The sequence below is a fragment of the Phyllobates terribilis genome, unplaced genomic scaffold, assembly GCF_046119375.1.
Source record: "Phyllobates terribilis strain yellow unplaced genomic scaffold, ASM4611937v1 Scaffold_1__5_contigs__length_1240528914, whole genome shotgun sequence".
Classification (NCBI taxonomy): domain Eukaryota; kingdom Metazoa; phylum Chordata; class Amphibia; order Anura; family Dendrobatidae; genus Phyllobates; species Phyllobates terribilis.
In genome coordinates, this window is record NW_027362761.1 from 519,931,520 (window position 1) to 520,003,608 (window position 72,089).

A 72,089-nucleotide genomic window follows, 5' to 3' on the forward strand; every position below is an offset into this window, starting at 1 on the left:
TTATCCCGCCACCAACACACCATGGGCTTAGACCTCATGGAAGAGTCCGACACATGAGCACCTTCTTGCTGCACTATCTGCAACATGAGTCCCGTATTGTTAGGATTTGAAATAGTGTGGACTACTGAGTTGCCACTCTGTTAGATCCATGGTACAAGAGTAAATTTTGCCGGATACTTCCCGCCCTGGAAAGAGACGCGCTCATGCTCGAGTATCGAAAAACACTTTTAGACAACCTTAAGAGAGGTTTTCTCCAAGACTAGATTTCAAACCTCGGTAACGTCAATTCGTCAACGAAAAAACATTAGCAGCAGTGTAAGTGGCAGAACCAATTTCTGTGAGTCCTTTCACACATTTTTTTGAACGAGCTTGTGCACTAGCACAACAGAGTACAAATCTGACACGTGGTGAATGACTGGAGAGGATGGTGCAGGAGTATCTCGAGCTCAATAACAATACCATCAGGGAAGGTTTGGACCCTTTTACATTTTGGTCTTCAAAAATGGAAGAGTGGCCTGAGCTCACCTGTCATGCCTTGGAGGTTTTGTCATGCCCGGCAGCCAGCGTTCTCTCAAAATGTGTCTTCAGCGCTGCTGGTGGTGTCCTGACGGATAATCGCTTCCGGCTGTCCCCTGAAAGTGTAGACCGCTAACTTTTATCAAGATGAATAAGTCATGGATCTCCAAGGACTTTTGCAGACTGTGCAGACTAGACAATGTAGTTTTTAGTGTGCTGCATTGATCTCACGTTATTGCAGTCGGTGACATCTTTGTCGTGGCTTCTGTGCCTGCTGTTGCTACTGCTGCTGAGGTTACCAATAATTTTTGGAAATGTGGAGACTCCTGGTTGGGTCGCCATCTCGTGTGTTTCTTGTAGTGGAAGGAGGTCGGTCTCCATTATACTAGTTCTACTTCTTACTGATGAAATTGATGCCACTTTGGTGGTGTCTGCCCCTAATTTTTTGAAATGTGGAGACTCCTGATTGGGTCTCCTTCATGTGTGTTGACTGTACCAGTAGGGCTCCCAGACCGGCAGGCCTGCACTTACTTTCAGTCAACTACCTGTGTTACTATCCTTAAATTTTCTACCAATAGTAGTCTATAGAACTGATGTTTGTGGCACCTGAGTGTGGATGAGCAGAAAATCAGCTTGAGCTGTTGCATGAGGTATCAGAGCTCCCAGCACAGCAGTCCTACACCGATCCCTCACCTACATTGTCTTAATTTGAAGTTAACTTCAAAGCTGTAAATGCTGGTGCAGACCTAGATACCTCATGCATGGCCCATGGTTGACTACTGCTGTGCCATTATAAAATTTCGACTGTGGGTCAATTGATGCCACTTTCCCTGGTGTCTGCCCCCTAATTTGAGCTGTTTTGGCAGCTTCTGTGCCCCTTTGAAGGTGTTGTCTATGCGTTTGGTTTTGCATCCCATTGAATGCAATGGGATTTGGATATGGTCGGCGAACATCCGGAAAGTCGTTGATCGGAACTGAATCGAACCTTGAAAGGTTTGGCTCATCTCTAATGCATCTAAAGATGTACTGCTGTATATTGGAAGAGAAGATGCTCCATCACTCCATGACCTTGCTAGATGTGCATTTTTCTAAATACAACACTAAAATAAATAAATCTGGAGCATCTTTAGACTGTCTAGTCTAAGGTTACTCCACCTATTAGTTGACTTACGTTGTCCTCGAAATGTGAGCAGAAATTCTGGTGTATTTTAAATTGTACACTTCCACTCCTCTTGTCAGACATGAAGCAAAAATGGTCTAAAACTCATAATAAATATTATGCAATTCATGAAAGACAGTTTCTAGCACATTTATCTTAACCCCGCACACCGAGCCCACATAGGATGACCTATTTAATCAGTAATCATGTGCCTTTAACAGCCGCAGGTGGATCGGTGCTTGTAATTATGATCCTCCTGTGAACACAGTAACAGGTGATTAAAACACTGTATTTACCCCAAAATGGTATCAATAAAAACAGCATCTCAGGGCTCAAAAAATAAGCCCTCACACAGCCCCAGATCCCAAAAAATAAAAACATTACGGGTCTTAGAAAATGACAACACAAGCAAAAAAAAATTTTTATTATGAGTTTTGGAATTTTTTTTCACCATTTAAATAATAATAAAAAAAAAAACTATACAGGTTTGGTATCTGCATACTCATACGGACCTGGAGGATCATATTGCCATGTCAATTTTACAGTTTAGCGAACATGGTAAATAAACCCAAAAAACAATTGTGGAATTGCACTTTTTTTGCAATTTCAATGCACTTGGAATTTTTCTTGCTTTCCCAATTTCCAGTGCATCAAACGATAAAATGAATGGCGTCATTCAAAAGTACAACTTGTCCCGCAAAAAACAAGCCCTCACATGGCTATAGGGACAGAAAAATAAAAAAAAAGTTATGGCTCTTAGAGGAAGGGGAGGTAAAACCGAAAGCACAAATATGGAAAATTGCAAGGTCATGAAGGAGTTATACGGGACTTGATTTTTTTGGCCATTGGGTTAAAAACATATTGGCAGGTAGTTGCTGACTGTTTGTCACATGGCAGATCTGTTCCCCTTTAATAAATCTCCCCCCAGAGTAGGGGCAGTGCATGACCCCATATTCTTTGAACTCTTCATCATGCACCATTTAGATGAGTTGGAGATTCAGTTATAGGGGACCGGCCACGTTTAAAAAAAAAAAAAAAAAAAAGTTAATTATCTTGTAAGAATCCCTGAGCTCCCTTGAATCTGCCGTTCTTCTCCCATTTCGCGCTGCTTCGCTCCATTGCAGAGATATTCACATTTGTTGCTTTTGGAGCGCAGCATGTGAAATCTCTGCTTGCAGTACAACTGGGCGTTTCTTCAGTCTTCTCTGGAAGAGTGTGCTTACACCATTCTCTCCCAGATGCATGTCAGACTGCTAGATCAGATGCTAAGCTGTGATTACCTGCATCTAGGAGGGGTGATATGTGCACCCAGGGGTGAAATGTGCTCAGAGCATGACACACGGATGCGTCAATCTCACCAGACAGCCCTCTGCAGATCTCCAGCTTGGTGCATCAGACTCCAATTTAAAGGGCTCTTCCTCTTATTAAAGACAACTAAGGCTGAGTGGTCACATGGTAGCAGAGTGGAGGAAGTTTGATGTGCTGCATTGGGCTATGAAACAAAACCAAATTGCAGACTGTTTTGCAACATGGCCCACAAGCAGCACTTGAAAAACAGCCAGAGAACCCATTCACGTCCGTTGTTCTTGTAGGAGTTCTACGTGTGGTTTTCATGGATAGAGCCTGTACCCATTATAGTCTACGGCGCTGTTCACATGCCTGTGTATTCTTTCGGACTAAGTGGTCTTCACAAAATCACAGAGACATGACTTATTCTGATCAGTCTCAGATCAAACTCGCCATTGCAAGTCTAGGGGTCCTTGATAAAATCTGACGGCACTCAGATGCCATCCGTGTACTGTCCCTTTTTTCAGAGACTGTTTGACAGGAGAAGCTTGAGAAACCTCCATTTTTTTTTATTTTTTTTTTGCTTTTTCATCTGAGAAAAACTGATGAAACTCTGCCCAAACTCTGATGGTACGAGAAAAATCACTGACATGTAAATGGGGCTTGTCAGTTTCGGGTATTTTTTGCAAACAGAACCAGGTAGAGTCTAGGAGCATGTTCACATATCGATTTTTAAAAAATGGATAAGTGTGATTTTCATCAGATTTTTGGATTAAAAATTGCAAGTTTAAGTCAAAAGGGTTTGTCAAAAATAAACAGTGTTCGAGTGGCATCTGTGGCCACCTGTTTTTCACTACAAGAGACGTTTGGAAAGACTTGTCTTTATTTTTGTACACAAGATTCAAGGGGTAACATTTCTCCTTGCACACAGTAACATGTCAAGTCTAACATGCCAAGGTGAGGAGACTTAAGCCGCAATGCTCCTCTGGGAAATAAGCAAATGGTTTCTTCAGAGGGGAAGAGGACTAGAACTCTAGTGCCACCTATAGGAAGTATCAATCTTAAAAGTTAATATCGACTCTCTAACGAGCCTTATCACATGACAAGGATAAAAGCCAAAAGCAAAATCTCAAGTCTCCTCAGCTTGGCATGTCACACTCCGCAAGGAGAAACGTTACCCCTTGCATCCCGATCAGACGCCTCTCACCCTGTGAAACCAAATCTCACACTTTGTAACCTGAAACAAAATGTCTGCAAATTGAGATTTTGGCTTTTATTCTAAGTCACGTGACAAGGCTCGTTAAAGAGTCGATATTGACTTTTTAGGATTGCTATGCCCTATAGTTCTAGTCCTCTTCCTCTCTGAAGAGACAATTTGCATTTTGTACGATCTGATGCAACATTGATGCTAATAATAAAAAAAAAAAAGCTGATCGAAATCATTTTTTCTTTGATATAAAAAAAAAAAAGGACCAATATGTTTTTGTTTTGTTTTTTTTTAAACCAGTTCATGACCAGGCAATTTTCTATTTGTTTCATTTTCTTATTCCCTCCCTTTCCTCCCAGAGACATAACTTTTTTATTCTTCCGTCCACATAACCGTAATGAGGTAGTTTGTTTTTTGTGGGACGAGTTGTATTTTGAATGACACCACTGATTTTATCATGTGATGCACTGGAAAGTGGGACATTTTTTTTGTTTAAAAAGCGATTGGAAATTGGAAAAAAAAGTGCAATTCCCCTTTTTTTCTTTTTACCATGTTCACTATATAGTAAAGCTGACTTTGCAATATGATTCCCTGGGTCAGTACAATTATGCAGATAAATTTTTTTTTTTAAGTTTTGTTTATATAATAATAATATTTTTTTGCTTGTGTCATCATTTTCCGAGACCCATAAAGTACTAAGTTTTTGGGATCTGGGACTGGGTGTGGGCTTATTTTTTGAGCCCTAAGCTGACATTTTTACTGATACCATTTTGGTGTAGGTACAATGTTTTGATCGCCTTATATTGCATTGTTGCTTTGGCCAAAAAGAAACGGAATTCTGGCATTTTTTTTTTCTTGTTACGCCATTTACCGATTGGATTAATTTTATATATAAATTTTTTTTTATTACTGTATTTACATAAGCTCCTTTAGGGGACTTGAAGCCGTGATCGTCTGATCGCTTGTACTGCATAGTGCAACAGACCTGCGATGTATATACAAACTCATGATCTCCTATTAACGCCGCCAGCTAAACGCAGGCTTTCACAGGAGAATCTTCATGACAAGCTACAGCAGACCCCCCAGCTGCCACGGCAACCCATCAGCACCCCACAATCACGTCAGAAGTGCCAATGCGCGAGTGGAATGACATACCCCCTGCCAGCGCGTGTTAAATGCCGCTGTCAGACACAAACAGGTTGACAGCCGTGGGCGGCGCTCCGCTCCACCCTACCCACGGCTGTTAGAGGCACATGATGGCTGATCAGATCAGCCATCATCTGCCTGGAAAGATGCAGGTTGTGCTTACAGCAGCCATAATACCGCCATGTGAAATATAGTAACTCAAAGAGATTGTGTTTTACATATAACTGAACTTCCATTTTTTTCTGAGAAAATAAAGAATTCATTCAACTCCACATTACAGCGAGACAAGGTAATTATGTAAAATCTTTTATTTACTATATTTATACAAGATCGAACCCAGAAAAAAAAAAGATAAATAAGACAACAATGAATGTACAAAACAAGTTAAGTGCTTCTACAGAATCCAGGCGGCACATGTACCAGAGCACGGAGTATACCGGGGTAGACAGTCTCTGCCAATCGTAAAGTAAGGTTAATGGTGCGAAATGTGATCAAGGAAACACACAACCTCCTCCTCCCACCCCAAAAAACCCCAAAAACATTGAGCCATCAACTTTCAAGTTCAATAGTAATAACTAGGAGGAGTGCAAGTTTCTATCCTAGGAGACAAGCCCCCCAATACCAATATGGAGACTTGTTTAGCTGAAGAAATTTGATGGAGGTCTTCTAGTCAGCTCGCAATACTGTCTTAGGCTTTGTGCACACAGAGGTTTTGGAGCAGAAACTGAATTGAAGCTTCCCAAATGTCAAATCTCCTTTAAGGGAATCTGTCAGCAGGTTTTTGCTACCCCATCTGAGAGCATCCTGATGTAGGCAAAGAGAAGCTGAATCCAACGATGTATCACTTAGATTACTGGGTGCAGCCGTTCTCACACAATCGGAGCTTTTAGATTAGCATGAAGCAGAGCTGAGAAAGCTGCCTCCACCCACACCACAGCTAACCCCGCCCACACCAGGCTCTCCATGTACAAAGTACATAGACAGTGAGCTGCTTATCACAGGAGGGGCGTGTCAGACCAAGGATCACACACCAGCTAGTTACAGCAATGATAAGCTACCGGTGCTAAAACAATTGGAGCTTGATAAGAGAGGCATCGCTGATATCTGTGTTTTAACCCCTACAGCATGCTGTCTTCAGCTTACATAGCAAAAACCGGCTGATAGATTCCCTTTAAAAACTTTGATGTTCTGCTAAAAAAACTCAACAAAATTACTCTGGGTGCACATAACTGTAGGGTATGTGCACATAACATCTTCAGGAGCAAAAGTGCCCCATAAAATGAACTTCGCGCACAGCAATGTAAAAGCGACATTGCTGTGAATATGATCCATCTTATGTTACTTCTTTTAATGTCTTTGTAACCCTGAAGTGGTAATAAGAAGCCACGTTCATTCACTCTTCTGTACAGTAGAGCGTAAAAGTCGCAGCAAGAACGACGGTGAAGCCGTCTCAGGAGAATGACTGTGTGTTCTTCTGAAGAGGCTGAGCCTGGGAAAACTGGATGGTTGTGCCGCCGTCTAGATGATGCTGTGTGCACAGCCCCTTAGGCTGGGTTCACACACAGTGCTTTGCAAAGTTTTTTTTTTTTTATTTACATAAAAGATGCAGTCAAAAGTCAACAGACAGGTTTGCTTTTGCCATATGTGTCATTTATTCGCAAATCAAAGGCGGTACTGGGTATTGAGGATTTTAATTTTTATAGGAAATATGAAATATTTGAGAAAAACAAAAGAAAGAAAAAGTTACAAAAAAAATGTTACAATGTAAAAAAAATTAACAAAAAAACACAAGCAATGAAAAATACTTGAAACTCACGATTGTTTTACAAGCACTTAATGCTGAAAAAAAACTGTGTGTGAAGCCGGCCGAAATGTAGTAGTCAAAACTTTTCAGACACATTCAAGTGAGGGACCTGATGATTAAAGAGCCCTGTGATGTTGGCACCACTCCAGTAAATATATAAAGTTATGTCCCTTCCCTATATGCTCTGGGAGGGGTTTTCTCAACCAGAACAGCCCCGCTCATGTCCCTCTGGAACAGCAGATCAGCGCATTTCACTTGAACAGGTCTGAGCTGAGGTACTAATGGCATAACTTGAAGCTTGTGAGCCACGGTGCAATCATCTGCAACGAGGCCCACCGCTATCACAGTCTTTAATAGGTGTTCTTTTGTAGGCCATAGGGATCTTTGGGTCCTCCTAACGCTCCAGGGCATGATGTAACTGCACCCACTATACTTACGCTCCTGCTAGTCATAGCCCATGAGTGGTCCTGCTTCTGGGAAATCTTAGTCAACGGCCTACATGACGAATTCAATCACCTGTAGCCTGGATTTGCTAACGATTAGTCTAACTGGATGCACGTCTGGATCAATGCATCTCTATGGGCTTTCTGTAGCTGCGCCAAGACATATGGCTCCTGCCAGCACCTAGTCGGAGCCGGGGATGTGCTCACAACGGGTGCTTTTTAGCCTTCCTGAAAACGTTACTACATGTGCAGGTGCAGGACGGACTTCTATGATCATGGGCTATTACAGGTTTAAAAAAAATAAAAAATCTTTAAGTATTGAAGCTTTTTAGTTTCCAGTCTCTTTCTTCCAGACCATTACGTGCCGTCATTCTGTAGGAACCATTATGGTCTACATTCAATGGATCTGTCCTGGTGAAGTGATGGGTAGACCGGTGTAAGGCTCGGCACAAGACATATCTGATAACTGTACTATAATGGCACCCGTGTGCTCATCACACGGCCAGGACAGATCTTCCATCATACAACGAATAAGCTTTACCTGCGGATATGTAAAGCCCCTTTAAAGGGGTCGTCTGGTGCAAACAAGTGATCACCTATCCACAGGATAAGCGATACCTTATTGAACGGTTGGTGTCCGGATGGGGTGGCAGTGACTGTACTGGACCCCCGCATGGCCATACTGTGATCTGAACGTGTCAGTCAGGGACCCTGGAGCAGTGATGTCACTAGTGCCTACTGGAAAGGTCGGCTCTATACTCGTCGTCGGTGCCAAGATTAGGGCTTATTCTCTCTGCATATCTTGTATCAATCGTTTGTATAGGACCAGTCAGCTCCCCTGACATTGACAGCTGGGTGAAACCAAATGCAAATTGACACTGTTCAATCAATGACCGCATAGTGACACGCCCCCTTGACAAGAGGGAATGATAACACCCAGTTGTTATAAATAAACTAAGAGGAATGCACAGATGTTACAACATTGTTATTTCAAGATGAATGCAAATACATATACTAAAACAGCCATGTAAGGACAGGCGACAGGTCCCCCTTTAAAACACTTTACAAATCAGGAGAGACTTAAAAACTATGGACACCTCTGAACATGTTATATTTAGTACATTCAACGCAAAAAAGAATATTTACAACTGGTTTGAATGAAACATTCTCTAACATTTGGCTCCTGCAGCTTGCTTATATTACAATACAACGCAAGCTGCTTATGGCTGTTCTCTGCTCATTTCCCTGCATCTGAAAGCAAAATTTAATACATAAAATTCCAATAAAGATTCAACTTAGATTGAAGTTCAGGAGGGGAAAAGAAATGGCTATAGACTGAGCCGTCTGATGGGATGAGCACTGAACAGCATCAAGCAGCTTGCGCTGGATTGTAACATAAAATTACAATTAATACAGATTCAACTTAGATTGAAGTTCAATAGAGGAAACGGACTGACTGTAGACTGGACTGAGCTGTTTGATGGGATGAGCACAGAACAGCATCAAGCAGCTTGCGCTGGATTGTAATACATGCAGTCAGCAGAAGACAAGCAGTGCAACATATTTAATTCAAACCAACTGAAAATGTTTTATTTATCATAGATCAAACTAGGTTCATAGATGATCACAGCTTTTATGTACTGACTGAATTAAAAACCCTAGAAATGGCATTTTCATAAGAGAATATGAATGGTGAATCTGGCCAGTAAGGGGTAGAGACCCTCTTACCCTTATTCCAATAGTATTCACTCGAGCTAAAGTAAGACCTCCAACTCCAAGTACATTTTTGCCTGCCTGGAACTATATTTTCAGTAATGATGTGGCTCTACAGGACGTGTGAAATAATTGAGACACAATTTCCCTTTAATAGATTCCCTAGCCCCACACATAACCCCGTCCCCTTCTACCATCTCTTGGCTATATGCCTTCTTTCACAACACAAAGCACGAGTGTATGAACATCCTGAACATACGGGGGGGGGGGGGGGGATTATGGTAAAATAAATTGCCTTTTATTTGCAAAGTTTCTAGATCAAGTACAGAAAAACATAGCTGAAAACCTTCCGGAAATGGCTGAACTAGGCTCACAGTTGGGCAATTGTTGAGGAATACTGACTTGTATTTTGTGTAGGTCACTGCCCACAATAAGCCATGCATATTACCTGGTCGGATGAGTTATCTAATTCTTCAGGTTAGCAGTAATGAAAAAAATGCAACTGCAGAATGGGCTAATCGATTTAGGAGAAGTTCTCTCACCACAATGTGCCATTGGATTTAAGCTTTTTCTCTCTTTTTTGTTTTTTTAAATGCAGTCAAAAAAGAAACAAATCAAAAAAAATAACCACACTGTTCTTTTAACTGAACAGAAATGAAACTATAGTATATTTACACAAATGTCGATATAACTTACAGGGTATCAGCGTACACTTTTTGGCATTCACTTAAACAAAAAGTTTGCATAAATTTCTAGGTCTGAGAGAATCTTGAACGTAATAATTTTGGTGCAAGAAAGATACGTCTGCCCCGTGTGCTAAACAGCGTACTGAACTTGCCATAGTGGGATTACTATGTCCATGGTTTTCACTGCGCTCGCTTGTGTTCTGACTCCAAGCAGAACTTCTCATATGCTTCTTGCATTTCTGGGTCCATTTCGTCATCGCCTAAATCATCGAGGAACCTAAAAACGGGGGAAAGACAAGAGGTGTAGTGATAGTGCCAAGCATTGTGGTGGACTCTGCTACCACCTCCTGGACAAACTGGCTTACTGAAGGTGCAGACCACGCAATAGAGCTGTGCTATGAAATAACACAGTGAAAGCCCAAACTGTGTCCATCAACGAAATAGTGGGACAAAGCAAAATCTAATGATTCGATACTCATAATTTTCAAACAAGTATGAGGTATGCACTGAGAAAACTTAGCGGCATCCAGCAAGCATATCCCATGGTGCCTGTGCGCCAAGGCTTAGGCACACAGTAGTAGGTGTAATAATATTAGCAAATATCTCCAATTAGAAATGTAGTATAGTTCTTCTGATAAGCTATGTTGCTTACCCCATGTGCAGGGCATTGCAGTAGCTTAAAGGGGTATTCCCATCTCCAAGATCCTATCCCAATATGTAGTAGGTGTAATAATAATAATATTAGAAAATATCTTCAATTAGAAATGTAGTATAGTTTTTCAGATTCACTATGTCTCTTTCCTCAAGTGCAGGACCTTACGTATCCATGGTTATGACCACTGATATAGTGACACTCAGTTAGCTAGCTGCTAGTGGCCGTAACCATAGATACCTTAGGCCCTGCAATGCCTGCACATGAAGAAAGAGACATAGCAAATCATAAAAACTATACTTCATTTCTAATTGGAAGTATTTGGTAATATTATTATTATCACACCTACTACATATTGGGATAGGATCATGGAGATGGGAATACCCCTTTAAGTATCCATGGTTATGATCACTAACAACTGTCGCTATCTGATTGGTTCTAACCATGGATACCTAAGCTACTGCAATGCCCTGCACATGGGGTAAGGGACGCACCTTATCAGAAGAACTATACTACATTTCTAATTGGAGGTATTTGCTAAATATTATACCTACTACATATTGGGATAGGATCTTGGACATTGGAATACCCCTTTAATTCCATGCAAGTAAGCCATTTTCTTCACTTCAGTCTTCATCCTGATACTCAGATTTCACTCTGTAATACATTTCTCTATCCTCGGCTATCGACCTCATGATGCATTCACACGGCATCACAAGGGCAGCAGCCACTAGTAGGATATCTGCAAGCCAACAAATCTCAATATTCTCCTAAATAAACTAACAGTCAGGGAGGCTGAACTGTCACCTTCTGCAATAGAAAACTGTGTGACAGGAGCTGTAAAACCATCATCAGCAACTGTGATAGGAGTTTCTGTTCCCCCTTGGAGATAACCTCAGTAGTACAGTCCATATAATTTCATCATACGGTGGTCGTTATGGTGCCTGAGACGGAGACCCTCCTTCCCCTCCCTCAGATTAGAAAGGCCTGTAATTCCCAAATGTCAACATGAGATCAAGTAACTCAACAGAAGTTTTACTCCACTGTGCAACTATTATTAAATTGTGTGTCTAGTTCAAACATGAAAAGTTTGGCGACAGGTCCTTTTAAAGTGAAGGTATACGTCAGGGAATGCTCCCAACATATACCTGGAAAGAAAGGAATGGTTAACAGTCTTCAAAAGACATCATTCTGCTTTATAGCATCGCAGGAAATCTGGTCGGGTGAGCACCTGACCCTTAGATTTCACTCACAGGTAGTAATAAATATAATGGTCAGTGAATAAAAGGGAATATTCAGTAGTAAGACTAAAAGCTCATTATAAAACATGATACAGGGAGATGAGGGAAGGTAAGAAGACATCAGGACGTACGCATCTCCAGAAGCAGACAAATCGGTCACAGTTTCTTCACAGAAAAAGTCTTCTCTGTCCAGCATCTCCTGGTACTTTTCTTGATACTCTGAAGACAACAGTAAATGCCTCATGTAAGAATCCACACATACGGGAAGGACAAAATTACATTACTTCTCCTAAATTACCTGGATCTGCTGCAGTGAAGGGAATCCCCTCAGATGTGTAAAAGGTGGGCTCATTCTGTAAGTGAGCAGGAAAGGAAAATTAAAGCGACAAAAACATTTATCAATAACTCTTAAAAGGGGTGGACAACCCCTTCTTAAGTCACTTCAGTGACCATCATAAAAAAAAAGTTGATACTAGCCTCCTGTAGCTGTCCCCCATAAGTTCAGAATATTATAGACTGCAGAAAATCAGTCAGCAGCGGTCACGTTATAATGTCACGTGACCAGCGGTGGACAAAGCACTATCATAGCACTAATAGCGTCACTCTGTAAGGAGAGCATCAAGGGGGATCTCCAAAAGTTGCCAACACCTTTCAGCTAGAGTTATGCTTGAGGGGGACTGGCATAAAAGTGGATATCTGATTTACTGGATTTCATCACTACAGAATCTCTTTAGGACAACTTTTTAATAAATGTGTTTTTTTTTGTTATATAACCGAAATGATAATATAATTGCAGGATTCAATCCATGCTCCCCTTCCTTCTCACTATAACTGTCTGGTTGTAAGACAACTGGCTGCAGCAGGAGCCTCCCCCCACTACTGTCTGCAAAGGAAGACACTGGCCAAGACCCAGCTGACAGAAAATGTAAAAAATTTAGGAGGAAATTAACTTATGTTCTCAGTCAAAGCACAAATTTCAAGAATAAACAACCTTGGAAACAAAGAAGTCATATCAATTCTTGTGTGCATAAAACATCCATTTATACGGTGCTAGTAGTATACAATAAGGAAGAAGCCATCAATCCACAACTGATCCATCTGCTGTCCAGACCTCTATAGATCTATGGCCAGATCTCTCGGATCAGGTTTTATCATTGGTCAGTAGAGACAGATCGCAGAAAATGGTCATCACTTGAGGATGAAAAACTTACCATGAAGTAATTGGGGTCATTTTCAGGAGTCGCTTCCTTGAAAGTCCAAGTTGAATGAACCCGGCCCCAATTACTAGATCGAAGTTCTACTAACTTCAGCAGCATCTGTCTTACGTCCCTGAAACAAGACGTATGCAATTTAGGAAAACACAAAAACACATAATTGGGCTGGGAAAGGACATGTTTGCCATGGTTTATGGGAGCCATGACCAAGAGGAATGGTATAGACAATGTATGTGATGAATGGGCCCAGGCTCAGAGCCTAAAATGGTGAGGTACAATTTATATGAAGTCTAGTTAGTGGCCAAATGGCCAATTTTGCAAGTTTTACTACACCTTCTACAGCTTGCACGTCTTAAGGAAATGCAGTGGTGTTCACCCTTTCAACCCTGTACAGAGATGGGCCTTAGCTGGAAAGGCTCCTGGGTTGTGTTCATGGAGTAGCTACTGGCCAGTGGAGCAAGTTTGCAGGAGTGTTTAATTAGCCAGGTCAGACCAGCAAAGACGGGATCAGACACAGAATCCGCAAATACAAGGTTGGGAGAACAGTCTGGGTCTAAATCAGAGAGACGCATTATAGGTAAAGTCAGTAGGCAATGGAAAGGTTAATCAATCTAGGGTCAATCCAACTAATAATTAATGAATTCCATTAAGTCCACTATTACTACACATGCAAAAAAAAAAAAAAAAATGAGGTACTTGGTTAACATTTTTGATCAGAAAATGTATAAGCCATCCACCAGCGACAAGGTGACCTCATGGATGGACCCTAAATCTTTTGATTATCTCCCTATGTGCCTAACCAGGCCTCACATGAACCGGGGAAGGAGATAACTACAGCTAAGCAGGATTCTATAACCTGTCTGGGAAAAAGGGTGCATAGCCCAAAGAGTGGCAAATTACAGGAATCAGTCCAACGCTGGTTTCACTCATGTGCTCTCATGGCCTGAAAAACAGAAAACGATGTAGGGGCTGACCACTGGTCTCGTGGTCCGAACTCAGTGTCTTCAAAGGCATGTATGAAGCTGTAAAGTTTGGGTTGGCAGTAGAGATGAGCGAACCCGAACAGAGAGAGATTTTCTAGCTCCAAAGTTCAGGTACTCATTGATTTCTATGGGGTTCAGGTTCAGGGTCAAGTTTGGGTAAAGTTCTTGTACCCAAACCGAACTTTGGAATAAAGTTCGGCTGAACTCAACCTTCCACGGGTCTGCTCATTCCTAGTCAGGAGACCTCTGGATAGTCCTTATACTATATATCTTACACATATATATGCTTTGAAGAATAAACATTCCCCGTTTAAATGTCTTTTCTGTGACGAAGGTGTTTTATGGTTTCGAGAAGTTTCCCTGTCCCCGGACTGAAGTTTGTTTTAAGAAAAACAAATATAGTTTCACCTCCCCCCCCCCCCCCCCTGGTTCCAGAGCGGAGTCTCCACGGCAGCTCCTGATTGTTATTGTCTGCAGCGCTGACATCACATAGAGAGCGCTGCAGCCAATACTCAAGCACAGCGGCTCTGCCCAAGGCAAAAGCTGCTCAGAACCTCTGAGCGCACAGATTGGCTGCAGCGCTGTTGACGTGGCATCAGTGCTGCAGACAAAAACTCAATGGGAGCAGCAACAAAGACGCAACTCTGGACCTGGGGAGGGTGAGTAAAACAAGTTTTTTGTTTTGTTTTTTTAAAACAAACTACAGCTGGGTGAAAATGCTTTTCTGATAATAGAAAACCAGTAATTATCATTTCTAACCTGCTACGATCTGAATCCAGAACCACATTCTTCATTCTCTGGATCACTTCATCCATGTAATATTGCCCCTTCTCTTTCCAGGCGTCTTCTAGAACAGATCCAGTCAACTGCAAAAAAAACAGAGAAAACAACCCGACACAATGAAGAGTCTCTGACAGTCAGGATGAAGAGTGAGCACCCACACCACTACAGGGGTCCTTGTACCTCACTGCCTGCATTAGCCCCATGATGTATTTATCATCATTAACGGCGGCTTCAGCTCCACAGAAGCGATGATGTGACACTGCAGTGAGGGTGCCATGTCATAGCATGACGCCTAGATGCTCCCTGTGTAAAAGGGTATAACAGTGACAGCCACCATCTCCTATCAGGATCTCCATCACTCTTCATAGACTGTGTGTAATCTAAAGCTCCAAGATTGGGGGACTGGTTGTACATTCTGGGTGAAAATGTCAAACAAAGCAAAGAACAATGCACATGAGCCCTGTTCACACATCTTTATACATGAGGACTCAAGCTTTTAAAAGGGAATGTGCTGTGATTTATATTTTTGCACTAATATTGATTATAGAATCAAATACAAAAGTTTGTCAGAATCACTTTGTAGTCACCAAAAAAATGTCTCTGAACTGTGATCCTAAACTTCATCCTCCCTTATCCTGTTGCAAATGCCCAGAAAGGGAAGGGAGGAGTGATGTCACACATGTGAGAAGATCCCGCCCACTTTTACTGCAGTCGTAATGCGAGCTAGCACACTGGCAAACTCCATGGCAAATTTCAGCAACTGCTCTAAAAGTGGAAAATATCATGCCTTTTTACATAATTTTTCATAGTGTGTGTGTGTGTGTGATAGAGATCATATGTATCTATATATACAGTTGTGCTCAAAAGTTTACATACCATGGCAGAATTTTTGCTTTCTTGTCCTTGTTTCTGAGAATATGAATGATAACAAAAAAACTTTTTCTCCACTCATTGTTATTGGTTAGGTGAAGCCATTTATTGTCAAACTACTGTGTTTTCTCTTTTTAAATCTTAATGACAACCAAAAACATCCAAATGACCCTGATCAAAAGTTCACATACCCCAGTTCTTAATACTGTGTATTGCCCCCTCTAACATCAATGACAGCTTGAAGTCTTTTGTGATAGTTGTGGATGAGGTGCTTTAATTTCTCAGATGGTAAAGCTGCCCATTCTTCTTGGCAAAAAGCCTCCAGTTCCTGTAAATTCTTGGGCTGTCTTAGCATGAATTGCGCGCTTGAGATCTCCGCAGAGTGGCTCAATGATATTGAGGTCAGGAGACTGAGATGGCCACTCCAGAACCTTCACTTTGTTCTGCTGTAGCCAATGACAGGTCGACTTAGCCTTGTGTTTTGAATCGTTGTCATATTGGAACGTCCAAAAACGTCCCATGCGCAACTTTCGGGCTGATGAGTGCAAATTTGCCTCAAGTATTTGCTGATAACGTGCTGCATTCATCTTTCCTTCAACTTTTACCAAGTTTCCTGTGCCTTTGTAGCTCACACATCCCCAAAACATCAGCGATCCTCCTCCATGCTTTACTGTAGGAATGGTGTTCCTTTCATCATAGGCCTTGTTGACCTCTCTCCAAATGTAACGTTTATGGTTGTGGCCAAAAAGTTAAATTTTGGTCTCCTCTCTCCAATTACCTTGTTCCAGAAGTTTTGAGGCTTGTCTCTGTGCTGTTTGGCGTATTGTATTCGAGATACTTTGTGGCATTTGCGAGGTAATGGCTTTCTTCTGGCGACTCGACCATGCAGCCCATTTTTCTTCAAGTGTCTCCTTATTGTGCATCTTGAAACAGCCACACCGCTAGTTTTCAGAGTGTCTTGAATTTCAGCTGATGTTATTTGTGGGTTTTTCTTTGCATCCCAAACAATTTTCCTGGCAGTTGTGGCCGAAAATTTTGTTGGTCTACCTGACCGTGGTTTGGTTTTTACAGAGCCCCTGATTTTCCATTTGTTAATCACAGTTTGAACGCTGCTGACTGGCACTATCAATTCCTTGGATATTTTTTAGTATCCCTTTCTTGTGTTATACAGTTCAACTACCTTTTCCCTTAGATCCGTTGACAATTCTTTTGCTTTCCACATGACTCAATCCAGAAATGTCAGTGGCTGGATGAAAGATGCAAGAGTCCGTCTGGATCCTAGAAACTCACTCAGCTTTTATGCACACACACTCATTACAAGCAAACAGGTCACAGGTGAGGATGTTACCTTTAATAGCCATTCAAACCCATTTGTGTCAAATTCTGTGCATGTTATAAGGCCAAAATCACGAGGGTATGTGAACTTTTGAGCACAACTTCTACACCCTGGATCCTTCTAAAGTAAGATGCCAGAAGAAACTGCACTTGCTTTCCTCTATCACCATGCGCAGAGTACATTCGGTAAGGTGACTGTTTGAAAATTGACAAATGTGTAAGTCAGCCCTTCCTAGTCATGAGCAAAACTAGGTTTACTCCTGGGGAAGCAAATCAGGAGTGGCTGAACTTGGGGTCCAGTGCGACGTAAACTTCCCCCCTGAATCCTTCTACGCTCTATGTAGAAACAGGAGGTCAATTTTTCCTGCATGACTCATAAGTCACTGCAAAAGTCCCTGGCAGGGGGAGAAGGGCGCAGCTGGGTCAGGAGTTGAAGAGGGTAGGGATGATAAAGGCAGGAAAATGAGACTGCTGTTTCTACATAGAGCAGAGAAAAGAGAAGAATTAGCTGGGTAGAAAAGCAAAATGAGCAATTGTAAGTACACAGTGCTATATAATATGATGACTGCAATGGGAGGAGTGCTTCTTTAAAGTGGTTGCCACATGTTTCTCCTCTCCGGAGCGCACCGCTCCTCTGCCTCCCGGCTTTTTGCTCGCCGGGATGGGTGCGCTCTTGAAGAATTGAGAGTTCAGGCCAGCGGCATGGCTGAGCTGCTGGCCCGAAGTGCCCGCTCTCCAAAGCCGCAACAAGCCGCTTTGCCTCTGCAGCATCTCAACACTCGCTTCTTGCCTAAGGATCCGGTCAGAGCAGAAGTGGACGATGACCGAAGCAATGAGCAGTTAGCTAGAACATTAAAAAAAAAAAAAAATTCTTCTTGAGATCGTAGAGCATTTTTAATTAGAAGTGCATTGCAAAGTGGCTTGTTTTTACAAGTACTTTTCAATTTTAACCATTTACAATCATGAGACAATCCCTGTAATAGACAGGTCTCATGGAGCGCTGCTTGTGTTTTAACTCAAAGACGCTAACAAGGCTGAAAATCTAAAACTTTGGTGCCCGTGCAGAAAAAGGTTCACTGTGCAGACTTGCCCCGCACCCCAAGACCCCGGTAAATGCCTCATTTGCAGCTTTGATTAGCAGACCTGCGATAGCCATCAGGCTCGGGACCCACTTACTCTAGATGTACATACTTATTATAGGCTTCGCAGTGTCAGATTGTGCTTTACCTTCAGTAGTTTTACAGCACAGATCAGATTATCATCCACAGGATTGCAAAATAAAGCATCCAGCAACTCCTTGAGGCCAGTCTGAAGGATCTCCGCTCTGTTCACCTGGCCCTTGGTACCTTTTATCTATTAGACGAATAAGAACAAAATATTACACCTCAGTACTTGGAAAATCCTAAAATATAAGCTTAAGAGTTATTTTTTTCTTTTTACACGGCTAAGCAAATAATAACCACTATATGATTAAGATAATTTAATATACAAAACCTAAGATAAAAGTAAAATGAGCAAATACCTTTTAGTAAGTAAATAAATAGTAATAGTGCATGTTCAGACTGGATTGTGTGACTTTTTGAATGCAAAATTGGCTGGAATTGAGAGCCAACGCCATGTCGCGTTTGGAGAGCCCCTGATGTGCCTAAACCGTGGAAACCCCCCACAAGTGACCCCATTTTGGAAACTACACCCCTCAACGATTTTATCAAGGGGTATAGTGGACATTTTGAACCCAGAGGTATGACACAGAATTTGATAACTTTAGGTCATCATATTGACTAAGTTGTCATTACTCTTGAGCGCAAGTGCTCGCTACTTGAGTTTGCATCGGGTACTCGGCTATGCACCATGTATTGTGGGTGCTGGAGTGACATGCTCGAGTCCCCGCCCGCATGTTTCACGGTTGTTAAGACACCCAAAAAAACATGCGGGGATCGCTCGTGCATGGCAGGCAATCCCTGCAAGGTTTTTTTGGATGTATAACAGCCGCGAAACATATGGGGCGGAGACTCGAACACCCGTGATACTCAATGCATACCCGAGCACCCGATGCAAACTAATTAGCGAGCACTTGCGCTCAACACTAGTCGCCATATCGTCATCATTTTTTTTTTTCTTTACTATTGAAAAAATCCCAACCCTAACACAACTCCAACCCTGGAGTTTATTTTTTTACGCTGTTCCTCGTGCGGTATAAGTGATTAGACGACTTTATTCTTCGGGTCGGTGCGATTACAGCGATACCAGATTCATATCGGGTTTTTATGTTTGGCAGCTGTCACACACTAAAAGACGCATTTTTTTTGCAAAGACTAGTTTTTGCAATCATTTTTCCATATTTCGGCCGACAAACATGTAGGGGCTTGTTTTTTTCCGGGACAAGTTGATATTTTTATTAGTACTATTTTCGGGCATGTGACATTTTTTAATCGCTTTTTATTACGATTTTTGGGAGGCAGAATAAACAAAAACCAACAATTCAGGACTTTTTTTATTTTTTTTTTATGCCGATCCGCGTGTAGTAAAATTGATAAGGCAGCTTTATTCTTCGGGTCAGTACGTTTACAGTGATGCTACATTTATATTGTTTTTTATGTTTTGGCGCTTTTACACAATAAAAACTATTCTATAGAAAATATTTTTTTTGCATCGCTTTATTCTGAGAGCTATAACTTTTTTATTTTTCGGCTGATGGAGCTGTATGGCAGCTTGTTTTTTGCGGGATAAGAGGATGTTCTCAGCGGTACCATTTTTATTTACATTTGTCTTTTTGATCGCATTTTATTCCATTTTTTGTTCGGCAGTATGATAAGCATAGTTTTTTATTCGTTTCTTATTTTATTTTTTTTACCGTGTTCACTAAAGGGGTTAACTAGTGCGACAGTTTTATAGGTCAGGTCGTTCTGGACGCGGCAATACCAAATATGTGTACTTTTATTGTTTTTTTTTTTTTTCATAATATTTATTTATGGCTACAGTATACTTTTATTTTTTTGGATTATTTTTAAAAAAATATTTTTACAATTTTTTTTTTCATTTTCTTACACTTTTTTTTTTTTACTTTTACACTTTGTCCCACAATGGGACTTTAATTTTTTGCAGGCTGATGGCTTGCACAGCATAGGGATGCAGCAGCAGCATCTTTATGCTATGCAGCCTGTCAGCCCTGCAGACACAAGTTAGGTAGAACTTGCACTGAGCACGATCTACCCAACTTGCTGATGCCTTTCGGGGGTTAATGTGCCGGGAGCGGTGCGGGATTGCTCCTGGCACATAGTACCGGGTGTCAGCTGTGAGAATCAGCTGACATCTGGCGGCGATCGCCCTGCAGCTTCTCTGCGGGCGCGATCACACTGTGCGTAATAGTACCTACCTGGTCCATAAGGCCCAGGTAACATGGACACACAATTACTGACAATGTCAGTAAGGGGTTAAACATGGGGGTGAATCAATCATGATTTGGGGGTTGTGTTGCAGCCAATGACACGGGGAACATTCCATGGGTAGAGGGAAGAATGAATTTAATGAAATTTCAACAAATTCTTGATGCAAAAATAACACCATGTGTAAAAAAGCTGAAGGTGAAAAGAGGATGGCTTCTACAAATGGATAATGATTCTTAACACAAATCAAAATCCACAATAGACAACCCCAAAAGGCGCAAGCTGAAGGTTTTACAATCGCCCTCACAGTCCCCTGATTTGAACATCATTGAAAATCTGTGGCTAGACCTCAAAATAGCAGTGCATGCAAGACAATCCAGAAATCTCACAGAACTGGAAGAATTTTCCAAGGAATAATGGATGAAAACCCCTCAAAAAAGAGTTGAAAGACTCTTGGCTGGCTACAAAAAGAGTTTACAAGCTGTGATACTTTCAAAAGGGGGCGATACTAGGTGCTAACCATGCAGAGTCCCAAACTTTTGCATCTGCCCATTTTCCTTTTTGGAATTTTTAAAATGTAAAAGATGAAAATGTGTTTGTTTTTTCTTGTTTAAAATACAAAGGAAATGTGTCATCTGTAACTTTAGACCTTTTAGAGATCATTTCATCATCAACTTGCTTAACTGTTCACAATAACAGTAATTTTGACCAGTGGTGTCCAAACTTTTACATGCTCTGTGTGTACATGTATATGCGTGCACATGGGTATGTGTGCATATAATATACTGTAAAAAAATATATATATACATATATACACACTGCTCAAAAAAATAAAGGGAACACTCAAATAACACATCCTAGATCTGAATGAATGAAATATTCTCATTGAATACTTTGTTCTGTACAAAGTTGAATGTGCTGACAACAAAATCACACAAAAATCATCAATGGAAATCAAATTTATTAACCAATGGAGGCCGGGATTTGGAGTCACCCTCAAAATTAAAGTGGAAAAACACACTACAGGCTGATCCAACTTTGATGTAATGTCCTTAAAACAAGTCAAAATGAGGCTCAGTATTGTGTGTGGCCTCCACGTGCCTGTATGACCTCTATACAACGCCTGGGCATGCTCCTGATGAGGTTGCGGATGGTCTCCTGTGGGATCTCCTCCCAGACCTGGACTAAAGCATCCGCCAACTCCTGGACAGTCTGTGGTGCAACGTGACGTTGGTGGATGGAGCGAGACATGATGTCCCAGATGTGCTCAATCGGATTCAGGTCTGGGGAACGGGCGGGCCAGTCCATAGCTTCAATGCCTTCATCTTGCAGGAACTGCTGACACACTCCAGTCACATGAGGTCTGGCATTGTCCTGCATTAGGAGGAACCCAGGGTCAACCGCACCAGCATATGGTCTCACAAGGGGTCTGAGGATCTCATCTCTGTAAATAATGGCAGTCAGGCTACCTCTGACGAGCACATGGAGGGCTGTGCAGCCCTCCAAAGAAATGCCACCCCACACCATTACTGACCCACTGCCAAACCGGTCATGCTGAAGGATGTTGCAGGCAGCAGATCGCTCTCCACGGCGTCTCCAGACTCTATCACGTCTGTCACATGTGATCAGTGTGAACTTGCTTTCATCTGTGAAGAGCACAGGGCGCCAGTGGAGACTTTGCCAATCCTGGTGTTCTGTGGCAAATGCCAAGCGTCCTGCACGGTGTTGGGCTGTGAGCACAACCCCCATCTGTGGACGTCGGCCCTCATACCACCTTCATGGAGTCGGTTTCTAACAGTTTGTGCAGACACATGCATATTTGTGACCAGCTGGGGGTCATTTTGCAGGGCTCTGGCAGTGCTCCTCCTGTTCCTCCTTGAACAAAGGAGGAGGTAACGGTCCTGCTGCTGGGTTGTTGCCCTCCTATGGCTCCCTTCACATCTCCTGGTATCTGCTCCATGCACTGGACACTGTGCTGAGACACAGCTACCCTTCTTGCCACAGCTCGCACTGATTTGCCATCCTGGATGAACTGCACTACCTGAGCAACTTCTGTGGGTTGTACTGTAGACACCGCCTCATGCTACTGTACCTCTAGGGGTGAGAGCAATGGCAAAATGAAAAAGTGACCAAAACAACAGCCAAAAAGGATGAGAACAGAGAAATGGTCTGTGGTCACCACCTGCAGAACCACTCCTTTATAGGGGGTATCTTGCTAATTGCTTATCATTTTTACTAGTTGTCTGTTCCATTTACACAACAGCAGGTGAAATTGATTCACAATCAGCGTTGCTTCATAACTGGACAGGTAGATTTCACAGAAGTGTTATTGACTTGGAGTTACATTGTGTTGTTTAAGTGTTCCCTTTATTTTTTTGAGCAGTGTATATTGCAGCAAATGCATTTTCTGCAGGATTAGCTGTGGGATGTTATTTGTGATATGGTGTGTGATTTGTGATGTGGTCACCAATTGCAGTCTTACCTCCAGGTTGAGATAAAGTTCACCCAAGAACAACACAAAGGCATGGAAGCGCTTTCTTGTGGCTTCATTTCCTTTTGCTGCCTGATTTCTTTTTTCAAATTCTGTCTGACACCTGGAAACCAAGATAAAACTCCATAAAAAAACAACAGGAAAGCTAAGTATCAGGTGCGAGTGTTATTGACACAGATTACTCCTCGCCACGTAAGGTAATATATGGTGTCGATGCTGCCCTCAGCTCATACATTGACAATATACAACTTGCCAACTTCTGGTTTGGAGAAGGCAACCTAGCAAAATTATCTGTATTTTCCCCGTCTCTAATACAGGTAGGTTACAGACCCTCATATTTAAAGCGCACCCTTGTAGTACGGCCGGGCGTTAGGAGATCTGGTTAGGCAAAGGTTGGCTCACAAGGCCCAGAAGGCATTTGGTGGCCTCTGTATTATGTACAATTACCGATGTAACTTTTTGCTATTTTTTGTGCTTCCTTGTGTATATGCCGCTGCTTTATTTGGTTAAAGGCCCACTGTTAAAGGCCCACTGTTAAAGGCCCACTGTTAAAGGCCCACTGTTAAAGGCCCACTGTTAAAGGCCCACTGTGGGAGGCTTGTGTTTTTTTTCTTGTACTCGGATAACTTCTTTAAAAAGGAAGCCCGTCAGGTGACAGCATGAGAGCCTGAAACCAGGCATGTTATTCTTTGAAGTGCTGTGCCATTTTAAAGAGCGTGTACTTTAACCCCTTCACGACATGGCCAATTTCTGTGGTTTTGCTTTTTCCTCCCCAGAGCCATAATTGTTTTTATTTTTGTGTCCACATACACACAAGGGCTTGTTTTTTTACGGGACTAGTTGTACTTTTGAATGACACTATTCATTTAGCCCATAGTGTACTGAAAAACAGGAAAAAAAAAATCTAAGTGGGGAGAAATTGTGAAAAATCTGCACTGTTTTTTGGGAATTGTTTTTACGATGTACATTTAGTGGCAAAAATGACCTCACAGTAGGATTCTGCTCATATGTGCATGTTTTTGTTATTATTTTAGTGCTGAAAAAAAATCTCAGAAGTTTTTTTTTAAAAGAAAACTTTAGCCATTTTCCGAAACCTGTAAAGTTTTAATTTCTTCGGTTGAACGAGCAATGTGAGAGACTATTTTTTGAGGAGCAAGACAAAGTTTTTATCGTTACCATTTTGGGATAGATGTAATGTTTTGATCGCTTGTTACAGCATTTTTGAGGAATTGCATCCCCCCCCCCCCCCCCCCCCCAAAAAAACAAACAAACAAAAAAAACACAATTTTGGCATCGATTTTTTTTCCCCCGTTTACGGTATTTACCAATGAGGTTAATTATTATTATCTTTTGATAGACTGGACTTTTCTGAACGCAGCAATATCAAATGTGTGTATTTTTTTATTATCTATTTTAAATCTGGGAAATAGTGGGTGATTTCAACTGTTTTTGGAAGGGGGGTGGGTTTTCATATATATATATATATATATATATATATATATATATATATATATATATATATATATATATATATATATTTATTTTAAAACTTATTAGTCCCCTTAAGGTACATGAAGCTGCAATCATCTGATCACTTGTGCTATATACAGCGATAGCACAGCATTGCTGTATATAGCAAAAATCATGGTCTCCTTTGAAGCCTGGTTGCAGGCAGGGTTTCAAAGGTGCTCCGTAATGATAAGTACGAGGGTCTTCAGCAGACTCCTTGCAACCCATCGGCAACCCTCGATCGCGTCACGGCCGTGCAGATGGGTGCATGGAATGACGAGCCCTGATTCCGGCGAGTGTTATATTTCACGATTGTTAGAGGTAGCTCCTGGTTGTAACACACAGTCATCACCTGCAGAATATGGGGCGAGTTCGTCCCGTGAGCACGCTCCAAAGACTCACTTCTTACTAGTGCCGTACATTTACGGCACATGTTGCGAAGGGGTTAAGGATCTGGCCAGGAACCATAGACGAGAGCAGACTAGTCCCCAACTGGCTCCTGGCGATTTGATTGACAGGTCTCTCCCTTGTATGTACATAGGGAAAATCCTGTCAATCACCTCCACTGGTGCTGGGAAGAGTCAGGCTACTCTAATCTGTGACCATATATCTTCACAGTATATTGTCTCTGAAACACAAGAGCATTGTAGTTGTGCAGCCAGGCTCTTATTCTTGCTGCCCACAGTTTGGGCAGCCTGAATTAGGTAACATGTTCTCTTTAATATAACATGTTGCAAAGCTCGATAGAGCATGTAAGATTTTTCAAACTTGCCAGATACAAAATATTTTAATATTAAACCTTTTGGTCTTACTATAGTTTTCTCTTCATCCTGGCAGTTTACATCTTGTCGCTAAGCGTTGCAGGCACCGCTGCGATCCAGCAGAAGTTGCAGCGCTTGCACAGTTCATCCTCTTCTTCCCTATTGAGGATGGCTGGAGAACACACACGCTGGAGGATATACACAGTAACTCCCTGATGGGAGAACTTCTCTGCAGCCCTACATAGGTCTATAGGATAGCACCATGACATGCGTGGCAGCCTCCCCCAGCAGGGTCTCCATCCTGCGGTCCCATTAGGACAGTGGCCCTGGAGCTGCCCTATGAAGTCACCAATCGCACATTGACGCTGGCAACACGATAAAGTTATCAGTGTCTCTAGCATGAGCTGTCAATCATGGCCATAAGTCTGCCTAAACAGATCGATCCAAGCAAAATGGGAAACAGCCAGCAGGGACTTGGAGGAGAGATCAATGAGCGAGAACACCAACATACATCATCATAGTTACCTCTTAAGGAGCCGTTGCCTGAAATTCCAGTTCGGTGGGTTTATCTGAAGATTGCTTGTCAAGTGATTACACAAACGTGCACCCGTATAAGAGAAGTTGGGAACCGATGTTGCCTTTATATTAAAAAATGTATATATTATTTCACTTGTAGCACAATATTAGGGGGAGACCTTAAAAAATAGCAATCTTGTAACCACAGCCGGTGACCCACCTGCTCATAGATGAGTTCCACCAGTTCCTGTAAGGATTCCTCTGTAGTCACCCAGTTGTTCAGTACATCCGTAAACTGGGTGATCTCAGCCTCAAAGCTGCCCGGCTCTTCAGTCAAATGGTTCAGCGTTTCCTGGACAAAGCTTGCCAGCGTTATCTCCGGGACAGCCGAATATCCCACATTATTCTCCTCGTAGGACTAGGGCAATCACATCAAAGACAGAAATTATACACAGAATTAAACTACTTGAGACATGGGCAGATAGGGGCATACACCATCCTCCTCAGTCTACAGGAGATGTGGGCATATACCATTGTGACGATACAGCCTAAAATCTTAATAAACCAGACGATTAGATTAGTTAAGCCAAGAGAAGAACACAATTGTGTTTAAACTGACTTGTAAATATATGAGTATCTCTGTGGCTATGGACAGACCAGTATTTGTATAACCCTGAATGCTGAATTCTATTCCACTGGAAATAATCATGTTTACTATGCTAATGACAAATTGTACTAAGTCAGCTGAAAGTTTATTTACAACAGCCCCTGTGATACCAACTATGTAAATAGATTATCTCAAACAATGATAGCTGAGCCCTGCACCTTTACCTCTGACATGTGACTAATGACCCTTGACCTGTGGATATGTACTTAAAAATGGAGATATGCTTCTGTAGGAAGGTACAGGTAGTTAAGGTCATAATGATACCAAATACAGTTTGCATATATTAAAGTTTTATCAGTGAAGATGCGCTGCTGAAGTCACTTGACCACAGGAGTCAATCACGCGGGGTCCTGCTGCTGCTGCTTGAGCAGCGACTCCCCCTTTTTGTGTAAGTGAGGACTTCGGAGCGGCCTGCGGTGGATCTAGCGTTATTTTGGAATACAAGCCACCGGAAAAATTTACATTTTGCTAAGACAACCCCTTAAAAAGTTTAAAAATAATCTATTTTTTACATTATATTCATTAGTAAGATTTTACATTTATTTTTTAAATGTACGGCATATATACATTATCCTTTGCAGTAATAGTATCAGAGCATGGCCAAAGGGAGAAAAAGAAAAAAAAAATAATGTATGATCAGACAATCTCGGGGTCGTTTAATGAACCCTGGTCCATACTAAGTATGGGCCCCAGGAATTCCACAATGGACCCCTAAGTCTGCCACAATTAGCAGATCTTTAAGGGTTGAATGTTGGAGGTATTACAGTCACTGTAGTCACAGAGCAGAGCTGCGCCTGCACAATCAGCATGACGAGTGTACTAGCCTGGTCACAACGAGCGTAATCATCAATCATCATGAAAGTCCTCTATTACTTCACAACGTCAGAACTACAGGGGAGGATCACACAACTTAATTAAGATAGAAGCAGATCCCACTCGCACATTACTTAATACCTACATTGCCATCCGCAAAGTATCCAGAGGGATAAAACTCTGCTGCGTTTGCAGACAGTTTGGAGATCACGGTCCTGGAGTCCGGATGCTGACCCTTAGACACGGCCATTGAGCTGGTCTCTATCACTATCTGAGCCTTCTTCTGGTTGATTTGAACTGTGGAGAAATCAAGAAATGTTAAAACATTTTATACAGAAAATATTCTTTTCAATGATTTCTTGTCTTCAGAATAAATAAATGAGACATTATCCTGATGCCCAAGATCAGTGCCACCTACACACATTCAGTCTCACGCCTCCCTTAGCCCGCCATTCCTTCCTCATTGCCCACCTTGCCAGATGCCACATGCTCTGCTGTCCTTTTCTCTCGATTAACCACATAACATAAGAGTGGACATGATTAAAGAAAAATTCGCCCAAAAATTTTTTATTCACAAAACCAGTCTAAGTGGGTGTTGTGTAGCGTAACAAAATACTTACTGATCGTTGTCCTTCCCGGTTTCCAGCGCAGCGCCGATGCTCTCCTCCCTCACGTGATATCTATTCCAGCTCGCGGGATCACACAGGGGTTTGAGTGTGAGCCGGAAGAGGCTTTTACAGTCTGGGCAGTGAGAAGGAGGCTGGATAGGCTCACATTGTAAGGGACACTTCTGGCTCATACACAAATCCCGCGAGTTCTAACAGAAGTGATGTGAGGAGAGGACTGAAGCAGCGATGGAATCCGGTGAAGACGGCAATCACTAAGTATTTTACTGCATTTGTACAAGTTAAAAAAAGTTCTTATGAGCATTTCTTTATTACAAGTGTTGTGTAGTACAAGTACAAAAATGGCTCATACAAATAATATGGTCAAAGGCTGTTTCACGTAAAAGCTCCTCGAAAGATAAGAGGCTACGCCCTTCGCCTGGGGAAGAAAGTTCAATCTCCAGAAGAGACAAGGCTTCTTTACCATGAGAACTGTTAATCTGTGGAATAGTCTACCTCAGGAGCTGGTCACAGTGGGAAGCACTGAGGATTTCAAAAAGGCTTAGATGTTTTTTTCTTTTTTCTTAGAAGGTGATCCAAGGGGTAACATTTCTCCTTGTGGAGAGTGACATGCCATGCCTGACATGCTGAGGCTCACGCCAGCACATGTCCAGGCCTGTTTGAAATTCGCCAATGACGATCTGGATGATCCAGAGGAGGCATGGGAGACGGTCATGTGGTCAAATGAGACCAAAATAGAACTTTTTGGTACCAACTCCAATCGCCATGTTTGGAGGAAGAAGGATGAGTGCAACCCCAAAAAACACAGTCCCAACCGTGAAGCATGGTGGGGGAAATATCATAGTTTGAGGGTGCCTTTCTGCAAAGAGGACAGGACGACTGCACCATATTGAATGGAGGATAGAAGGGTGGTATGTATCGCGAGATTTTGGCCCCAGGGCTGCTCTGTCACTCACCGATCGCAGCGGAACTCCGAGGCCCGCTCGCTGCAGGAGTCATTCTCCCTGGCTCCTCTGATGAGCGGTCGCATTGATTACAGCGGTGGACACCTACGACAGGTGAGTATAAGGATTTTTTATTTTATTCTTATTTTTACAGGTGGACACTGCTGATCACAGCACCTACAGGGAAGTATGATGAGGGCAGCGTTCAGCACTCGTACACTGATTACCAGGTGCAGGTACACGCCATGGCATCAGTGTGAGGTACGTGTTTACACGGACCCATTGACTTGAATGGGGCCGTGCGATCATTGCTGCCGGCCAAAAACAGACATGTCTATGTGTGGAGCACACGGACATACGGTCCGTGGAAACACACTGACATGTGCACAGACCCATTCAAATGAGATGTTCCAGAGTCATCACCAAAGTGACACTGGTCACTTTGAAGGTGAAAACAGGCTTGGGTGGTGAAAGGGTTAAAAATACAACTTCTAAAGCCTACAAAAAAATATGTATTCCAAACAAGACAATAAAATATAATAACTTTATTAATAAAAAATAAATAAATAATAAAAAAAAATCAATAACACACTATGATGATTTCTGTTACACATAGCAGAGCTGAACTGATCAGATGATCGCAGCATCAAACAGGGCTGTGGAGTCGGTAAGCCAAACCTCCAACTTAAACTCCTCAATTTCCATGACACTGACTGCGACTCCACAACTCCCTCATACACGGCTCATGTTTAAGTGATAAATTTACTGTAGCACCGATTCATCTCAGCTAAAAGTCTAGACCCTTAGATCAGGAATAGGACAGACATTTATAGGACATTTCATAACTTTCCCAAATTCTTATGAAAAAATATTCCCCACAAACTGCATTGTACTACTGTTCCCAATTTATTATATATTTTAGGAGTTAGAGTCGGTCCATTTTATACCGACACCACCAAAATGAACACCGACTCCAACTCCACAGCCCTGCCATCAAGACCACTAAGGGAATTATTGAAGCAAGTTTAGAAAAAAAACAAAAACAACAAACACACACACAATCACCCCCCTCCTTCCCCATTGAAAATAAAAAAAAAAAAACAAACCCCCCCCCCCCACATATTTGGTATAGCTGCAATCAGAAAAGCTCGATCAAAATATAAAAGTAAATTAATCCGATCGGTAAACTGCGTAACGAGAAAAAAAAACGGAACGCCGGAATTACGTTTTTTCGGAAGCCGCAACATTACAATAAAATACAATATTTTGATAGCCTGTTATTGCATCTACCCCAAAATGGTATCAATAAAAACGTCAGCTCAGGGTGCAAAAAATAAGCCCTCGTCTGGCAGCAGAGCTCACAAACTGGAAATGCTATGGGTCTCGGAAAAAAAGCTACATAAGCAAATATTTTTTCATGAATGGGTTAAACTAATTAGCCATGCTGTACAAAATAATTAACAGATAATACTTCCCACATGTCTACTTTACATCAGCACAATATTTTAAACATTTTTTTTGATAAGATGTTAGAAGGGTTAAAAGTTTATCAGCAATTTCTAATGTTTAACAACATTTATAAAACCATAAGTTTTTAGGGACCACATCACATTTGAAGTGACTTTGAGGTGCCTATGTGACAGAAAATACCCAAAAGTGACACCATTCTAAAAACTGCTCCCCTCAAAGTGCTCAAAACCACATTGAAGTTCATTAACCCTTCAGGTGCTTCACAGGAATTAAAGTAACATGGAAGGAAAATAAAAACATTTTACATTTTTCAAACAAAAGTGTTTATTTAGCCCCAATAACTCGCCCCCCCCCCATAAGTGACATCATTTTGGAAAATACACCCCCCAAGGTATTTATCTAGATGGGTGGTGAGCACCTTGAACCCCAAGGTGCTTCACTGAAGTTTATAACATAGAGGCGTGAAAATAAAAAAAAAATAAAAAAAAACATTTTCCCCACAAAAATGTTGCTACGCCCCCAAATATTTCATTTTCACAAGGGTTAGGCTGTGTGCCCACGATGCGTTTTTTAAGCATTTCCGCAGCGGCAATTCCGCCACAGAAACGCTTAAAAAAACGCTTGGTAGAAGTTCTGCCATGTTCCCCAATGATAATCCGCATGTGCTGGGCACATGCTACGGAAATTTCCGCTGCGGATTATCATTGCGGAAAAATCCGCAACACTACCAATTATTTTGCGTAAGCGCGGCGCTTTTGCCGCCATTGACTTGCATTGAATCGCTTAATATCCGCATGACTACATGTGCACATTCGGATATTAAGCGATTCAATGTGCGGATGGTACCCGGGTCTGGAGAAGAGGAGACTCTCCAGACCCGGGTACCATAGTACCTGTAAAAAAAAAAAAAAAAAAAATCATTATACTCACCTTCTGATGGCCCGCAGTCTTCTATCCGATACGTCTTGGCTTCCCGGTGGAGTAAAAGGACCTTCCACTCAGTCATGTGAAAGGCCACACGACCGCTGACGTCGGCGGTCGCATGACCTATCACATGACTAAATGACGTCATGGAAGGTCCTTTTACACCACCGCGAGACACCGGGGAGACCGGACGCATCAGAGAAGGAGACCGGGGACAATCGGAAGGTGAGTATATGTTTTTTTTTTTAACTAACTTGGTCACACTATATAAAATCCATACCAGTTGCATGGATTTATATAGTGTGACTAGGTTGTCAAGCACTTTTCCAAGTGATGCTAAAATTGCTTGAAAAGCGCTTGACAACCTGCATGCAAAATCGCATGTGCAAAACGCGTGACAAACGCTTGTCCCTGGCTGAAAAAACGCATGTACAATCCGCATGCGTTTTTTCTGTCAGGGAGATGCAGAAACGCTCAGGAAAAATCCGGAGCATTTCCGCATCGTGGGCACATAGCCTAACTGGAGAAAATGGACCCCAAGATTGTTGTGCAATTTCTCCTGAGTATGCAGATAGCCCATATGTGGGGGAAAACTACTGCTTGGGCGCTCGGCAGGGCTCAGAAGGGAAGGAGCACAAACTGAATTCTGGAGCGCAAATTTGGCTGGAATAAATAGCGGGTGCCATATCACATGTGCCAAAACATCAGAAACTCCTAGGGATGTAGTGAGCAGTTTTAACCCTCAAGTCATTCACAGAATTGTATAACATTGGGCTGAGTCAATGGAAAATTACCATTTTTTCCACTAAAATGTTGCTTTGTCCCCTCAGTTTTCAATTTTCAAAAGGGATAATAGGAGTAAAAATGCACAGTACAATTTGTTGTGCAATTTCTCCTGAGTACATCGATACCCCATTTTATTTATTTTACTCACTTATACAGCGCCATTAATTCCACAGCGCTTTACAGACATCATCATCACTGTCCCCATTGAGGCTCACAATCTAAATTCCCTATCAGTATGTGTTTGGAGTGTGAGAGGAAACCCAGACAAACACGGGGAGAACATACAAACTCCTTGCAGATGTTGTCCTTGGTGGGATTAGAACCCAGGACCCCAACACTGCAAGGCTGCAGTGCTAACCACTGAGCCACCATGCTGCCCGATCTGGTCGAAAATTACTTTATAGGCACAGCACAAAGCACAGAAGGGAAGGAGCGCCATATTAAAGTGCACATTTTGCTGGACTGGTTTGAAGGGGGACATGTCACATTGGCAGAGCCCCTTGGGTGCCAAAACAGCAGAAACCCCCCCCCATAAGTGACTCCATTTTACAAACTACATACCCAAAGAATTTATCTAAGGCTGCAGTGATCATATTGACACCACAGGTGTGTTACAGGATTTTATAACATTGGGAACGGAAGAAAAAATAGTTACATTTTTGCCAGAAAAAGAAAACTGTTTTAGCCTCAGATTTTACATTTTCACACAGGGAAATGGGTAAATCTGGCACCAAAATCTGTCAGACAATTTCTGCTGAACGTGGCCATACCCCAGCAGTACTGCTTAGCCATATGACGAGACTAGGGAGGGACGGAGCGCTATTTGACTCTTAGAGAACAAATCATAGAAAAGTTTGCGGACTTAATATTCAGAACCCCAAGTACCAGAAGAGCAGAATCCCCCCTCAAGTGACCCACCCCTCTGGGAATTTATCTAAACGAGTAGCGACGATTTTGACCCTATAGGTGTTTTATAGAAACAAGAAGTAGTGAATGTTGCCGAGTGAAAATTGCAAATCTGTCATTGCAGTGACCAGTACGTTGTAGTGCCCAGCTCATGCTTTTGGAGACATGCACCAGTAAATCTGACAAGCTCTCATCGCTACAGAAATGCCAAACGTGTGGACGCTAAATGTAGTTTAGGCACACTGGGGCTAAGAAGGAAGGGAGGGGGGCATTTTGATTTGGGAGCGCAGAATTTGCTGGATTTCTTTTTTTTTTTTGGAGGAGGAGGGGCGCACCACGCTTTTATGCACACCTAAAAAGACAGACAACCCCGGATCACAGGGCAGACGGCATACACAGTGCCTCCATCTGTCTCATTATAGGGAATCATCAGTCAGGGGTTTCCGCCTGAATCACATATTTCAGAGATTTACATGGAAACCCCGGTGTAAGCGCTCAGTGCAGAGCGCAGGATAAATGTGCACCGAACAATACTGCGATCTTTGGGAGGCAGAATGAACAAATCAGCAGTAGATGAAGAATTGGTTTTATTTTTTACGCCGTTCCTCGTGCGATATAAGTGTTTAGACGACTTTATTCTTCGGGTCAGTGCGATTACAGCGATACCAGATTTATATGGGGTTTTTATGATTGACAGCTGTCACACACTGAAAGACACTTTTTTCTGCAAAACTGTTTTTGTATCGCCATATTTGAGAGCTATAATTTTTCCATTATTCTGCCAGCAGAATCATGTAAGGGCTTGTTTTTTGCGGGACGAGTTGACATTTTTATTGGTACCATTTTCGGGCACATGACATTTTTTGATCGCTTTCTATCCCGATTTTCGGGAGGCAGAATAAACAAAAAACAACAATTCAGGAATAGTTTTTTTTTCTATGCCGTTCACCGTGTGGTAAAAGTGATGAGGCAGCGCTATTCTTCGGTGTAACAAAAATTGAGATGCACAGTTATTGTAGCAAAAATGGATGCTAAATCAGTAATAGATCAGAAACTTGACAACAAAAAAAAACACATTACCTAGTGATAAGCACACCCGTGGTATAAAATTGTATCATTTTATTGAAGACAAACCAACCATGTACAATACAAAACAATAAAAAAAAACTGAAATCCCCAAGTTGTACTAAATAATATAGTAGTGGCACAAGGATACAAGGGAACAGTAGAATAGTTGCAGGTCCCAAACCTGGTAACGCTCAAAAATAATAAGGATCGCTCATAAATACCCGCACTCTAAGGTATACAAGATAATCTGACTGGGGTAGATATAATGTAATAATCAAAGCAGCGCTAGATCCATAATGTAAGGTGCTGTATCAAAGACACATCCATATAATATTATTATTATTAATAATATTATTATGTAGCACTCACACAAAACAGATAGGAAAAACAATGAGGGTATAGCATAGACCTATATGACCCATGAGTGTGACATCCAGCATGACAGTGGGGGATCGGCCACACGCGTTTCGCTGCTATCCAGCAGCTTCATCAGGGGAAGTGATGATGAAGCTGCTGGATAACAATGATACAAGTTCATCTCACTAAATTAGAATATCATCAAAAAATTAATTTATTTCAGTTCTTCAATACAAAAAGTGAAACTCATTATATAGAGTCATTACAAACAAAGTGATCTATTTCAAGTGTTTAGATCACTCAGACCTTGTGGAGTGTGTCAATGACTGCCTTCTGGACATCTGTCAAGTCAGCAGTCTTCCCCATGAAAGGGACCTTTTTAAACGCTTAGGAAGTCTTGCAGGTGTTTTTTGTTAATTATTTTAACCCCTTTACTCCCCGAGGGTAGTTTGCACGTTAATGACCTGTTCAATTTTTACAATTCTGACCACTGTCACTTTATGAGGTAATTATTCTGGAAAGCTTCAACGGATCCCCCTGATTCTGAGAATGTTGTTTCATGACATATTGTACTTCATGATTGTGGTAAAATTTCATCGATATCACTTGTGTTTATTTGCGAAAAAAATGGAAATTTGGCGATTTTCAAAGTTTGAATTTTCATGCCCTTAAATCAGAGATATGTCACACAAAATAGTTAATAAATAACATTTCCCACATGTTTACTTTATATCAGCACAATTTTGGAACCAAATTTTTTTTTTATTAGGGAGCTATAAGGGTTAAAAGATGATCAGCGATTTCTCATTTTTACAACAAAATTTACAAAACCATTTTTTTTTAGGGAACACATCACATTTGAAGTCACTTTGAGGGGTCTTTATGACAGAAAATAACCAAAAGTAACACCATTCTAAAAACTGAACCCCTCAAGGTGCTCAAAACCACATTCAAGAACTTTATTAAACCTTCAGGTGCTTCACAAGAATTTTTGGAATGTGGAAGAAAAAAATTAACATTTAACTTTTTTCACAAAAATGTTAATTTAGACTCATTTTTTTATTTTCGCAGCGGTAACAGGAAAAACTGGACCCCAAAATTTGTTGTGCAATTTCCTGAGCACGCAGATACCCCATACATGGGGAAAAAACACTATTTGGGCGAACAGCAGAGACTCGGAAGGGAAGGAGCGCCATTTGACTTTTTGAAAGTAAAATTTGCTTGAATAATTAGCAGACGCCATGTTGCGTTTGGAGAGCCCCTGATGTGCCTAAACAGTGGAAACCCCCCACAAGTGACACCATTTTGGAAACTAGACCCCTCAGGGAACTTATCTAGATGTGTGGTGAGCATCTTGAACCCCCAAGTGCTTTACAGAAGTTTATAACAAGGAGCCGTGAAAATAAAAAAAAAAACTTTTTCCACAAAAATAATGTTTTAGCCCCACTTTTTTTATTTCCACAAGGGTAAGAGGAGAAAATGGACCCCAAAAACTGTTGTGCAATTTCTCCTGAGTACGCCAATACCCCATATGTGGGGAAAATACAGTGTTTGGGCGCACGGCAGAGTTCAGAAGGGAAAAAGCATTGTGTGACTGTTTGAAAGCAAAATTGGCTGGAATTGAGAGTGGACGCCATGTCGTGTTTGGAGAGCCCCTGATGTGCCTAAACAGTGGAAACCCCCCACAAGTGACCCCATTTTGGAAACTACACCCCTCAAGGATTTTATCAAGGGGTATAATGAACATTTTGAATCCAGAGGTACGACACAGAATTTGATAACATTAGGTCATCATATTGAATAAGTTGTCATTAGTCTTGAGTGCAAGTGCTCGCTATTTGAGTTTGCATCGGGTGCTCGGGTATGCACAGTGTATCACGGGTGCTCAAGTCTCTGCCCCATATGCTTCGTGGCCAAAAAAAACCTTGCGGGGATTGCCTGCCATGCACAAGCAATCCCTGCATGGTTATTTTTGGGTGTCTAATAACCATGAAACATGCGAGCGGGGACTCGAGCACCCGTGATACATGGTGCATACCCATGTACCTGATGCAAACTCATGTATCACGGGTGCTCAAGTGACATGCTCGAGTCCCCACTCGGATGTTTCATGGTTATTAGACACCCAAAAATAACCATGCGGGGATCGCCCGTGCATGGCAGGCAATCCCTGCAAGGTTTTTTTTGGCCACGAAGCATATAGGGTGGAGACTCGAGCACCCGCGATACTCAGTGCATACCAGAGCACCCGATGCAAACTCAAGTAGCGAGCACTTGCGCTCAACACTAGTCGCCAGATCGTCATCCTTTTTTTTTTTTTTTTTTTTTTTTTTTTTTTTTACTTTTGAAAAAAATCCCAACCCTAACCCTAGCACAACCCTAACCCTAGAGTTTATTTTTTATGCCGTTCCTCGTACGGTATAAGTGATTAGACGACTTTATTATTCGGGTCGGTGCGATTACAGCGATACCAGAATCATATCAGGTTTTTATGATTGACAGCTGTCACACACTAAAAGACGCTTTTTTTGTAAAATCTAGTTTTTGCATCGCCATATTTAGAGAGCTATAATTTTTCCATATTTTGGCCAACAGACTCATGTGATGGCTTGTTTATTGCGGGATGACTTGACGTTTTTATTGGTGCCATTTTCAGGCACTTGACATTTTTTGATAGATTTCTATTCCGATTTTTGGGAGGCAGAATAAACAAAAACCAGCAATTCCAGAAATTTTTTTTATGTTTTTTTTTTTTTTTATGCTGTTCCACATGTGGTAAAATTGATAAGGCAGCGTTATTCTTCGGGTCAGTACGTTTACAGCGGTTCAACATTTGTGTCGTTTTTCTATGTTTTGCACTTTTACACAATAAAAGCTATTTTACAGAAAAAAATATTTTTTTGCATCGCTTTATTCTGAGAGCTATAACTTTTTTATTTTATGATGGAGCTGAATGGCGGCTTGCTTTTTGCGGGACAAGATGACGTTTTCAGCGGTACCATTTTTATTTATATTCATCTCTTTGATCGCGTGTTATTTAATTTTTTGTTTGGCGGTATGATGATAAAGCATTGTTTTTTGCTTCGTTTTTTGTTTTTTTTTACTGTGTTCACTGAAGGGGTTAACTAGTGGGACCGTTTTAGAGGTCAGGTCGTTCCAGACGCGGCGATACCAAATATGTGTACTTTTATTTTTTTTATTTTTTTTCATAATATTTATTGATGAGTACATTATATTTTTATTTTTGGTGGATTATTTTTTTTTTTATTTTTTTTTTATATTTTTACAATTTTTTTTTTTTTCCTTTTCATTTTTTTTAACACTTTTTGGACTTTTATTCTGTGTCCCACTCTGGGACTTTCACTTTTTTTATTCTGATCGCCTGCATAGCATAGGGATGGAGCACCATCCCTGTGCCATGCAGGCTGTCAGCGCTGCACAGGGAGAAGATAGTTTGGTCATGCACTGCGCATGACCAATGAATCTTCCTGCTGTCTGGGGACCTGGATGTTGTCATGACGACATAGTGTCGTCATGGCAACATCCGGGAAGCCGCGGCAGACAGTGCTGGAGGCCGGAAGAGGAGGTGAGTATTCCGATCACCTCCCCTTAGCCACCTCAATGCTGCGATCGACTTCGATCGCAGCATTGAGGGGGTTAATGTGCCGGGAGCGGTGTGGGAACGCTCCCTGCACATTGTCACAGCTGACACCCGGTACTATCAGCTAACACCAGGCGGTGATCGCCCTGCACCGCTTGTGTGCGGGCGCGATTGCCGTATGACCTAATAGTACGTCATTGGTCCAATCGGCCCAGGTCACCAAGACGTACTATTAGGTCATACGTCAGAAAGGGGTTAATTTACTGAGCTAATGACTTTTGTGTCTTCATTGGCTGTAAGCCATAATCATCAACATTAACAGAAATAAACACTTGAAATAGATCACTCTGTTTGTAATGACTATATAATATAGGAGTTTCACTTTTTGTATTGAACTGAAATAAATTCACTTTTTGATGATATTCTAATTTTGCGAGATGCACCTGTATGTGTGGGGCCGATCCCCACTAACAGCATTTTGTTTGGCACACTATTCGAAGGTGCCGGGTCAACGCTCATCATCGCTGGGTCTCGCTGAGCAAATGTGAATAGTGGTCACTTTACTGCTATTAACATTTGTCGCAGCAAGATTCAAGGAACGTGGACTACAGCAGAGCTTTGTGGGAACATTTTGGGTAATAAATTGGTAAATGAGTGAGGCTCTATTGGGTTTCTGACTTTTTATGTTTTTCAGGTATCCTTTTCTACACTAATTCTGATTCGGTGGATTACTTCAGACATGCGTGGGATTTTTTTTCTTTTTTTTGACAAATCATGGCTGTCATCAACCTTAACTACCATTACCCTGATTGCTACTGCACCAGGGCAATCGGGAAGAGCCGGGCAAAGCGCCAAAATTGGCGTATCTAATGTGATACTCCAAATCTGCAGCGGGCTGGTATTTTTAGGCTGGAAAGGGTCTAATAACCAGGGACCTTCCCAGCCTGATAATATAAGCCCGCAGCTGTCTGCTTTACCTTGGCTGATTATTAAAAATAGAGTACACCCCATGTAATTTTTTTTTCCATTTATTTACTTACTAGCTAAATACATGTACAGAAAACTACACACATGGCACTAATTATATATCTCACGGATATCTTTCTACCTCTATCTTTGCACATCTAACAGCTAAACATCTGTCATTTCTATTCTGGTATGTGTCACACGGATTTCATCCGTGTTCTTTTTTTCTAGTTGCTTTCCATACGCTTTTCTTTAGTCCATGAATAAACACCAATACGTTTCAAAATATGGCCTTGAGAAGCGATCACCTTCTAGGGTCGGCCTTTTTATCAAAGAAAACAGCGGGCGACTGCAGAAAGGTGATTTTACGAAGTATAATGTATTAACAAAAATGTCCCCAATACCAGGCTAACGCACCCCCGCCTATCAGAAGTCAGGTGTGATCTTCAGGGTGGTGGGAGAGCGGGGTCCAACAAACCTCACGGTCCCCATCGCTGGAAAAGCACAAGATTGCCCGTATTAATGCGAGATCTCGTTCTTTGAACTAAACTTCTGCATCATTTACTGAGCAGCTAATAGTGGATGACTCCTCTAATGACAGACGTGGCAGCAATGGTTTTGGAGGGAGGGTCCAGCTAGCTGAAGGCGAGAGGAAAGTATCTTGGAAGGCACTGAGAAAAGCACAATATTGTAGTCGGCGATATATGAATGCAAATGAAGACAGCAGCACCACACAAAGCTCACATCCAGCCTGTATTACAGGGAGGGACACTCCCACAAGAGAAAAATCTGATGCTTGGATCAAGCTGCTAACAGCATATCAGGGGCTCGTAAAATGAAGGAAAATTAAAGACAAACGAAGTGCAATTTATTACCTATAGGTAACTACTGACATACAGTTAGGTCCATATATGTTTGGACAGAGACAACATTTTTCTAATTTTGGTTCTAGACATTACCACAATGAATTTTAAACAAAACAATTCAGATGCAGTTGAAGTTCAGACTTTCAGCTTTCATTTGAGGGTATCCACATTAAAATTGGATGAAGGGTTTAGGAGTTTCAGCTCCTTAACATGTGCCACCCTGTTTTTAAAAGGGACCAAAAGTAATTGGACAGATTAAATAATTGTAAATAAAATGTTCATTTCTAGTACTTGGTTGAAAACCCTTTGTTGGCAATGACTGCCTGAAGTCTTGAACTCATGGACATCACCAGATGCTGTGTTTCCTCCTTTTTGATGCTCTGCCAGGCCTTCACTGTGGTGGTTTTCAGTTGCTGTTTGTTTGTGGGCCTTTCTGTCTGAAGTTTAGTCTTTAACAAGTGAAATGCATGCTCAATTGGGTTGAGATCAGGTGACTGACTTGGCCATTCAAGAATATTCCACTTCTTTGCTTTAATAAACTCCTGGGTTGCTTTGGCTTTATGTTTTGGGTCATTGTCCATCTGTAGTATGAAACGACGACCAATTAGTTTGGCTGCATTTGGCTGGATCTGAGCACACAGTATGGCTCTGAATACATAAGAATTCATTCGGCTGCTTCTGTCCTGTGTCACATCATCAATAAACACTAGTGACCCAGTGCCACTGGCAGCCATGCATGCCCAAGCCATCACACTGCTTCCGCCGTGTTTTACAGATGATGTGGTATGCTTTGGATCATGAGCTGTACCACGCCTTCACCATACTTTTCTCTTTCCATCATTCTGGTAAAGGTTGATCTTGGTTTCATCTGTCCAAAGAATGTTCTTCCAGAACTGTGCTGGCTTTTTTAGATGTTTTCTAGCAAAGTCCAGTCTAGCCTTTTTATTCTTGATGCTTATGAGTAGCTTGCACCGTGCAGTGAACCCTCTGTATTTACTTTCATGCAGTCTTCTCTTTATGGTAGATTTGGATATTGATACGCCTACCTCCTGGAGAGTGTTGTTCACTTGGTTGGCTGTTGTGAAGGGGTTTGTCTTCACCATGGAGATTATTCTGCGATCATCCACCACTGTTGTCTTCCGTGGGCGCCCAGGTCTTTTTGCATTGATGAGTTCACCAGTGCTTACTTTCTTTCTCAGGATGTACCAAACTGTAGATTTTGCCACTCCTAATATTGTAGCCATTTCTCGGATGGGTTTTTTCAGTTTTTGCAGCTTAAGGATGGCTTGTTTCACCTGCATGGAGAGCTCCTTTGACTGCCTGTTTAGTTCACAGCAAAACCTTCCAAATGCAAGCACCACACCTCAAATCAACTCCAGGCCTTTTATCTGCTTAATTGAGAATGACATAACGAAGGGATTGCCCACACCTGTCCATGAAATAGCCTTGGAGTCAATTGTCCAATTACTTTTGGTCCCTTTAAAAACAGGGTGGCACATGTTAAGGAGCTGAAACTCCTAAACCCTTCATCCAATTTTAATGTGGATACCCTCAAATGAAAGCTGAAAGTCTGAACTGCAACAGCATCTGAATTGTTTTGTTTAAAATTCATTGTGGTAATGTCTAGAACCAAAATTAGAAAAATGTTGTCTCTGTCCAAATATATATGGACCTAACTGTATGTACAATCAAAGCCGTCATCGGGTTGCTCAATGCTGCACACTTGATTACAGGTCATTCACAGTATTGCAACTCAGCCCCGGTCACTTCATAGGGAGCTGCTGCCGCACCGGACACGAGCCGGCCACAGGTCTCACTGTTTCTAGATGAATACAGAAATGTTTTGTTTTTTTAAAACACTGGACAAAATCTTCACGCTCCATTCACACTTTGCTTTATCCCTCCATAACTCTTTGCCTGCATTTGGAAAGCCCAATCAGAAATACACAGCACACCTATACAGAGAAGCTCTCTGCCGGGGAACTACTAGACACACAGTGACACAGCCCAAAGACACACAGTGACCCCTCCACCCCCCCAGACACACAGTGACACCGCTCCCTCCCCCCCCAGAAACACAGTGACCCCCCCCCCCAGACACACAGTGACCCCTCCCCCCCCCCAGACACACAGTGACCCCTCCCCCCCCCCCCCCCCCCAGACACACAGTGACCTCCCATTCCCTGACAGCAATCTATCATATTGGTGGCCAACTGATAAGCCGCGTATTAATAAGTGACGCTGAGAACACCTTCTGTACGGTGTAGGCCTGACACTGGGATGGCAGGGGTAATAGTACTGTGCAATATTGGGGATGGATGTTCAGACATGGTCATGTGCACATGGCAGGGGCAGCAGTCCTGTGGGATATTGGGGATGGATGATGGGGGCAGCGGTCCCGTGTGATATTAGGGATGGATGACGGGGGCAGCGGTCCCGTGTGATATTAGGGATGGATGACGGGCGCAGCGGTCCCGTGTGATATTAGGGATGGATGACGGGCGCAGCGGTCCCGTGTGATATTAGGGATGGATGACGGGGGCAGCGGTCCCGTGTGATATTAGGGATGGATGACGGGGGCAGCGGTCCCGTGTGATATTAGGGATGGATGACGGGGGCAGCGGTCCCGTGTGATATTAGGGATGGATGACGGGGGCAGCGGTCCCGTGTGATATTAGGGATGGATGACGGGGGCAGCGGTCCCGTGTGATATTAGGGATGGATGACGGGGGCAGCGGTCCCGTGTGATATTAGGGATGGATGACGGGGGCAGCGGTCCCGTGTGATATTAGGGATGGATGACGGGGGCAGCGGTCCCGTGTGATATTAGGGATGGATGACGGGGGCAGCGGTCCCGTGTGATATTAGGGATGGATGACGGGGGCAGCGGTCCCGTGTGATATTAGGGATGGATGACGGGGGCAGCGGTCCCGTGTGATATTAGGGATGGATGACGGGGGCAGCGGTCCCGTGTGATATTAGGGATGGATGACGGGGGCAGCGGTCCCGTGTGATATTAGGGATGGATGACGGGGGCAGCGGTCCCGTGTGATATTAGGGATGGATGACGGGGGCAGCGGTCCCGTGTGATATTAGGGATGGATGACGGGGGCAGCGGTCCCGTGTGATATTAGGGATGGATGACGGGGGCAGCGGTCCCGTGTGATATTAGGGATGGATGACGGGGGCAGCGGTCCCGTGTGATATTAGGGATGGATGACGGGGGCAGCGGTCCCGTGTGATATTGGGGATGGATGACGGGGGCAGCGGTCCCTTGTGATATTGGGGATGGATGATGGGGGCAGCGGTCCCGTGTGATATTGGGGATGGATGATGGAGGCAGCGGTCCCTTGTGATATTGGGGATAGATGATGGGGGCAGCGGTCCCGTGTGATATTGGGGATGGATGATGGGGGCAGCAGTCCCGTGTGATATTGGGGATGGATGATGGGGGCAGCAGTCCCGTGTGATATTGGGGATGGATGATGGGGGCAGCAGTCCCGTGTGATATTGGGGATGGGGCAGTAGTCCCGGTACCTGCGGTGATGAGGTTGCTCCCCAGGGGGGGGCTGCTGAGCGGCGGCCGCAGGGGCTCTTGTTGCTGGAGTCCTCCCGGCCTCTGTGTTGAGGTGATGTTCCCGGACTCCTCTCCGTTCTGGCCCCGGAAGCCTGATGGAGCGTCCGCTTCTCGCCCGCGTCCTCTACCTGCCCCCGAGCCGCGACCTCTGCCTCTACCTCCTCCAGGGGCTCTATCAAAGCCGTCCCACATAGCGGTGCACACACTGTTCCGGTACAGAGCTCGGTAGTCGAGCAGCCCTCTCCGGGCCCGATCACAAAACCCCGCTCCGCCCCCTTGTCAACAACCGAAACAAGAAACCTAGCGGACAGCGACATCTGCAGGCCGGAGGTCACACTGCACTGTTATTGCACACTGTAAGAGACGAGCGGTCATATAAAGCGCCACTTAGTGGCCGGAGGGCTGCAGCGCACTGTGCGCAGAGCGAAGTCCGCAACGTTCCAAAGTTATGTTCTGCTGAGTGCGGGGGGAGGGGCAGCAGAGGGGGCGCGGTGCAAGAGGGGGTGCAGCAGAGGGGTGCAGCAGAGGGGTGCAGCAGAGGGGAGCAGGAGGGGGTGCAGCAGAGGGGTGCAGGAGTGGGTGCAGCAGAGGGGAGCAGGAGGGGGTGCAGCAGAGGGGATGCAGCAGAGGGGTGCAGGAGGGGGTGCAGCAGAGGGGAGCAGGAGGGGGTGCAGCAGAGGGGTGCAGGAGGGGGTGCAGCAGAGGGGAGCAGGAGGGGGTGCAGCAGAGGAGCAGGAGGGGGTGCAGCAGAGGGGATGCAGCAGAGGGGGTGCAGCAGAGGGGTGCAGCAGAGGGGATGCAGCAGAGGAGCAGGAGGGGGTGCAGTAGAGGGGAACAGGAGGGGGTGCAGCAGAGGGGAGCAGGAGGGGGTGCAGCAGAGGGGAGCAGGAGGGGGTGCAGCAGAGGAGCAGGAGGGGGTGCAGCAGAGGGGTGCAGCAGAGGGGAGCTGGAGGGGGTGCAGCAGAGGGGAGCAGGAGGGGGAGCAGGAGGGGGTGCAGCAGAGGAGCAGGAGGGGGTGCAGCAGAGGGGTGCAGCAGAGGGGAGCTGGAGGGGGTGCAGCAGAGGGGATGCAGCAGAGGAGCAGGAGGGGGTGCAGCAGAGGGGTGCAGCAGAGGGGAGCTGGAGGGGGTGCAGCAGAGGGGATGCAGCAGAGGAGCAGGAGGGGGTGCAGCAGAGGGGAGCAGGAGGGGGTGCAGCACAATAGATGAGGTGCAGCAGAGGAATTATCATCACTCTTGTATTTAATAATTGTCTTCTCATTTGCTTCACTAGTTGGCAGTATAATTTACCATGCATCTTTCCTCAGCCCCCCAGAAGGACCCTATTTTTTAAATCTGCAGCATGTCACATCTTTCAGTGTTTTTGTAGCGTTTTTTCACCCATAGAAAGCAACGAGAACGTTTTTTGCAGAGTTTTTAAGCGTTTTTAGTGAATAAAACTAACTTTACTAAGCATGTACTGTAGACATAGGTGTAAGCATTTTTACTGCCAAAACAGCAGGCGTGTGAACATAGCCTTAGAGGGCTTCCACATATGCCATTTTTGAAGCAAAGAGTTGCTAGTACACGGAGGGGGATTACATTGATGAGTTCGCTTTCTAAATCAGCTCATAGATTTGGCCACAAAATCTGCATCAGAACAGCAAACGTGAAGCCCCCGAGAGCCGCTCTCTGCTAGCAGCAATTAGTTTCTGGCTAATAGTGAGGAAACCTGAATGACAGATTGCACTCTATGATGTCAGTATAAGGCCATGGCCCCACTATCAGTATTCGGTCAGTATTTTTTCTCAGGAGTGGGAGCCAAAACCAGGAGTGGGTGATAAATGCAGAATTGGTGACTTGTTTCTATTATACCTTTTCTCTGATTGTTCCTCATCTGGTTTTGGCTCCCACTCCTGAGAAAAATACTGACCAAATACTGATAGTAGGGCCGTGGCCTAAGACATCCACTTATCTCGGTAGGTATACACATATTCACATAGAATTGGAGGGTTTTCTAAGTCAATCCCTTTTTTAATAAATAAATGAGCTTGCTGATATATTGTGCATCACAGATCTGCTGCTGTCCCCACTGGTAATAAACCTGTCACATGTAATCAACATGGCCACAGTGCCACGGTATTCTAGGGACACTGGGTCACAGCTCTTGGACGATCATGTGCCTTTATGATCTCCCATTCTACATCCATAGATACCAATATGGAGTTGGTCTCTCTGCAGCTATACCAGCTTCCACTCCTCTGGGAGGGCTTTCTACAAGATTATGGAGGCATCTGTGGGACGTTTTTCACATTCATCCAAAAGAGCATTTGTGAGGTCAGACACTGATTTTGTATGAGAGGTCCTGGCTGCAATCTCTATTCTAGTTCATGCCAAAGGTATTGGTTGGGGTTAAGGTTGAGGCTCTGTCATGTTCTTCCACGCCAAACTCCCCTACCTATCTTTGCCAGATAAAGAATGTGATCTGTCACTTCACAAGGTCTCCAGAGTCCAGTGGTGGCGGCTTTACACCATTCCATCTGACTGTTGACTTTGTGCTTGGTGATGTAAGGCTTGCATGGAGCTGCTTGGCCATGAAGCTCCTAGTGCACAGTTTTTGTTCTGATGTTAATACAAGAGGAGATCAGAACTTGACTGACTTATGTGCCTCATCACAAGACTTCAGCATTACAAGGAGTTTAGCTTTCTATTTTCTCACACACCACCTTTGTGCTGGGAATTATAAAAAACTTGGACATTTTTTAACTAGTTGAATTTTAGCCAGGCTCTTAAAGAAGCCCTCCCCTGAATATTTTTTTAATTAAAGCACCACTCCAGTTATTTTTTTTTCAGCTCTGGAGTGGTGCTTCAAATGTAAGATCCCTGCCCCCGGTCTTATACTCACCTCCCGCTGTCTTTACCTTATTTCAGTGCCGCTCCGGTCCTGCGGCGTCATCTTGTGATCACAAGTTCTGATCGTCTGGAAGTCGGAATTTACGTTACAAGCTCTCGATCTAAGTCTATGAGAGCCAGAACAAGGGTCTCATAGACTTACATTGTATTGTACCCTCCATCTCTATTCTGACTCCATAACTAGGCTGCGAGTGTGGGGCGCTTGAGACACCTTTCTATGTCTGTCTCTATGTACCAGTACTCACACGAAAGACTTCATCAGATAGCAAGACTCGACTGCAGAGGCACGTGTGGAAATTCCAGAAGAAGGTTCATTTGTAAGCTGAATTCTTGTAGGATGCACAATTACAGCAGCAGGAGCTGCAGTAGGTAAAAAAAACTATTCTGAACCAGAGCTGAAAGACATGAGCTTCTTACTATGGGTGACATACAGAGAATGAGGAAGAAGAAGGGAGGTGTTACTGACATCAGAGCTAGGAAGGCAGACAGTGAGAGAGGAAGGACAAACATCTAAAGGGCAAACTTTACTGCATGGAAATGCAACAGCAACAATACTGTATGATTCCCAAGTTGTGGAACATGACACTCCCAGTCTGAAATCTTTAGATTTCACGATAATCCATTTTGACGCTATGTCCTCCAACAATGTCCGCCGCCGTTCTTTGAAATTGATATACAAAAAAGAAATGCACAAACATGCAACAATAAAACTATAAACAACTGTAAGGCTATGTGCGCACGTTCAGTATTTGATTGCAGAAATCTCCAAGGTTTCTGCATCTCTTGGCAGCAAAAACGGTGCTGACAAAATGTGCGTTTTTGCCGCGATTTGGTGTGTTTTTTGGTGCGTTTTTGCATGCATTTTTTTCATGCGCTTTTGGATGCATTTTTGTACAGCAATGAATGCTTTTTGGAGCTAAATAAAGGTATTTGAAAAAAGAAACGTGGGACATCACTTTAACCCTTGGATTACCGCCGGACCTGTGGTGAGTATATTGGTTAATTTAACAGCCTGAGAAACCGTGTCTGCAAATTGAGATTCTGATTTGGCTATTATCCTAAGTCATATTGCAAGACGCGTTAAATGATTGATTGTGACTTGTAGGATTGCTGCTTCCAATAGGTGGCGCTATAGAGTTCAAGTCCTCTTTCTCTCTGAAGAGGCAATTTGCATATTGGTTAATTTAAATGATTAAAGAATGTGTCTGTTGTATTTCAAATAAAGTGTTTTATTCTCTGTGTGTGTTTATTTACCTCTTTACTTACAGGTTTAGTAATGAGGGTGCCTAGTTGTAATCCCATAGACCCTAATCCCATTAATCCTAATCCCATTCAAATATGAAGTGTCATTTTTGGGGCAGCTGAAGCCTGCTATTTTTAGACCAGGAAGGGACCATTAGGCCAACATGTTCCCTGGCTATTAATAATAGCTCACAGCTGTTTGGTTAGCTACTACGTCCCCATGATCAGCAACCAGAAGCGCTTTGGACGCAGCATATGTTTGCTGCATCCAAAACGCTGTATTCTAATGCCGCACTTGTTTTGTCAGTACATGCTGATCCACTGCATATAATGACATTTGAATTGGTCAAAATCTGATGTGGAGACTAGAGTCTCCACTACAGTAATTGGCATGCTGCGGGTGAGTTTATGCAACGTCAAAAACAAGTACAGTGGGCATGGGATTTCTTATAAATGAAAGAAAATGAAGAATTAAATAAAAAAAATGGTGTGGGCTCCGGCAACATTTTCATAACCAGCAGAGGGAAAGCCAACCGCTGGGGGCTGATATTACTAGCCAGGGAAGGGGCTATTAGCCAAAAATGTTCCATGGCTATTAATAACAGCCCACAGCTGTTTGCTTAGTCTTTACCGACTAGATTACTGGGAGACCCGATAAAACAATTTTAAGTAGGGTCCCCCTATAAAATCTAACGACGAGGAAAAGGATCGTCGTGTAGGAAGCTTGGAGGCGACAGCCATGTGTTGTGACAAAGGCTAGAAGCAGATTCGAGTATGGTTACTCGATCATCTGGGCCCAGGCCAGTGGAGATGTGGAGCGACTGCTCCGGTGTAACTTTAGCAGTTACCATTGCCAGTACAGCAGCACAAAGCTCAAGGCTTAGTACAGAGTGTGCGGGTTTTGGGGTTAATTTGGACTTACCCAGGACGAATCCATAATGTACCTTGTTGTTGGATTCTGAGGTCTTCAGATAGGTTACTGCAGCCATGGCCTTTGTAGATGCATCAGAGAAGATGTGGACTTCTCATCTGATGGCAGATGAAAGGGACTTTAAGGAATAACAACTTTGGACTTTGAGATGTTCTACAACCTTCAGAGACTTCTTCCATGTCTCCCACTTTTGTTGTTTGTGGGACAGAAGCGGAGTGTCCAAATCCTTGCTCTCAGTGGTAAACTGTCTCAGCAGTATCTTGACTTGAATAGTGATAGGTGCTATAAATACGAGATGATAATAGATGCTGTTCACATGTAAGGAGATGGAAAAGTGAGAAGACCTACACAATTAATGACTAACAGCAGAGGTGTATCTACTGTAGGGCTTCCGGCACCCGGAGCAAGAGTTCAGTTTGGCGCCCCCCCCCCCTCACGCACATGTGCGATTGCACACTTAATCATGTGCCGACGAGCTGCTCTCCCTAATTCTCTCAATGTTCAGTGGAAAACAGAGAAAAGCAGGAACAGAAGCTCGTTGTCAGGTGACTGTCAGTATGAAAATCGGCAATGAGTGAAGTGGCCGTGTGATGACTCATGGAAATAGCAAGCAGAGATAAATCCTGACATTGACTATATTACCTCCTGTTAGGACTGGCTACAGGGCTTCATTTACAACTAAAGTGCTCGTTCAGGTTTCAGATGAAAGTCTGCATGTGTCTGCAGGCTTCTGAATTCACATAGTGCACGCTTTTAGGATTCTCCCTTGCACAAGTATGAGATTTGTATACTTCTGGCCACATTATAACTAGATGTGTCTCGCTCAATTCATTTTTATTGAGGCCACGCATGTCTAGTCAGCATGTGACTGCATGTATGCAAGTCGCCGGCATCTGAGAATCCTGACAGCATGTACTGCGTACTGTGAGAAGTCAGAAGTCTGCAGTCACATAGAATGACTGCAGACTCAGCACAAACCTGGACAACCCCTTTAACCCCTTTACCCCCGAGGGTGGTTTGCACATTAATGACCAGGACAATTTGTACAATTCTGACCACTGTCACTTCATGAGGTAATTACTCTGGAACGATTCTGTGGATCCCGCTGATTCTGAGATTGTTTTTTCGTGACATATTGTACTTCATGATAGTGGTAACATTTCTTCAATATCACTTGATATCACTCATATTTGTGAAAAAATCAGAAATTTGGCGAAAATTTAGAAAATTTCGCAATTTTTAAAATGTAAATTTTTATGCCCTTAAATTACAGAGATATGTCACACAAAATAGTTAATAAATAACATTTCCCACATGTCTACTTTACATCAGCACAATTTGGGATAAAAAAAAATTTGTTAGGAAGCTATAAGGGTTAAAAGTTGACCAGCGATTTCTCATTTTTACAACAAAATTTACAAAACCATTTTTTTAGAGACCACATCACATTTGACGTGACTTTGAGGGGCTTTTAAGACAGAAAATACCCAAAAGTGAAACCATTCTAAAAACTGCACCCCTCAAGGAGATCAAAACCACATTCAAAAACTTTATTAACCCTTCAGGTGCTTCACAGGAATTTTTGGAATGTGGAAGAAAAAATGAACATTTACCTTTTTTCACAAAAATGTTACTTTAGACCAAATTTTTTTTATTTTTGCAGGGGTAACAGGAAAAAATGGACCCCAAAATTTGTTGTGCAATTTCCCATGAGCACGCTAATACCCCATATGTGAGGAAAAAACACTGTTTGGGCGCACGGCAGGGTTCGGAAGGGAAGGAGCGCCATTTGACTTTTTGAATGTAAAATTTGCTTGAATAATTAGCTGACGCCATGTTGCGTTTGGGGAGCCCCTGATGTGCCTAAACAGTGGAAACCCCCCACAAGTGACACCATTTTGGAAACTAGACCCCTTAGGGAACTTATCTAGATGTGTGGTGAGCACCTTGAACCCCCAGGTGCTTCACAGAAGTTTATAACATTGAACCGTAAAAATAAAATTTTCACATTATTTCAACAAAAATGTTTTTCAGCCCCCAATTTTGCATTTTCATAAGGGCAACAGGAGAAATTGCACCATGCAGTTTGTTGTGCAATTTCTCCTGAGTAAGCAGATACCCCATATGTGGGGAAAATCCACTGTTTGGGTGCACGGCAGGGTTTGGAAGGGAAGGAGCGCCATTTGACTTTTTGAATGTAAAATTTGCTTGAATAATTAGCGGACGCTATGTTGCGTTTGGAGAGTCCCTGATGTGCCTAAATAGTGGAAACACCCCCCCTCCCCCCAGTGACTCCATTTTGGAAACTACACCCCTCCAGGATTTTATCAAGGGGTATAGTGAACATTTTGTACCCAGAGGTACGACACAGAATTTGATAACATTAGGGCATCATATTGAATAAGTTGTCATTATTCTTGGGCGCAAGTGCTCGCTACTTGAGTTTGCATCGGGTGTTCGGGTATGCACCATGTATCGCGGGTGCTCAAGTGACATGCTCGATTCACCGCCTGCATGTTTCACGGTTATTAGACACCCTTAAAAAAACATACGCTCGTGCATGGCAGGCAATCCCCGCCAGGTTTTTTTGGCGGTATAACAGCTGCAAAACATTTGGGGCGGAGACTCGAGCATGTCACTCGAGCACCTGCTATACTCGGTGCATACCCGAGCACCCAATGCAAACTCAAGTAGCAAGCACTTGTGCTCAACATTAGTCGCCATATAGTCGTCATTTTTTTCTTTACTTCTGAAAAAATCCCAACCCCAACTCTAACCTTAGCCCAACCCTAACCCTAGCCCAACCCTTGCCCAACTCTAACCCTAACCTTAGCCTAACCCTAGCACAACCCTAACCCTAGCACAACCCTAACCCTAGTCCAACCCTAACCCTAGCCCAACCCTATCCTAGCCCAACCCTAACCCTAGCCCAACCCTAACCCTAGCCCAACCCTAACCCAACCCTAACCCTAGCCCAATCCTAACCCTAACCCAACCCTAACCCTAGCACAACCGTAACCCAAACCCTAGCACAACCCTAACCCTAGCACAACCCTAACCCTAAAGTTTATTTTTTACGCCATTCCTCGTGCCGTATAAGTGATTAGACGTCTTTATTCTTCGGGTCGGTGCAATTACAGCGATGCCAGATTCATATCGGGTTTTTATGATTGACAGCTGTCACACACTAAAAGATGCTTTTTTGCAAAGACTAGTTTTTGCATCGCCATATTTTGAGAGCTATAATTTTTCCATGTTTCGGCCGACAGAGTCATGTGATGGCTTGTTTTTGTGCGGGACAAGTTGACGTTTTTATTGGTACCATTTTCGGGCACGTGACATTTTTTGATTGCTTTCTATTCTGAATTTTATAAGGCAGAATAAACAAAAACCAACAATTCAGGAATTGTTTTTTTTTTATGTCGTTCTGCGCGTGGTAAAATTGATAAGTCGGATTTATTCTTCGGGTCAGTACATTTACAGCGGTACAGCATTTATATATTTTTTTATATTTTGGCGCTTTTACACAATGAAAACTATTTTATAGAAAAAACAATTGTTTTTGCATCGCTTTATTCTGAGAGCTATAACTTTTTTATTTTTCGGTTGTTGGAGCTGTATGGCGGCTTGATTTTTTGCGGGACAAGATGACGTTCTCAGCGGTACCATTTTTATTTACATTCGTCTTTTTGATCGCTTTTTTTTTTTTTTTTACCGTGTTCACTAAAGGGGTTAAATAGTGGAATAGTTTTATAGGTCAGGTCGTTCCGGACGCGGCGATACCAAATATGTGTACTTTTATTGTTTTTTGTTTTTTTTCATAAGATTATTTATTTATGGGTACAATATATATGTTTTATTATTATTTTCATTTAAAAAAAAATATTTTTACAATTTTTTTTTCACTTTCTGACATTTTTATTACTTTTGCACTTTGTTCCACTATGGGACTTTCACTTTTTGCAGCCTGATCGGCTGCATGGTATAGAGAGCAGCAGCTCCCTATGCCATGCAGGCTGTCAGCGCTGCACAGGGAGAAGTTACTTTGGTCGTGCACTGCGCATGACCAAAGTAACTTCCTGCCTCCTGGTGACCCGGATGTTGTCATGATGACGTCGGGTCACCATGGCAACATCCGGGACCGGACTCAGACATCGCGGGACGCCGGCAGAGAAAGTAAGTATAGCGCGATTTTGATCGCAGCATTTCGGGGGTTAATGTGCAGGGAATGGTGCGGGACCGCTCCTGGCACATAGCACCGGGTGTCAGCTGTGACAATCAGCTGACACCCGGCGGCGATCTCGCCTGCACCGCTTGTGTGCGGATGAAATCGCCAGGGCGTACTAATACATATAAGGCCAATAAGGCCCAGGGCACAGATACGTATTAATACGCCCTGGGCCAGAAAGGGGTTAATGATCCTAACAGAAATAAAAACATGAGAATTAGTATCACAAAAAAAATTTACATTCAGGCACCTGATAGATGATGTTGTCTCTGGAGTCGTTCTCTTTCTTTTCTTCATCTTGTCCAGACGCCATGATGACTTTTCTCATCCGCAGCTCTTCTCTGCAGACTTCCATCTTCTCCGATCTTCTGCTGCACATCCCCACACGAAGCCCTTAAAGATAAGAGTGTCATTATAAGGCTCCTGAATAAAAATATCTGCCCTATACTGACTAAATAATTGCCCCTCAATATATTCCCTGCACAAAATATCACCCCCACACTGTCCCTCTTATGGTACATGCTCTCCACACTGTCCCCTCCTTTCCACACTGGGCCCCATCCTCATACTATGCTCTCACACGGTGTCCGTCCCCCCCTTTAGGGCCCAGTTTCTATATATATTGTGCCCCCTCATCACACTCCCCCCCTCCTTGACATACTGTCACCTCCTGGCTGTGCCCTTACACTCCCCCCCCCATACTACCCTCCACACTACTCAGTCTCTATTCTGTGCCCACTCACACTTTTCTCCCCATACTGTCTCCTTGCTATTCCTCTCAATAGTCTCCTCAACCATTTCCTTCTCCCTCCTCATACATTTACCCTCTCACTTTCCATACTGCCTCCTCATACATCCCCCCACCTCCCCATACTGTGTCTGCACCCATCCCTACTCACCATACTGTGTCCGCACCTATCCCCCCACTCACCATACTGTGTCCGCACCCATCCCCCCACTCACTATACTGTGTCCGCATTCATGCCACCACGTGAGTGACGTCAGCAGCATGATCACATCACCTGATGACGCTGCTGGAGTCGCTCTGACCCGCAGGGGTCAGAGCTTCAATTGTGCTGCTGTCTGAGAGACACCAGTACAATCACTGGGAGCCGGAACGCCGCCGCTTCTCTGAGCTGGGTGTCAGCTTGACGCCCGCTCAGAGAACAGCCGAATCCTGGTTCGGGAGGCAGCAGAACACAGCCGCCAGGGGGGACCCCTCGGACCGCCGCATTAGGCAGCCCGACTGCGCCCCCCCTGCCGCCTGCGCCCGGGGCACATGCCCCGCCTGCCACACCCTAGATATGCCGCTGACTAGCAGAGTGTCTGCAAGGAAACACCACCATCTGGTCATCGATTATAGGAAAAAAGAAAGCAAAGAGAATTGCATTAGCAGGAACTGTGGAGTGAAATTCATGGTCCATGGAGGAAGAGATCGGAGGACACACCAGGTCAGGTGATAGCTGTGTCGCAGTTAGGAATTATAAAAGGCCTAGCAGGGCAGAGAAAGGGAGGAGTCGACGACTGAATCTGTATCAGGACAGACATATTGAAGTACCTGAGTTTCGCTTATAGCTGCAACTACCAGTTCGTGTCACACTAGTGAAGCGAATCCTCGAGAGACAGAGAGAGAGACATCCCGAGAGAGAGAGAGAGACAACCCAAGCGGAGAAATCGATGACGATCCAAGAGAGAGACGACCAGAGAAATCAAGATGACCCGAGTCAGAGAGCCGACCAGAGCAATCAAGACGACCCGAGACAAAAAGACGACCGGAGAAATCAAGATAAATAGAGAGAGAGAGACAAGACCAGAGTAATCAAAGTGACCCGAGAGAGAAGGCCTACAAGAGAGAAGGCCTACCAGAGGAACTCAGGTGACTGCGGTGTAAATTATGGTACAGAGGGAACCAGGTGGGGGCATGCTTCAAGAAACGAAGCGGCATCTCTGAAGCGACTAGTCAATAAGAGATTTTCAGCCTAACTGATTAGCACCACTGACTCACGTTAGGGCCTGTACTGTGATTGTTACTACTGAGGTACGGACTAAGTGACAACAGTAAAGAGCACGAGACTGACCGTGGTGCACTATAGGCCAGGGTATTAGGACAGAGATGTCATTAGTAGTGATGAGCGAGCATGATCGGATAAGGTGTTATCAAAGCATGCTTGGGTGTTATCTGAGTATCTTGGGCGTGCTCTGCTAATATGTTCGAGTTCCTGTGGCTGCATATTTTTCGGCGACAGACAGATGCAACACATGCAGGGATTGCCTGTTTGTTAGGCAATCCCTGCATGTGTTGCATCTGTCTACCGCATCTGTCTACCGCCACAAAACATGCAGCCGCAGGAACTCAAACATGTTATCAGAGCACGCCCAAGATACTCGGATAACACCCGCCATTGTAAAATACTTTACCGCATTTCAATAATTTGCCAAACTTTCTTAATTCTGTATCCCAATCACTTAAACTATTAGATTAATAAATAATCCTTGGTTAAGTTACCTCTGTGTCCTCATTTTTTGTGCTGTTGCATCCAATCACCTGTTTACATATAACAGATAAGACTCTTCTTTGTTGAAGGGTTTGTTGCAGGTTGACCCTTGGAATGTGAATGTGTCCTCTTTAATGCCCCACAGCAAACCAAGGCTGCATTGCATGGGAGGAACATCAGAACCCAGATCAAGGTCCTTTAAGTTTGTTACCTGGTCCTCAGATGGAAATGCTTTCATTACCTCCTGGCTGTAGGAAATGTTTTTATGAAGTCTGAGGTTTGATGTTTTCCTGTGTTCTAGAGAGCAGATCAATTTCCTCTTCACTTGTGGGCAAAGACTTAAAGAGGTTGTCCACTACTTTATCATAGAATTCTAGAATGGTAGAGTTGGAAGGGACCTCCAGGATCTTCGTGTCCAACCCCCTGCTCAATGCAGGAATCACTAAATCATCTCAGACAGATGTCTGTCCAGCCTCTGTTTGAAGACTTCCATTGAAGGAGATCTCACCACCTCTCGTGGCCGCCTGTTCCACTCATTGATCACCCTCACTGTCTAAAAGTTTTTTCTAATATCTAGTTTGTATCTTCTTCCTTTCAGTTTCATTCCATTACTTCTCGTGTCTCCATGACAATAAGTATGATCCCTCTACACTGTGACATCCCTTCAGATATTTGTAGACAGCTATTAAGTCTCCACTTAAACTTCTTTTTTGTAAGCTATACATTCCCAGATCCTTTAACCGTTCCCGTAGGACATAGTTTGCAGTCTGGTCACCATCTTGGTAGCTCTTCTCTGAACTTGCTCCAGTTTTTCAATGTCTTTTTTAAAATGTGGTGCCCAGAACTGGACACCGTATTCCAGATGAAGCCTGACCAAGGAGGAGCAGAGGGGGATAATTACTTCACTTGTACAGTGTCCATTTTAAGACATGTACAGATATCAAAGTCAAACATCACAATGATGTCAGTTTGAGGCTAAATACCCTGTCTGAGAATTGATTATGATAAGTGATTTTGACTAGTGACTTTGACAAGTGACTTTGATATCTGACATTGATAAGTGACTTTTACAACTGTAATAATAATAAAAAAAGTCACTGTTCGCTGATGGAACTTGAACCCAAAACTCTATTTCTAGAAGCCAGTGCACTAACCATTGAGCTATAAACTCAGTTGAAGAAATCTAGGCGTTTTATTTGGTTATGTGATTTTCAGTGCCAACCTGTCTGAAACTCATTGGAACTTTCACAAATACTTCCTCCAAGCCAAATTCAAATGATGTGTGATTTTGATGTGTGAGTCTGATGTGTGACTGTCTTCAAACATCAGAATCAGAATTACAATGACTTTTAGTCACCCTGAGTATTTTCATGGTTGATCTCATATGACAAGAAAAGCTACTGATGCGCCCCCAGGGCCGTGAGGTACTCGGCAGCCGGGATATCACGGTGGCTCGCTCGGTCCGTGACCCAGGGCGGTCAGTGAAATGGGGAAACTTCTATTATTTGGGGTTTTTGGAATTATTCATGACGCCACCTGTGGTGTCTGGTGAGGATCACCAGCACTGCAACAGTCCTCTGAGGCAGATGTTAGGGCAGCAAATGATGGGACGGCTCCCCGCAGGTGGAGCAGGCCTCAGGGCAGTGTAGGGGATGTACTGGATGGTGGTGCAGGGGAGAGACGGCAGGTCAGTCCTGGAGGAAGGATGGACACTCACACAGGGGTAAGCTTCAGTACCTTTACTGGTGATGCTGCAGGCACGGTCCAGGGTACTCCAGGTGAAGGGCGCCCTCTTGGACTCACCCCAGTGAGCGGGTATAGGGTCTCCTAATCCGTTGCTTTACTCTCTAGGCTTCTGGCCTGCCTGGAGCTGGGCCTAGCTTGGTTACTGTCTCTCTCTGCACCTGCTGACCTGGTGGTAGGGCCTTCTCTTTGGCTCTTTGGAGATCAGTCTCCCTGGACGCTGGGACCTCTGTGACTCCTAGCCCTAGTACTACAATCAGCATTAGGTGGACCTGGGACCTTTAGTTCTCCAGGGGTTCCGGTGGTTCCTACTGGGTGTAGAGAGTCCCTGTAGGCACGGACCCGGTGTCCGGTATATATATATCGGGGGGAGCTTACTATGCTCCTCAGCCCCCGAAGTTCCACTCTCTTTTTCTCCTCGCCGTCGACCACACTCGGGGCCCTCACTACTTGGCAGCTGGCGTGCTGCGTCTTCACCGCTCTCTGAGCGTCGGCACGCTCTTAGCTCCCTCTGAGCTGTGTTCCTCTCTGAACACTCACTGCTGAATCACTGAGCTGCCTGGCTCCACCTTCCCTTTATATATCCCTAACGGGCTCCCTCTGCTGGTCTCAGGTGGAAGTGTATGAATGGAGTGAGGGCCTCTTGTGGAGAAGTCCGTCCATGCACCCTCCTGGGTTCTGTGGCACCAATGCGCAGCAGGGCACCACACTACCAGTTGCTATCACTTGACCAGATGGCCACTGATAGCGCCGCTCACAGGCAATATCAGCAGCGCAAGGTAATTAGAAAGAAGGTTGTATTTATCATTAAACACACTGGCATTTTTTTTTAAGTACCGGACAACCCCTTTAAAGAGTGGAACAGGCTGCAACGAGAGGTGTTGAGTTCTCCTTAAACCCTTTTTACCCCCGAAGGTGGTTTGCACGTTAATGACCAGGCCAATTCTGACCACTGTCAATTTATGAGGTAATTACTCTGGAACGCTTCAACGGATCCCACTAATTTTGAGATCGTTTTTTCATGACATATTGTTCTTCATGATAGTGGTAAAATTTGTTCGATATGACTTGCGTTTATTTGTGAAAAAATCGGAAATTTGACAAAAATTTTGAATATTTCGCAATTTTCAAAATTTGAATGTTCATGCCCTTAAATCAGAGAGATATGTCACACAAAATAGTTAATAAATAACATTTTCCACATGTCTACTTTACATCAGCACAATTTTGGAACTAAAATTTTTTTTTGTTGGGAAGTTATAAGGGTTAAAAGTTGACCAGCGATTTCTCATTTTTACAACAAAATTTACAAAACCATTTTTTTAGGGACCACATCACATTTGAAGTCACTTTGAGGTGCCTTTATGGCAGAAAATACCCAAAAGTGACATCATTCTAAAAACTGCATCCCTGAAGGTGCTCTAAACCACATTCAAGAAGTTTATTAACCCTTCAGGTGCTTCACAGGAATTTTTGGAATGTGGAAGAGAAAAATGAACATTTAACTTTTTTCACAAAAATGTTACTATAGACCCAATTTTTTTTTTTTTTCGCAACCGTAACAAGAAAAAATTGACCCCAAAATTTATTGTGAAATTTCTGCCGAGCAAGCCAATATCCCATATGTGGGGGAAAACCATTGTTTGGGCGCACGGCAGGGTTTCGAAGGGAAAGAACGCCATTTGACTTTTTGAAATAAAATTTGCTTGAATAATTAGCAGACGGGATGCCATGTTGCGTTTGGGGAGCCTCTGATGTGCCTAAACAGTGGAAACCGCCCACAACTGACCCCATTTTGGAAACTAGACCATTGAAGGAACTTCTCTAGATGTGTGGTGAGCACCCTGAACTCCCAGGTGCTTCACTAACGTAGAGCCGTGAAAATAAAAAAAATCTAACTTTTTCCACAAAAATGATCTTTTAGCCCCAATTTTTTATTTTCACAAGAGTAAGAGGAGAAAATGGACCCCAAAAACTGGTGTGCAATTTCTCCTGAGTTCGCCGATACCCCATATGTGGGGAAAATACACTGTTTGGGCGCACGAAAGGGTTCAGAAGGGAAGGAGCACTGTGTGACTTTTTGAATGCAAAATTGGCTGGAATCAAGAGCAGATGCCATGTCGTATTTGGAGAGCCCCTGATGCGACTAAACAGTGGAAACCCCCCACAAGTGACCCCATTTTGAAAACTAGACCCCTCAAGTATGTCATCAAGGGATATAGTGAACATTTTGAACATTAGGTCATCATATTGAATATGTTGTCATTAGTCTTGAGCGCAAGTGCTTGTTACTTGAGTTTGCATCGGGTACTTGGGTATGCACCAAATATCGCGGGTGCTCGAGTGACATGCTCGAGTCCCCGCCCCACATGTTTCACGGTTCTAAGACACCCAAAAAAAAGCATGCAGGGATTGCTCGTGCATGGCAGGCAATCCCCGCAATTTTTTTTGGCTGTATAACAGCCACGAAACATGCGGGGTTGGGGACTCAAGCATGTCGCTCGAGCACCCGCGATACTCGGTGCACCAGATGCAAACTCAAGTAGCGAGCAATTGTGCTCAACATTAGTTGCCATATCGTCAGCATTTTTTCTTTACTTGTGAAAAAATCCCAACCCTAACACAGCCCCAACTCTAACACAACGCCAACCCTAATACAACCCCAACCCTAATACAACCCTAACACAACCCCAACCCTAGCACAACCCCAACCCTAGCATGACCCTAACCCTAGCGCGACCCTAACCCTAGCACAACCCTAACTCTAGCACAATGCTAACCCTAGCACAACCCTAACCCTAGCACAACCCTAACCCTAGCACAAACTTAACCCTAACCCTAGCACAACCCTAACCCTTGCACAACCCTAACCCTGGCACAACCCTAAACCTAGCACAACCCTAACCCTAGCACAACCCTAACCCTACCCTTAGCACAACCCTAACCCTAGCACAACCCTAACCCAGCACAACCCTAGCCCTAGCACAACCCTAGCCCTAGCACAACCCTAACCCTAGCACAATCGTAACCCTAGAGTTTATTTTTTATGCCGTTCCTCGTGCGTTATAAGTGATTAGACGACTTTATTCTTCTGGTCGGTGCGATTACAGAGATACCAGATTCATATCGGGTTTTTATGTTTGTCAGCTGTTACACACTAAAAGACGCTTTTTTTGCAAAGACTAGTTTTTGCAATCATTTTTCCATATTTCGGCTGGCAGAGTCATGTAAGGGATTGTTTCTTGCAGGACAAGTTGATGTTTTTATTGGTACTATTTTTGGGCAAATTACATTTTTTATAGCTTTCTATTCCGATTTTTGGGAGGCAGAATAAACAAAAACCAACAATTCAGGAATTGTTTTTTTTTTGTTTTTTTTTTATGCCGTTCCGCATGTGGTAAAATTGATGAGGCAGTGTTATTCTTTGGGTCAGTATGTTTACAGTGATACGACATTTATATAATTTTTTTTTATGTTTTGGCGCTTTTACACAATAAAAACTATTTTACAGAGAAAAGATTTTTTTTTGTATCGCCTTATTCTGAGAGTTATCATTTTTTTATTTTTCGGCTGATGGAGCTGTATGAGCAGGGGGTTGGACGCGATGACCCTGGAGGTCTCTTCCAACTCTAACATTCTACTGTGTGATTCTACCCCCAAAATACTTTTTTATTGCTTTTGGTCTCGTTTGCAAGCCTCACTTCATTACTAACGCTTGCCCTGCATTCCCAGCAGACAGCATTATATTCTTCTTTAGGTATGTTCCCTTCTTTCCATTTGATATACATTTCTTTTTTCCTTTTTAGCAAGTGGTTACGTTCTGTGTTCATCCATCCTGGCTTCCTTAAATGCTTCCATGTCTTCCTTCTTTTCTTGGTTGTTACTGATTGTGCAGTGAGAATTTCATTTAGCAAATTTAGCAAAAATCTCCCATCCTTCTTGGACATTTGTGTGCTTTAGAACATCCAGCCATTGGACCTTCTGTACCCTCTTTCTGAATTGATTAAAATCTCCCTTCATGAAGTCCAAACTTAAAGTCTTCCTCCTCACAGGTCTTCCCCCTCTTGCAATCCAAAATTCGAGGATAGCATGATCACTGCCTCCTAAATTCCCAGCCATCTTTACTTCCTCAACCATTTCCTCCCTGTTGATGAGAATTAGGTCCAAGATGGCAGATCCTCTTGTTCTCTCTTCTATCTTTTGAAAGATAAAGTTGTCAGCGAGAGAAGATAAGAATTTGCTGGACCCATTACTTTTGCCTGAGAGAGATTCCCAACAAATATTTGAATAGTTAAAATCTCCCATGATCACTAGGTCGTACATTTTTTGAGTACAAAAAGACATCTGATGTAGTAAGAGTTCAACCATATCTTCAGTTTGTCCAGGTGGCCTATAGTAAACACCTACAATAGTATCCTTTCTGTTCTGCTCTCCTTGTATTCTTACCCAAACAGTTTCTACAGAGCTACCATTCTCTGAAGCTTGGATCTCTGTGGAGACATACGATTTCTTAACATACAATGCAACACCTCCTCCCCTCTTGTTAAGCCTGCTTCTTATAAATAAATTGTAACTTTCAAGGTTTATATTCCAACCATATGTATCATCCCACCAAGTTTCAGTGATGCCTATGACATCACATCTCTCTTCCTGTGTTAGCAGCTCAAATTCTCCTTGTTTGTTTCCCATGCGCTGTGCATTTGTATAGACACATTTTAGTTTGTAGTCGGTTTCTCTTGCTCCTCTATTTTTGTTCATAATTTGTTGTTTTTGTTCTTTATTTCTGCTTCTAGTAGAACAGGGTTCTCAAAAGAATTCATTAGCTGCATATTTTTTCCTGGCCTTATATTTCCCATCCCATATTGCTCTAGTTTAAATCTCTCCTGATGAGTGTAGCAAGGAGTCTACCAAATATGTGTTTTCCTGTTTTCATAAGATGCAACCCTTCTTTATCAAGGAGTTTTTCATAAAGGTAATTCACTCCATGGTCAAGAAACACAAAACGTTGCTCACGGTACCATTGACGTAGCCAGTTGTACACCTGTTGAATCCTGTTCAATCTCCTTGGTCCATGTCCATCCACTGAGAGGATGGATGAGAAGATGACCTGTGCTCCCAGTTCCTTCACTTTCAGGACTATGTCTTCAAAGTTTCTGCATATAGTTTCCAGGTTTTTTTTGCTGTGTCATTTGTTCCTACATGTATTAATAGACATCTATAGTCGTATGTAACACTGAAGAGTCTTGACACATCTTTGATTTCCGCACCTGGAAGACAGCACACTTCTCATGAGGTGATGTCTGGTCGGCAGATAGTGGCTTCTGTTCCTCTCAGTAGGGAATCCCCCACGACCACCACTCCCTGTCATGGGACAGTCGCCCTGCAGTTGGTTGCAGAAGATGTCTTTGTTTGGCATTACAGACACCTTCTTAGCCGTTTCACTCTAGGACCCAGTGACTACCTCCTTCCTGCTCTAAATTACACCCTGGCCTTGGTGTTTAAATAGATTCACTTTGCAGCAGGAAGGTGCCAGTGATATTCACATGTTTCCTTGTGAAAGCTTGGAGCTCATGCTGTTCTTACTTTCTCTCTGGTGCTAAGAGGACGTGTGTTCTTTCTCTCTGAAATCGGCTCAAGCTAAGTTACTTTCCCCCGTGTCTGTCTACCTTGTTGTCTTTAGTTGTTATTGAGGACTGACTAGTGCTCACCCACTCCCTTAGCCAGAGCAGAGCCTAGCTCTAGGGAAATAGAGGGTTTTAGGTCCCTGTGCGGTGATTGGTGTGGAACCAATATAAGGATGTTAGGGGAGACAGGGTGATATCAGATCAGCCCTTAGGAGGTCTCCACTCCCCCTTTCCCTAGTGTCTGGTCTCCCTTCCCCTCATCCCTTCGTGTTGCACTTAGTCTTTCCCACAACTTGCATAACATTATTACTGGCTGTGCACATTTAGAGAAAAAAAAACTTGACACTTGGGTTTGTGTGTTTTTTGTTTTTTATTAGGGCGTGTTTTTTTTCCCACTCTCCTTGGTATGGGTTCAGTTGCAGAGCTCGCAGAGTGGCTACGCAGTCTGTCTCTAGAGATGAATGACCTCCACTTGAGGTTCAGCAACTGCATCAGCGGCTACAGGTCGCTAATGTGAGGGTCTCTGCAGGTAGGCCTGTCCAGCCTGAACCCAAGATTGCCCTCCCGGCCAGGTTTTCAGGAGGTAGGGACAAGTTTTTCGTATTCAAGGAGGCATGCAAACTGTATTTTAAACTTCGTCCCTACTCCTCCGGAAGTGAAGAGCAACGAGTAGGAATTGTGATCTCTCTACTGCAGGGAGATCCTCAATCCTGGGCGTTTTCTTTACCACAGGATTCAGTTTGTCTCCAGTATGTAGAGGTTTTTTGTGTGGCCCTGGCCCTTATCTATGATGACCCTGACTGAGTCGCCTTTGCTGAGTCTAGGCTACGCCGCCTTCAGCAGGGGAATCGGTCAGTGTAGATGTACAGTTCTGAATTCCGTAGATGGGCAACGGATTCTAAATGGAATGACTCAGCCCTTAGAAGCCAATTTTGTGAGGGTTTTGCTGAAAGGTTAAAAGATGCTTTGGCAGTATATGAAACCCCTCAGTCCTTGGAGGCTGCCATGTCGTTGGCCATATGTCTTGATAGACGCCTTTGGGATAGATGGGTGAGACCACCTTCTTGTCGGGGTTATGTACCTCTGCCGGGGGAGCGGTCTGGCGGTGAACAAGTACTGGGGGAGGTGGAGGGACGTATGCAGTTTGGGGGTGCCTTTATATCATACATTTCCCCGGAGAGTCGCAAGAAATAAGGAGTATGTTTTTTTGTTGGAAAAAGGGAAATTTTATTGGGACATGTCCTTCAATTCCTAAACAAAAGGAGACTCTATTAACTCTTGGTAGTCTGGAGTTGGATAAGCAAGGGGTGCATTTGTTGCCAACCTCCAGTTCCCGGTTTGTCCTGACAGCAGAGGTGGTGCTAGAGAGCAAAACCGAGAAAATTTCTGTGTTTGTTGACAGTGGAGCTGGAGTCAGCATGGTTGATGCTGAGTTTGTAAAAACTCGTGGTCTTGCTTGCTGTACTTTAGCTAAGCCTATTTCCATCTTCGCCTTCGACTCGGCGCCACTTACACAGAAAGCATTAACTCAGATTGTACATAATGTAAAACTGAGGGTGGGGTCGATTCATTGTGAAATAATCCCTTGCTATGTCCTGGACAGTCTTCCCACCCCAATTGTTTTGGGTCTTCCTTGGCTGGTGAAACATAATCCGTTGGTAGATTGGCAGACCGGGGAGATTATTGAATGGGGAGATTACTGCCACGAGAATCATAGAATCATAGAATAGTAGAGTTGGAAGGGACCTCCAGGGTCATCTGGTCCAACCTCTTGCTCAAAGCACTGTTTAGATATTTCCCTTGCTATAGTCTATACGGAAATATTACCTGTTTTTCTGTCTGGCTTTGAGGATGTTTTTTCTGAGAGGGGGTGTCAGGATTTACCTCCTCATCGTGCATATGACTGTCCTATTAACATGACCCCCGAAGCTAAACTACTGAAGTCCAGACTGTATAATCTTTCTGGCTGTGAGAGACAAGCCATTAAGGATTTCATTTCGGAAAGTCTGGAGAAGGGACACATTAGGTCTTCATCTTCGCCTGTGGTGGCAGGGTTCTTCTTTATGAAGAAAAAAGATGGCGGTTGTTGGAACCCAACATGGACAATATCTATCGTATGTGTAATGTGAATGACTGAACTCACAATTTGATCCACAAACTCTGTAGAGCACTAAAGTTCATCAAAGGACTACATCAAAGAGATTGACATTGTGCTGTGGAATCATAAAACCTGTGAGGCGGGAAGGCATTGTGTGTCCTGTGGTGTGGTGCCTTTTGTTCTAGTGATAGAGTAAAGAGAGCACCTACATGGGAGATGGACATCTTGTCTGGCCTCTTGAAAGGTACATAACCCCTGTGGTGTTTGGATTACAAACCATTGTTCTTCAAGTTGACCTCTTATCTCCAAGCAAAATGCAGTTGAACCTGTCCACGGGCCACTTGATACAAAGACCTTTTGGCTATATACCAGATGCCATCAGCAGGAAGATGAAGACCACTGCAATTATGTATGACCTCTGATACTCTTACCCATTCTAAACCTAAGAGCGCCACCTTCAGAAGAGTGTCTGCATCAGCAGCCATGTGCATGTTTCTGGAGAACTTCAAAGACTGTGACCTGATTGGATGGTACCATTATTTGGAGGTGTTACAGGGATGGGCAATGTATGGGCCATGTCTGACTGTGTAACTGATATAAAGGTAGCCCATCAAATTAGTTAGGTATTATTAGGTATTATTATTCCTTCTTCTTCTTCCCACTTCCCATATTCTACCACCCTCTCCTTTTCCCTTACATTGTTCCCTTGTCCCTTAGTTAGGTTTCCCTTATGTATGTTATTGTAAATGTCCTATTTGTAATAAATCCCCTTTTAAAGATCCAGTAGCTCTTGTTAATTAATATTAACTGGCACCCCAAAACTAAGCAGATTCTACAGCAGTCTACGTCCCTCTTTAGATTTCCGGGAATTAAATCAAATTACCATCCGAGATCCATACTCCCTTCCTCTGATTTCTGATTTGTTCAGCCAGGTTGTAGGAGCTAAGGTATTCTTCAAGTTAGATTTAAGGGGAGCCTACAATCTGGTTAGAATCAGAGAAGGGGGCAAATGGAAAACATTATTCAAAGACACATAAGCTAGGCACAGTTGCAGGCTGGCCAGGAGCTTACACAGAGGCAGACACGGATCAGGAGGCCTTATACCCGCTCCCTGGGGAGAAGTCCAAAAGTGCGCCCTTCACCTAGAGTACCCTGGACCATATCTACCAGCTGTACCAGTAAAGGTAATGAAGCAAAAACCCCTGTCTCTGTCCGTTACTCCGGCCGCGCCATTATATCTCTACCTGCACCACAACGCCCAGCGCACCCACCATCTATCTATCTACACTGCCCTGAGGCCCGCTCCACCTGTGGGGAGCTGTACCATCTTTAGCTGCCTTGACACCTGCCTCAGTGGACTGCTGCAGCTCTGGTGACCGTCACCAGACACCACAGGTGGCGTCACGAATTTCTTTGAACTTTATTAGTAATCGCTACCCCTTTTGTGCACTGTCCGCCCTGGGCCAGCCACCGTGATATATATATATACTGTCCCCAAACAGTAAGGCCCACGGGGGCGCGACACATGGTGGTGGCAGCATCATGCTGTGTGGGTGTTTTTTGGCAGCAGGGACAGGGAAAATGGTCAGAGTCATGGGGAAGATGGATGGTGCAAAATACAGCGATATTCTTGAGTAAAACCTTTTTCAGTCTTTCAGTGATTTGAGACTGGGACGGAGGTTCACCTTCCAACAAGACAATGACCCAAAGCTTACTGCTAAAGCAACACTCGAGTGATTTAAGGGGAAACGTGTAAATGTTTTGGAATGGCGTCAGACTGAAGATTGCTCTTCACCAGAGGAAACCATCTAACTTGAAGGCACTGGAGCAGTTTTTCCTTGAGAAATGGGCAAAAATCCCAGTGCCTAGATGTGGAAAGCTCAAAGAGACTTATCTAAATCAACTTGTAGATTTAAATGCCACAAACAGAGGTTCTACAAAGTACTGACTTTAGGGGGGTGAATAGCTACGCTGAAGACATTTTCAGTTATTTTGTCCAATTTGTTGTTTGCTTCACAATAAAAAGAAAAATAAATATTCACAATTGTAGGCATGTTCTTTAGATGAACTGATGAAAACCCTAAAAATACCCTGAAATTCCAAGTTGAGAGGTAGAAAACATGAAAAGGGATGTATCTGATTATCAGACGGATAAAGTATACAAGTGGAAAAACCGTTCTGTCCGAAAAAGGACGATGTCTATGGCATCATCTACAAGTACGGCTACAAACGAATCAGCAAGTAGGGACTCCAACTCAGCAATTGAGGCATCCCGTTACTATACTAGGAGGACTGCTAATAAACAAAAGGCCTTCCTGGATCGGGATAATGATGAAAATGGATCTTTCAAGGTAATTATTTATCTGGGATAACTTTTTCTGCTGACCAATTATCTGTATTATCTTTGGGTCTTGGTTTTAGTCCCACTGCCAATTATGATAGTTTTAGTGCAATAAAGGATGTGTTTTTATTTGCCAGAAAACTTCTCCTACGTAAATTTCATGAAAATAAACAATCCTCTCGCTCTTTTTCTTCAGAAGAGGAATTGGAGGCGCTTCAAGCGCTAGAAGATCTTCTGGCAGAACAAACGGAAAATATTGCAGGTAAGAGTCCTACATTTTTAGAGAAGAGATCCCATTGCTTTCCCTCTTTGGGTCTTAGCTCGTTCATTGAAATTTTTGTCCGTATGGTATGTGAGGATTTAAGTCACATCCCCTCACATAGGCCCTTTGACAATCTTACAACGGGGGAGAGGCGGGCCTTGGGGGAGCTAAAGAAAATGAGAGATGTGGTTTTTAAGCCAGTGGACAAGGGTGGGAACATTGTGGCATGGCCAATAGATCTCTATGAAAGAGAGGCACTCAGACAATTGGGTGACACTGAGTGCTACACTCGCCTGCCCGGTGATCCCACCCTTGTCTTTCAAAAGGAATTATTCCATATCTTGGACTCAGCCCATGAGCAGGGCATCATTTCGAAGGGCCTTAAAGTGCACTTTCCATTAATTCCTACATTGTATTTACTCCCCAAAGTGCACAAGGATTTGAAAAATCCACCAGGTCGTCCAATTCTATCTGGAAATGGCAGTCTGACTGAACCAATATCTAAGTTTTTGGATTTTTATTTGAAACCAATGGTGGGAGAATTACCTTCTTATGTTAAAGATTCCACGGAGGTTCTTCAAAGATTGGATGGGGTTCATATGGAGTCGGATATGTTTTTAGTTACTTGTGACGTGGAGTCATTGTATACCAACATTGAACACCAACATGGCTTGAGAGCTTTGAGATTTTTCCTGAGGAGCCAAAGCCTAAGTGGATCTTTATCTGAATTAATCTTAATCTTGATGGAATATGTTCTCACCCACAATTATTTCCTATGCAAAGATGGTTATTTCCTGCAGAAGAGGGGAGTGGCGATGGGGGCGGCCTGTGCCCCCTCATACGCAAACCTCTTCTTGGGATGGTGGGAGAGAGAACTAGTACAGAATGAGGAGGATATTTTTTCTGGTTCTGTGGTCTCGTGGATGCGTTTCATAGATGATGTGCTATTTGTTTGGCAGGGCTCTCGGGAACTCCTGGACCTGTTCTTACTTGATCTAAACAACAATGAATATAACATCAAATTAACTTCGGTGATAAGCCAAACCACGATCAACTTTCTGGACCTCAGCATCAGGATCGATACACATGGAAGAATAAACACTGATATTTTTCGGAAGGATACGAGTGTAAATTCCTTTCTGTATGCCAGATCAGCACACCCAGCATATGTAATAAAAGCCATTCCCACGGGCCAATTCATTAGGGCTAAACGGATTTGCAGTCAGGAGAAAGTTTTTGAACAACAGGCCAAGGATCTTGAACGTAGATTTACACAGCGTGGGTACAAGAAACAAAATGTAGATAGGGCCTATCTACGGACGAAACAACAGGATCGACAGTCTCTCCTTGTTCCAGCTAAAGATAAAAAGAGAGATCAAAAAAATCATACTAGACTCATCACGAATTATAATTTGAGATGGAAGGAGATGACTGAGGTAATAGGCAAATATTGGCCTATCCTAAGACAGGACACAACTATTTCCACCTTTATATCAGACAAACCGAGCCTAACGGCTAAACGGGCAAAAACGATCAAGGATACATTGGTCCATAGCCATCATACCATACCACCTTCGAAATTTTTGTTTAATTCTAAAGGCCCGAAATGGGGATCTTGGCAATGTGGGAGCTGTAAGGCATGCAGACAGGTAGAGAAGACTAATAGCTTCTCTGATTCCAAGGCAACACGTGAATATAAAAATTTTGCACTTTATAAATTGTAAGACTTCATATGTTATCTATTTGGCCATTTGTCCCTGTGGATTGTATTATGTTGGGATGACTACACGTGAGTTACGAGTCCGGATTTTGGAACACATCAAAGATATTAGATCTGCCATGAAATTGCAACCTGATGACCTGGAAGCCATTGCCAAATTAAAACCGGTAGCCAGACACTTTAGGGAGTATCATCCCCATCAAGAATACCTTCTGAGATTCAGGGGTATTGACCGCCTTTATCCTGGCATCAGAAAGGGAAATTTAGCCAAAAAATTATTACAGATGGAATGTAAATGGATCACCACATTAAAAAGCATGAGACCGGATGGTCTTAATGAACAGTGGGGTTTTGGTAGCTTCTTATGAGTGATCTATTTTTCCCTCTGATGTGTCATCTTGTCTTCCACTGCGACCTCTGTCCTTCATATATATATTCATATATTTATATATTTTTATATTCTTTCATTTGTTTTTGTGTATTTTATTTTTTTCTTTTAGGCTCAATGGTTTTTCTTTGACTGGAGTGATGGGGTTATGCATGTTGTTTTTGCATCTTTCATCCTTTCATGCCTGCTGTGACGTGGTTTGTTTAAGGGGGATCATAGAGATCTTTTTTTGATCCCCTCTTAATATATATATATTTTTTGTCATGTGCACGATCACATAGTGTTTTCAACTTTATAATAATTTTTTTTTTTTTCACTTTCATTTTGCATTTTGCACCATCACATCATTTTCCACACTCACAACACATATTTTCTAATTTTCAAAATTTTCTATTGTTTTCTATTCTACTAATTTTTTGTGCTTTATCTCTATTTTATTCACCTTCACAGTTTTTCATTATTCCTCCATTTCACATTATTTTCATTCATTTCACATACATTTTCATGTACAATTTTTACTTATTATTTATTTATTCACCTTATTCATTCATCTCATTCTTTCATATTTTATATACACAATTATTATTTATTTTTTTCCTTAATTATTTGACTTCTCTTCTTTATTCTGTATTCTTTCATATTCTTTCCTTTTCTTCCTCCATTCTCCCTTTTCTCTTTCTCTCTTTCCCCTTTTTTTCATACCATTTTCCCTCTTTTGCCCTTCCGTTTGGTTTTTCTATCATTTCCTCTTTTTCTCCCTTTCCTGTTTTTCTTTCTGGTGCACGCACTATGGGCAAGAAATAGTTTGAATTCCACAACTAAATATGGCTGCTGCGAGCGTTGTGCGCCGCAGCGCGCGTGCGCCCTGTCGGCCTCCGGAGTGGTGGGTACTGGACACGCGTCATGAATGGCAATACGCCCTTCAGTGACGTGCTCCGGATCTCCTACCCCGGAAGTACCGAGGGAGCGCATGCGCGGCTAGCGGCGCCCGATAGTAAGGCGTTTGCAATTGATTAATAATGCGGAGCAGCTGGCAGGACTACACTTAAACCCTCACTCCTCCTCACACCACACTCTCTGAAGAAGCGAGGAGCGAAACGGCGTTGGAGTGGTGTGAGGGGGCCAGGGTATGCTCACTTATCATTCTCTTTATGTTTATGTGGTCTCCTATATTTGAATGTATTATGGGATGGGAAGAAAAACGCCGGACACAACATGCAACCAGAGAACATACTAATGAAAGATATGAAGTGCGACAAAGAAGGTCCAAGACAAGATGCTTGGAAGGGAGGTAAGAAAATTTCTAATACAATCCACAGGGAGAAGATTGGAACAAAACAAAATCGTGTAAACTGCATGCTAGCAAATGCCAGAAGCCTGACAAACAAGATGGATGAACTGGAAGCAGAAATATCTACAGGTAACTGTGACATAGTGGGAATAACCGAGACATGGTGAGATGAAAGCTATGACTGGGCAGTTAACTTACAGGGTTACAGTCTGTTTAGAAGGGATCGAAGAAGTCGGAAAGGGTGTGGAGTCTGTCTATATGTAAAGACGTGTCTAAAGCCTACAATACGGGAGGATGTATGGGAGGGAAATGAGGAGGTCGAGTCCTTATGGGTGGAGATACATGGGGCAAAAAACAATAATAAAATTATCATAGGAGTCTGTTATAAACCACCAAATATAGCAGAAGCCACGGAAAGTCTATTAATGAGACAAATAGACGAAGTAGCAAAAAATAACGAGGTGATTATTATGGGGGACTTCAACTACCCCGATATAGACTGGGAAACCGAAAGCTGTAGATCTCAGAAAGGAAACAGGTTTCTGTCAATTATCAAAGACAATTATTTGTCACAACTTGTGCAGGAACCAACTAGAGGGACGGCCCTTTTAGACTTAATATTAACTAACAGGCCAGACAGAATAACTGAGGTGCAGGTCGGGGGGCACCTGGGAAATAGTGACCACAACATTATACAATTCCACATGTGCTTCAGTAGGGTGCCCAGCAAGGGAGTCACAAAAACACTGAACTTCAGGAGGGCAAAGTTTGATCAGCTAAGAGATGCCCTTCACCTTATAGACTGGGATAGTATCTTTAGTAATAGGAGCACGGATAGAAAATGGGAAATTTTCAAAACAGTCCTACATAGTCACTGTAGAAGGTACATACCTTATGGGAATAAAAGGGCTAGGAATAGGAGGAAGCCAATGTGGCTAAATAAGGAAGTCAAGAGGGCAATGAAAAACAAAAAAAGGGCTTTCGGTAAACTTAAACAAGAAGGCAGCGAGGAAGCGCTAATATCTTATAGGGAAAAAAACAAAATCTGTAAGAAACAAATAAGAATAGCAAAAGAGGAGACAGAGAGACTAATTGCCAAGGAAAGTAAAACGAATCCCAAACTGTTCTTTAACTATATAAACAGTAAAAGGATTAAAACTGATGGAGTTGGCCCATTGAAAAATAACCTGGGTAAAATCATAGAGGGCGATGAGGGTAAAGCAAACCTACTCAATAGCTTCTTCTCCACTGTTTTCACAAAAGAAAACAATTTATCGGAGGAAATGCAGAGTGATAAAGTAAACCCTCCGCTAAATATCACCCACCTAACCCAGGAGGAAGTTCAGAAACGCCTAAATAATATCAAAATAGACAAGTCACCAGGCCCAGATGACATACACCCCCGGGTACTAAAAGAATTAAGTAATGTGATAGACAGGCCGCTGTATCTTATATTCAAGCACTCTTTATGGACAGGGACTGTCCCACTAGACTGGCGCCAAGCAAATGTGGTACCAATATTCAAAAAGGGGTCTAAAAGTGACCCTGGGAACTATAGACCA

At 43.2% G+C, this 72,089-nt stretch overlaps 1 protein-coding gene across 1 annotated transcript; it reads right to left on the reverse strand.

The window, feature by feature from the left end:
- Positions 1–5,605: 5,605 nt before the first annotated feature.
- Positions 5,606–43,587, reverse strand: PAIP1 (poly(A) binding protein interacting protein 1). Its single transcript, XM_073680303.1, has 11 exons — positions 43,234–43,587; positions 27,328–27,479; positions 25,923–26,120; positions 25,712–25,824; positions 22,908–23,019; positions 18,267–18,392; positions 14,811–14,917; positions 13,066–13,183; positions 12,153–12,207; positions 11,986–12,073; positions 5,606–10,238 (listed from the first exon to the last, which is right to left on the reverse strand). The coding sequence occupies exons 1-11, from the start codon at positions 43,463–43,465 to the stop codon at positions 10,142–10,144; spliced, it is 1,398 nt and encodes a 465-aa protein (XP_073536404.1). The 5' UTR covers positions 43,466–43,587; the 3' UTR covers positions 5,606–10,141.
- Between the last annotated feature and the right edge of the window lie 28,502 nt (positions 43,588–72,089).

Excerpts from the sequence above, each read along its gene's own strand:
- PAIP1 (XM_073680303.1), bottom strand. The coding sequence starts at position 43,465 with ATGTGGGACGGCTTTGATAGAGCCCCTGGAGGAGGTAGAGGCAGAGGT. Across the intron at positions 27,480-43,233 it reads GAGCAACCTCATCACCGCAG|TTCAAATCAACCAGAAGAAG; the intron begins GTACCGGGACTA and ends ATTTCTCCACAG. Across the intron at positions 12,208-13,065 it reads ATGACCCCAATTACTTCATG|AATGAGCCCACCTTTTACAC; the intron begins GTAAGTTTTTCA and ends GCTCACTTACAG.